The 72,089-nt window shown below is 35.4% G+C and overlaps 1 long non-coding RNA gene across 1 annotated transcript; it reads left to right on the top strand.

Moving 5' to 3' along the window:
* The first annotated feature begins 21,108 nt into the window (after positions 1 to 21,108).
* Positions 21,109 to 51,558, top strand: LOC125170889 (uncharacterized). Its single transcript, XR_007154179.1, has 4 exons — positions 21,109 to 21,346; positions 24,957 to 24,962; positions 35,301 to 35,310; positions 51,548 to 51,558. It is a non-coding gene; the product is annotated as an uncharacterized LOC125170889 (long non-coding RNA).
* Positions 51,559 to 72,089: the final 20,531 nt, after the last annotated feature.

Here is a 72,089-nt window from a genome sequence, read left to right as displayed (position 1 = left end):
CTACATTAAACCAATTGGTGACTTTTCAAGAATTGACATGATTCACAAATTTTGCTGCATACAGATGAAATTTCTAAATTTTCCATTTGAGACTGCGTTCAGGTATCATATAGATCATCACCCTTACCTCACCTAATTATTTTACCACTTCTACAAACTTATTTAGATTTGAAACTAAGAAAAGAAACTAAGAAAAAAGACACAGACTAACAATAACTTGATCTTTTACCTTTAATAAAATGGCCAGCAGGATACCCATGTAATATCAAAAGCATGTTAGGACATGGAAAATGGGTAATAATCCAATTATATCAATATAGTTAAAAGACAATGGTGAGATAAGGTTAATGGAAATATAAAAAGTGATGAAGGCTGAATTTTTTTTTTGCCAGAATTGGAGAAAGATATGTATCCCCATTTTGAAAAAGTAGAATAAATGGGGGAAAAATCCACATGAAAATTGTTTGTACTAGTCAAATTAAGGGGGACAAGAACATCAGTTGAAAAATTGGCAAAGGGCATGAGTCAACAATAGAAACAATAAATTCATTGGAAAGGATTATAATATATTTAAGATATTTTTTTCAACTACGTAATTAAAATATAATATACACAGTATTTGTGAATGTGCTGGAAAGTGGCATTCTCATAGACTACAAACATTGGGATGTCGTTTGCTTCTAACTAGTAAATAGTTTTTAAGTAATCATATAAAGAAATAATCAGAAATGTTTACATATTTAAACATATTTACATATATTCATTCTGGTTATGTGATAGGGAATCATCATGAACAAAGAAAGTTCAACAAGGGGGTCTCTGATTAAATAAATTATGGCATATCTACATATTGAAAAATAAATCAGCATTAAAAACAATACACAAAAGAATATCCAGTGATATGAAATGGTGAATATATTGCAAAAAGCTGGTTAAAAATACATATAGTGCATGTATAATAATAATTTGTAATCCCTTTAAAATATGTGTGTACATGTGTGTATCTCTCTGAGTATACATGAAAGAATTGCTTTTCAAGAAAATCCTGAGATGGAAAAGGTCAAATTGTTCAAGGCCTCATACATTTATTTTAAAAACTATCAGATTTAAGTTATAACAATTATTTCTTCCAGTTGTCTTATAACTAATATTATAACTAACTGGAATATTAGCAAATGTACACTTACAATGTGGACACTTAAAAGATGATGCATAAACATATGCTCGTACTCAGTTATTTTGGATTGTCTATAAACAAGAAATATATTTTCCTGGATTTAAAAAATCACAGCAGAATGCTTTTAATAAACTCAGAATGGTCTGTAATTAATCTCTTTGTTCAGTTTTTACACACTTAGAATTTATTTCCATTTCTTATTATAAAAAAAGGCACTCTTCTCTGATTAAAGGAATAAGAAAGAAAAAGAAAAAAAAAACAGGAGGAGAGGATGAGTGGTGAGTTAAAGGACAGATTGAGTGTATGTATTTTAATCTGGCAGTTGTCTTGTGTAATTTTTTTTGCCAAAAGACTGCTAATTTCATACAAAAATTTAAATATTGTAGCAGTCACCCAACTTAAACATTTGGCAAATAGTTATCCTATTTCAAAAATGGAAAATATTTCTCAAGTGCTTCTGTTTTCAAAATACTGTCTCATGTTATTCTTTATGTTTGCTTGATCATTCTTTGGGAGAAAAACCTCTAAATTTGGGATGTGAGAATATATATATATATATATATATATATACACACACCCTCCTATCACATCCATTCAAGGCTACCTAGGTTGATTCAATTAGTTTAAAGTGTTTAAAGTGAAAGAGCTATTTTCTTTCTTTCTTTCTTTCTTTCTTTCTTTCTTTCTTTCTTTCTTTCTTTCTTTCTTTTTTGATGGAGTATATTCACATCTTTTGAAACATATAGAAGGTACACTGAAAAGAAACATTACATTTCTGGGGTGTGAAGTACATCTTTAACACAAAAACTTGAGGAAAAAATGTAAAATTTATATTTGCCTCAATTTAAACAAACTGAAACCCACTTTTCACAGGAACATAGAAACTCTCACTTTTACGTGTGACTCATCCCAAGGGATAATTTGTTAGATTCACATGGCTTTAGCCACCATATTCTCATTCCCATAAGTGCCTTTTGTTATTTCTTCTGTCCTCAAGCTGACATTAGAGGAAACATTTTTTTTTTTCAATGAAAATGAAGCTAGAGTGTTGAAGTTACACGATCTACTCCATTCCATTTGACCACATTACTGTCAAATTACTTAGTTTCTAGAATTCTTAAGAAAAATTACTCTAAAGTTTATTTAGAGAGTCAATATGGACTGGTGAGTGTATTTGTTATTTTCCATTTAAACAAAGGGATATATCTCATAGTTGAGGGATGGGGAAAATATTTATATAAAAGTATACCAAAAGTTAGATTTATTATGCGTTTAGATTTAGTTAGAGGAAATGATATAGTAAAATCACTATGGTATATAAAAAAGCAGCTGGGTATTTTCCCATTACGAATCATGCCTTTAACAAAATTTACAATTTTGAAAACTATCCAGACAATTCCTTCCACTTCTAAAATACACTATTCTTGACCAAATAACTTATTTAGTAAGAACACCCAATTACAGCAATATGTTCACAGACTGTGCTAATAATCTCAATTAGCAATTTCACCAATACTGGTTGGAAGGATGGTTTGGCTTTATTTTAATCACCGCACATGGAGAATAGCACATCATATATATCAACTGAGAGTGAGTCTTTGAAAGAAAAATGACTACATTCAAATCTAATGTAGTCAGAAGTGGTTTTACTGTGAAGCAAATGATGCTTATTTCAGCTTCAGGGACCCTCATTTGCACTGACCTTCCAAGGTCATGGGAGGAACCCCATAACATATTTATTTGGTCATGGAATTTTTAAAATTTGGAAAAATAGGACACTTTAACTGCAGTCGATTAAGACATCTGCCTCCTTTCCCTTTTACTTTCCCTCAATAATAGTTGGCATCTGAGGATGGGCATTTGGAATATTGTGCTAAGGAAAAGCTAAGTTGTAGATACATTTATTTTTGGTATAATGGGCATAGCTAAGTGATTTCCAATGTCTTCTGTGAATTGTTAAGTTATTGCTGATTGTTCCAATATTATGAACCAAAGGCCTAAGAGCCAGAGGTTGTATGATAATATTAACAAATTTTAGAAACCTAAAACCACAAAATAAAACCAAAAAATAAATGTATCACATACATGGGGAGAGAATCTAGTCTCTGGAAAATTCTCTAAATTATACAGCTTATATACAAAACAAGGTTGATGAAGTTATTCCACAATGTAAAAGCAATTCTAAAAATGCATATAGCATTGCCAATATTGAGCTTTGAAGCTGAAATGAGGATTCCTAGCCTGAACACAACCATAATAATAATTGACCAAACGTTGTAGGGAAGGTAGTAAATTATCTCTTCATCTCTCCATAGAAAACATTATAAAATTGTTTTCACCTGAAGAAGCAATTAAAGAGTTTGCAGCCAAACATTTAAAAAAAAAACTATATTAAGATCCAAAAGTTAGTTAATAAAAATAATTATGTTATTTATCTGGCTATCTTCCTCCATCTTCAAAGCCAGGAATGGTGGATGGAAACCTCACATCTCAAATCTCTCTGACCACCTTTCCTGTCTCATCTGTCTGCTTTCCTCTTCTACCAAAGCTCACTGGGGGACTTTTTCTGCCTTTCTTTTCTATGTTCAGGGGCTCATGTGATTATACTGGGTTCACATGAATCCAGGACACCTCTATTTTAAGGTGAGATGATTAATAACCTTAACTCCATCTGAAAAGTCCCTTCACAAGCAGTACCTAGATTAATGTTTGAATAACCAATAGATAAAAGCCTAGGGGGAAGCATCTTTGGAATTTTGCCTAAAATAGTACTGATTTAGTTCAATCTTCCTTTTTTTTTTAATTAAAAAATATAGGGCAAAGTGGTTTATCCAGGGACCTACCCAGTTTTATTGCTATATTAAAAGATAGGTGGGACTATATTATTTAAAAACTTTTTTAATGTTTATTTATTTTTGAGAGAGAGACAGAGCATGAATGTGGGAGGGGTAGAGAGAGACATACACACACAGAATCTGAAGCAGTCTCCAGGCTCTAAGTTGTCAGCACAGAGCCCGATGCGGGGCTCAAACTCATGAACCATGAGATCATGACCTGAGCTGAAGTCCAACACTTAACCAACTGAGCCACCCAGGTATCCCAGGACTCTATTATTTTTTATGTTAAAGTTGTTGGAACATCTGCTTAGAAAAAATACATGGAAGCCTATCCAATTTCCACAATAAGTTGTTACCATGCTTGCTTCTAATCACACAAAATATTTCTACTCCAAGGCTTAGTAGAGAATTTACTATACCGGACTAGCTATACTGACTTTACGAGCTGTACTGCTTTTGCCAAAAATGTTATTCAACATCACTGGTACTTACAGAATGGACAAAGTATTGAGCCCTTTACTCTGTAGGGGTCAGCAATTTTTTTCTGAAAGTGCCTCATAGTAAATGGTTTAGATGTTTGGACATATGTAGTCGTTTGCACCTATTCATTCATGCCACTGCAGCGTGAAGAGCGAGATCATATGTAAATGAATGGATATAAGTGTGTTCCAATAAAACTTTATCTGCAAAAATAGGTGGTGAACCAGATTTGTCCCATTGGGGATGCGGGGGACTACTTGGTTTGCCATTTCCTGGTGTGGAGATTTGGATCCTGTATCTCTGTACTAAATTCCCATAGCCACCCCAGCTACATCATTTCTCAACTGCCATGCAAGAAAGGGCTTCACTCATGTCTCTTTTATGCTATGGCCTTGACATTAAATTGAGATTTGATTACAAATACATATGGTCATATTTTTTTAAAAAATTGCTGCAGTTTATTCAACACTCTTGATGGAATTAGTGTGTATTTTGTTGCTTAGTGTTTTCTATAAATTCTCTACCTTCCAAATTCCCTTCCAAATTCAGTGTCAGTAATGTGGTATTTGTTGTTTTCCCTCATGACGAGTTAGTGTTTCCATTTTCTTAGACAATTAAAATTACATATTTCATCTTTTCCCCTTTTGACCTGGTTTACAGGTTAATCTAGACCTAGAATGAATGCTCACTGCTATGTTACATGTGTAGGTTTTGGGACACATTTGTTTCCTTTTACGTTCTGTAAATTTTGGTCTTATAGAATAATTCTTACAAATGAATACATAATGGTAAACCTGGAATTAAGTTCTGATTTATGATTAGTCTCCCTCAAATTTAAATATATGTGCTCACATTTTATAAATTTCAAATAATTAATTTTCTACATGTCCTATATACATTGTGTCTTTGATGGTGGCTTTTAAATTGTATTTAAACTTTGACACCGAGTAAGGGCTACATCTGTGTAGTTATCTGTTTTCTGATTTTTATTTCAATAGAATTTATATTGAACTATATTTATCAGGATTTCTCAACCTTAGCTCCATTGACATTTGAACCAGAAATGTTTGTTTAGGGAGGCTTCTGCCTTGTAGAGTATTTAGCAGCATCTCTGGCCTCTGCCCACTAGATGCCAGTAGCACTCCTGACAAGTTGTGACAACTAAAATGTCTCCAGACATTGTAGAAGGTCCCCTAAGGGTGGAGAATTACTAGTTGAGAACCACTAACTTAGTCATAAAAATGTACAAATCATGAATTAACACATTGATAAGTTTTCAGAACATGAATACAACAGTATAATGAACACAGAGTTCAAGAAATAAAATATGATCCGTATCCCACAAAGGCCCTTGTTGCCATTTCCCTTTCACTACCTTTCCAGAAAGAATATCTTTCTGACTTTTAATGCCATTGGTGAGCTTTCTACTTTTGAGATATATAGATTGAGTTAGAACGTAGATTGGTTGCTTTCAGTAAACACTACTCTTACGAGATTCATTTATATTATGCATGGCAATAGTTGTTCCATTATTGCCATATGCCATAATTTATGCATTCTATTGTCAAGGCACACTTGGTCTTTCACAGCTTTATTTGTGGAAATGTTCTAATTCAATAGATTTTCTTCTATTCAGATTCCACTTCTTGTGTCACTTTTTAAAATATTGTTTTGTAAGGAATTTGTCCATTTTTTGTTATTTTTCAAGTATAGTGGCATAAAAAATTCACAATATTATCTTGTTCGTTTTTCAGTTACTGTAGAATCTACAGTTTTTCCCCCTTTCATTCCTGGTATGGTAAATTGTGGTTTTTGCCTCCCCTTTGATATTTGTGCCCAGGTTTGTCATTTTATTAGTCTTTTCAGAAATCAACTTTTGGCTATATTGATTCCTTCTCATAGGTATTTGCTGTCTGTATTATTCATTTGTTTCTCTTATTAACTTTTTAAATTTTTCTGTTATTTTCCTAATTCAATGACATGTATCACACATGCCTTTCAACATTTTTTTAAAAGGTTTTCTATTATATGCTTTTAAGGATTATAGATTTCCATTTAGGCCCAGATTTAGCTGTATCCTACAAATATATTATCTCTAATTTTATTATAATTTGGACCAGATTATTTTTAATTACATATATTTTTCTAAGTGCATAGACATCAAGGGTATTTCCAAATGTTGGGAGTTTTCAAATCTTTTACCATTTATTTTTACCTTAATTTCCCCAACGGAAAAGAGCACATCTAACTAATTTCTTTTGAATTTTGATGAAATTTGCTTTAGAGTCTTGCTTATGGTGACCTTTGGAAAAATGTGAGGGACAGCTGTGCAAATATATGTTGCTGAGTGCACTGTTCTGCCAATGTCATTTCAGATTAATTGTTTTTCAAGTTTTTATGTTTATTGGTATTTTCTTTTAGCAGACATTGAGAGAAGTATAAAATCTTCTATTTTGATTATGAATTAATCTAATACTCTTTTTAGTTCTGATATTTTTTGCTTTATAAAATTTTTAGTTATGTTATTAAGTACATGTACATTTAACATGATTATATCTGCCTAGTGAGCTGATCTTGTAATCATTATGAAATTACCTTCTTTAAATCTGGCAACAGTCCTGTCTTCAATCTAGTTTTTTATGACATTATTATATCAGGAACAGTTCTTATTTTGTGCTTTTCCCACCTATACTTTTATTTCATTTCTTCTTTGCCCTTATATTTAGAATAGATGCCTTGAACAGCATGTAATAAAAATTGCTATCTTAATTCAGTCTGAAAATTTTTGTCTTTTAATTGGAATATTTAGCCTATTTACATTTAATGTAATTACTTATAAATTTGATTTTACACCTATAAATATTAGTATTTTTCATTTGCCCAACTATATATCAGAAAATATAATAAAATTAGGCACATTAACTCTATTGCCATTGTAATATTTGTGTTATTGTCATGAATTTTAATTCTGCATATAGCTTGGATACAATATAATATTAAAATAATTATTTTGTACATTCAATATCCTATATATTTACCCATATATATTTACTTTCTACTTTGCTTTTTATTCTGTCCTGCATTTCCATGTTTTATAGAATTGGTATTCTTCTGCTTAGAGATCTCCACTTAGTATTTCTTCTAGGGTGGGTTTTCTGGTGACAAATTGTTTCCAATTTTGTCTGTCTGTAAATGTCTTGGCTAACATGTGTAAAGGATAGTTTCATTAGGTATAGAATTCCAGGTTGGCAGTTATTTTCTCTTATTTATTTAAAAATGGCATTCCTTTGACTTGGGGCCTCCGTCATTTCTATTGAGAAGTCAGCTAGCTGTTAATATGACTGATGCCCCCTTAAAAATGTTACTTTCTCCCCACGATCTTGGCTCTTCAAATCTGATGGCATAAACAGCTCTGAACTACAATTGTATCTCTCTAGCTCCTTGAGATTGCAAAAAGATGTGCCGGTTTTTGTGCATGTTTTAGTCATCTGGATAGATTCTCTATCTTTTGCCTATCACCAAAATAAAAGAACAAAACAACAACAACAAAATACTCAAGGAGGAAAGCTATTCTTAAAGGTGAGCTCAACATTTTATAATTCTTTTTCTCTGGATTAATGGGCCTGAGGTACTGTTGATCCAGTGCTTTTTAGATATCTTTTTACTTTTATTTTATCTGAATTTTTGGTTGTACTGGTAGGAGTATTTATTTTCTTCAATATTCCAAATACCTGAAGCTTTAATTAAAAAATATATACATATATACTAGATAGGGTGCTTGGGTGGCTCAGTCGATTGAATAATTGATGAACAATTGAATTAATTGAACAATTGAACAATCAGATGATTGTTGATTTTGGCTCAGGTCATGATCTTCCGGTTGGTTGGTGGGTTCAAGCCCTGCATCCGGTTCTGTCCTAACAACACACAGAACCTGCTTGGGATTGTCTCTCTTCCTATATCTCTGCCCCTCCCCTGTACTTACTTGCACGTGCTGTCTCTCTCTCTTAAATTAAATAAATAAACTTTAAAGAAGTATGTTAGATTGGAAAAATAGAATTTTTTTCTTAATAATATCCCTGATAACATGTCCAGGTTTAAGAACTTAATATATCAGTGTGAGATGCTTTGAAATCAGTTGTGAATTACAATCGTTTCTTGCTATATCTATAAACTTTAGAATATGTAATCGTCATGTTAGGCAAGATTTTTGCAGTGGTAACAAATGCATATATATCATCAAATTTCGGTGACCTAAGAAAAGTTTATTTTTCACTATGTAAAGTCTATTCCATACTAGGAGACCTCCAGGATAACTGTTCTTTAAGTGGCAACTGTGGAATTTGGGTTGCTCTATATTTTGATGCTACAAGATCTCCATCCATTGTCCAAATCCTCAATGTAGGCGATATTGGAGGATAGATCACACACATAGTTTACTAACTGCTTTAGAAGGTCCACTTACAACTCACTTTAATCCCAACTAGCCACAACTAGTCACATGATCTCATGCTAACTGTGTAAGAGGCTGGAAAACACAAGGGAACTGCACAAAATACTTTGTAAACATTAGTGTCTGTTCTGTGGTAATCATCTATAATACACTAAGTTAGAATTGCAAAGTACATTAGCTACTTTGGTCATATTCAGAAGATATTAAAATAAGGATAGGGACTTATTCTATGAGGAATAAAAAGTCGGTGATAATTCCAATGAATCAGATAAAACATAATCTGTGTGCTCATTTAATTTCAAAGGAAATATTATTATCAAACCTAAGAACCTAAGAAGACATTCAAATCTTCATTCCCTATATTGTTGCTCAGACTTCACACAGAGTATTTGCAATCTGTGGTATCCATAGAAATTGGAGTTCAATAGCAGCAGTAGTTCTTATGCAGTGGAAAATGGAATACCTCTGGCTCTTCTACTTTAATCCTGTGTTTTAATAAGCTAGAGAGAAAAACAGTCTGGCGTTTTTGATGTTTTTTGTAGGGAGGATATTGAAGAAGAATAGAAGTACAGACTGAAAAAAATATCATTGAGTTACTGAGACTTCAGTGTGATCCCGAGAAGAATAATTTGGAAAACTACTAGTCTAATGAAATACAAAAATTGTTTGAAAAGGCAGTAATGGAAGTGAATTTTTTTTCAGTTTCTTATGAGATTCATTTATGAATGTAGTTATTCATACACTTCAGTCACTTTATTCATAAATGAAGACATTGCTTAATCTTTAATAGATAGGGCTGGTAGCTTATGTTCTAAATTGTTTTCCAAGCATTAGTGATAATTTTTAGTAATTTACTCATGTTTTTATATTGACACCCACCATTCTTATGAATAGCAAAATATTTTTCCAACCCAACTCTAGGTTTTTAGGGAAGTTTATTCTGAATTACAATAGGACAAAATTATCTGATGTATATATGGATAAGATATATGACTTTTACTATATAAATACCATATGACAGCTTAAACCTGTTGGATCAGTCACATGTTTTTGTTTTTATATTGCTGTTAGTTGTATTCTCATCTCTTTGCAAAGGTATGGGATGTATAGTACCCTGAATTTTTTCTCAGAGTGCTTCAATGAGTATATATACATAGTATATTCAGTGAGTATACATTTAAGACATACACACATTTTTTCTGAGTTTCAAATTATGGAGTTTAACTTAAAATCTTTGATCAACTGCTTTCACTTTTTATTAAGTGGGAAAAAAAAGTTTGGCTGAAATTACATAAATTACCAGAAAAAATATTTTCTAGGAGACTTAAAAATTATTTCCTTACAAAATCTCTAAAATACTTATGCACCAATCAATTATTTACCAAATGTGTGTGTATGTGTGTGTATTTTCACATATATCCAAAAGTAACCATGCTTACTCTTGAATTAGAGGTATTAGCTGTATGTAGGTGAAAAATCTGGAGACTCTGGTTTACTAACAAACTTATAGTTGAATTATTATTCAACTATAAAGACATTGTTTTTCTTTGCAGTCTGTACTATGCTACCTGCACATATGTGCACACACAAATATGTTTTCCACCCCCAAAATATGTCTATAAATGTAAAAGATAAAATGACATGAAAACTTTGTTACACATTATTTTATGAAAACTGTGAAAATCTTTTAAGGACTCATGAGAATAAATCTCTTATAAAGCATGACATTGGCACCATAAAATGTAAGGAGATGATCAGGGTCATAATTGAAAGAGTGTAATAAAAGTGACATGTCATTTTTTATGCCATAATATAGGATTCTTATATACCCCTACTCCTACAAAAACATAAAACTCGCCTAGTTCAGAATGTTCTACTATTTCTTAATTGTTACTCTGGTCACATTTCCCGCCTTTAATCCCATTCTTTGAATCTTTAAAAAAATCTGCTCAACACTAATTATTTAACCTTGCCTCCTACCTACTTTCCTCTTTATTCTGAGGTTTCTTAAGGGCTATAATGAGCTGTCCCCACACAAACAGGCCAAATTAGTGGATAATTACTGCTGGGCCTGTGAATGTTCTCACTCCTCCTTTCTTACAGTTTCACAACATTACCAGAATGGTCTGTCGCCTCCCTACCAATTAGGAACAATTACTACTTTATAACATTAGTGGTGGCAGGCTTATTATGTTTGGGGATATGTAAAAGTAAGTTGAGGGGGGTAGGGAGAAAAATGCAAGGCCAAATGGGGTCATTGTCATATGAGGGGCTTCAATAGTTTATATTCATTGTTTTAATTTCATTTCTTGAGGATTACAGCTGCAAAGATTTATATTAACTCTATTAGATAAAAGTGAACATCATATATACCCAAGGTTGCATTTTCCTCTTTTGCATAGGATAGTATCTCATTTTGATGGCTTTAGTTTTCAAAATAGTGGAAATGGCTCTGGATCATTCTATGGGGAAAAAAAAAGGGTTATTTATTTTTTGGCTTCCTAGTAAAAATGCTTTATTACTATTATTTTTGATAAGGGCAAGGGTTGGAGGAGTACAGTCCTGACATCTGAATTTAGTTTCTTAAACTGTTTTGGATGATGTCATTGCAAAGGAAGTTACTGTGACCCAGAAAAGTAACAAAACATTGCCTTCCAATTTGTATTTAAATAGGAGAGTTTAGGTCAAGATAAATGTGTATCAAATATTCAGAATAAAGCATTTTAAAAGCTTTTAAGACTGCTAGATATGCAGTTAACTCTTCTCTTTCTGGGAGGGATGAGACATAACAGACTCATCTAGCTTATCTGTCCCCAAATTCTTTTTCTAATGAAATTTTATTCTTAAAGTCTATAAAGTCTCACTTGGTACTATAAATGGATACTTTCTTACAGGGTATATTTTAAGACTAAGTATAATGTGTTCTAATGAATGTGTCCTTACTATCCCTTTTGGTGCTTGGTTCTTCATAAGACCCCTCCTCCATGGTCATAGGACACTACCTAAACCTTTCCCTTGAATGGCCGCTTAATTAGACTAGATCACTTATGTTTTAGAGAAGAGAAAATTAGAAATCTGTAGATGGAGAAAAAATAATGCCACTTCAGTATGTTTTAGAAGTAAAACAATAAACTTTTATAGACACCATTGAAAGGGAACAATTTTCAGATGGAATTGGCAACTGTTGTTAGGGAGTGTGAGGATAGAGAGATGATGATGAGGATGATGATTTTGGAATTAGGAGACTAGAGTTGACAAATTTGGGATAATTATCTTAGCCTTGGTGGTGGGAATGGAAAATGAATTTCATTGAGTTTTAACAAAGATTAGATGGAAAGAAAGTGGAACATGAGGTTGTGGACCACACATGTGAGAAATTTGGTGATTGAAAGGGAGAGAAGGGCTAATAAGCCTTCCTTCTGTAGAAGGAAGGTTTTATATAGTTGAAGGCAGGACAGGAGAAACTGAATAAAGGAGAGCAAAAAATTAGGAGGTTATCTTCCAAAATTGGAAGAAAAGCATTTAAATTTTTCATATTTGTTAAAAAGTAATAGAAAATAAAAATTAAAATGGAAGTGTATTGAGGTAAAGGGACATACATTGAGTGGTCTTATTTTTTTTCAGTGAATTATAAGGCAAAGATTCTGTCTCATTTATAAAACTGCCACAGACATTCCTCTGAGGGGGAAAAAACCGAAAAACGTTGCATAAAGGATCTCACTTGACTGACAAGCATCTTAAAAAACGTCAAGCTCAAAAAAAAATCAAGATCAATTAATAACTCCCTTGCTGTTTACAACTAAAAGATAATTCAGTTGTCCAATAAGACATCAAAGAAAATATGTTCTTTATAATGCATAGCAAATAATTAGTAGATTAACTCTATTTCTCAGTCTTTGATTGTGTGCTTGTCCATCAAATAGTCACAGTCACAACATGGTCTCTCCAAATGGAAACAAAGATGATCAACTCAAATGTGTATTGTGTAGTAATTACTGAACAACAAATTTTATACTTTATGCTACATGAAATACTTTCACTTAATGATGAATGCAAAAAAAAAATTTCAGCAAGAAGAACCATAGGATTGAATATGAATACACACACACACACACACACACACAAAGAGGGAGGGAGAGAGAAAGGGAGAAGTAATTGTGTAGGACTTTTGTGTCCTAGTCAGGTGTCATCATAAATGTTCAAATGTTGAGCATATTTTACTACCAAATCCTGGACTAATAATCATTGGTGCAGTTAACCTTGCCTCGGTAATCCTTGATAATGTAAGCTTAAATTATTTGCATAGTTAGAAAAAAATAAAAACAAATTCATAATAACGGAACAAGCTTTTTGTATTTTTCATTTTTTTATTCTGTTTCTTTAAGTATAGTTGACACACTGTTACTTTAGTTTCAGGTATACAACATAGTGATTCAGCCTCTCTGTACATTACGCTTTGCTTGCCACAAGTGAAGTTACCATCTGTCACTATACAACACTATTATAGTACCATTGACTGTATTCCCTATGCTGTACCTTTTATTCCCATGACTTATTCACTCCATAACTAGAAGTCTGTATCTTCTACTGCTCTGCACTCATTCTGTCCATTACCCTCCCCCACTGTCCACCTGGTAACCATCCGTTAGTTCTCTGTATAGACAGGTCTGATTCTGTTTTTGTTTATCTTTTTTAATGTTTGTTTATTTTTGAGAGAGAGAGAGAGACAGAGCATGAGTGGGGGATGGGCAGAGAGAGAGACACACACATACACAGAAACCAAAGCAGGATCCAGGCCCTGAGGTGTCAGCACAAGAGCCCGACGCAGGGCTCGAGCCCACAAACACGTGAGATCATGACCTGAGCTGAAGTCTGGCACTTAACTCACTGAGCCTCCCAGGCATCCCAATTCTGCTGTTTGTTTAATTGTTTGTTTAGTTTTTTGATTCCCCATATAAGTGAAATTGTATGGTATTTTGTGTTTCTCTGCCTTACTTTGGTTAGAATGATACACTCTGATTCCATCCGTGTTGTTGCAAATAGCAAAGTCTTGTCCTTTTTTATGACTGAGTAATATTCGTGTGTGTGTGTGTGTGTGTGTGTGTGTGTGTGTGTGTGTGTGTGTGCACCACATCTTCTATATTCATTTATCTATCGATGGATATTTGTGTTGTTTCAATATCTTGGCTTTGTAAGTATTTCTGCAGTAAACATAGGGGAGCATATATCTTTTTGAAATAGAATTTTTGTTTTCTTTGGGTAAATACCCAGTAGTGAAACTATTGGATCATATGACAATTCTATTTTTAACTTTTTGAGGAACCTCCACACTGTTTTCCAGAGTGGCTGTACAGTTTGCATTCCCACCAACAGTGCACAAGTGTTCCTTTTTCTTGACATCCTCACCCACACTGATTTCTTGTCTTTTTGATTCTAGCCATTCTAATAGGTGTGAGATAATACCTCATTTTGGTTTTGACTTGCATTTACCTGATGATGAGTGATGTTGAGGATTTTTTTCATCTGACAGTTGCTCATATGTATGTCTTCTTTGAAAAAATGTTCAGAATCTCTGCCTCATTTTTGATGGAATTATTAACATTATCATTATTATCATCATCGACATCTTCACTTTAAGGTTGAGTTATGTAAGTTATTTACGTATATTTGATATATACCCCTTGTTGGATATATCATTTCCAAATAACCTTTCCCACTTACTGAGTGGGAACCATTTTGTTGATGGTTTCCTTTCCTGTGCAAAAGCTTTTTATTTTGGTGTAATCTCAATAGTTTGTTTTTGCTATTGTTTCCCTTGCCTTAGAAGATGTGTAAAAAATATTTCTATGGCCAGTGTCAGAGAAAGTACTGCCTCTGTTGCTTCTAGGAGTTTTAGAGTTTCAGGTCTCACATTTAGATTTTTAATCCATTTTGAGCTTATTTTTGTGTATGAAAGACTTTGTGTATGTAAGAAAGTGGTCCAGTTTCATTCTTTTGCATGTAGCTATCCAGGTTTCCCAGCACCATTTATTGAAGACACTGTCTCTTCATTTTAAATTCTTGCATCCTTTGTCATAAACTAATTGACCATGTAAGTGTGGTGGACTATCCATTCTTTTCCATTGTTCTATTTGCCTATTTTTGTGCCAGTACCATACTATTTTTATTATTATAGCTTTGTATTATATCTTGAAATTTGGAATCGTTAAGTCTAGCTTTGTTCTTTCTCAAGATAGTTTTGGTTGTTTTGGGTCTTTTGTGGTTCCATACAAATTTTAATATTATTCTACTTCTGTGAAAAATGAGGTCAGTATTTTGATAGGACTAGCATTAAATCTGTAAATTGCTTTGGACAGTGTAAATAATTTGAAAGTATTCTTTCATTCCATGAGCATGGAATATCTTTCTATTTATTTTTGTTGTCTTCAATTTCTTTTGTCTACGTTTTATGATTTTCATGGTACAGGTCTTTCACTTCCTTGGTTAAGTTTATGCCTATTTTGTTATTTTTGCTGCAACTGAATATGTAATTGTTTTCTTAATGTCTCCTTGTGCTTTTTTTGTTTAGTATATAGAAACACGTGATTTGGAGGGTATTATTTTTGCATCCTGTAATTTAACAATTCATTATTGCTTTTTGGTGGGTCTTCAGGGTTTTCTATGTATGGTATTATAACATCTGCAAATAGTGACAATTTAACTTCTTCCTTACCAGTATGGATGCCATTTACTTCTTTTTCTTGTCTGATTCCTGTGGCTACAACTTCCAGTGCTGTATTAAATAAAAGTGGTGAGGGGCGCCTGGGTGGCGCAGTCAGTTAAGCGTCCGACTTCAGCCAGGTCACGATCTCGCGGTCCGTGAGTTCGAGCCCCGCGTCAGGCTCTGGGCCGATGGCTCAGAGCCTGGAGCCTGTTTTCGATTCTGTGTCTCCCTCTCTCTCTGCCCCTCCCCCCGTTCATGCTCTGTCTCTCTCTGTCCCAAAAATAAATAAACGTTGAAAAAAAAATCTTTAAAAAATAAAAGTGGTGAAAGTGGACATCCTTGTCCTGAAAGAACATATTTTATCTGAGAAAAAAAAATAATTCAGTACCTATTTCTCATGGCTAATACGTTTTTAGAAACCCCAAAGCTTCTATTTCCAAAAGCATTAATCATTGATTAATTCCTTAACTTTTAAATGTGTTATGGCATTTATCCCAATGAAATTCAAATCTATGTTTATAGAAAATCCTATACATGATTATTCATAGCAGGTTGGTTTATAAAAGTAAAAAATGGAAACAACTCAAATCTCCTTGAATATTTGAATATATATATATATTCATATATATATGTATATATGTGTATATATACATATATATATGTATATATATACACACATACACATACATACACAATAGAATATTATGGAGCTATAAAATTATTAGATATTGCCATTTGCAACATGGATGAACCTAGAGGGTATTCCTCTAAGTGGTGAGATAAATCAAATGGAGAGAAATACAGATAAAATACAATTTCATTCATATGTGGAATGTAAAAAATAAAACAAATAAAGAAAAAAGTAGAGTCAGTCCTATAAATACAGAGAACCAACTGATGGTTGCCAGGTGGGGAGGGAGCAGGAAATGGCTGGAAAAAATAGGTGCCAGGAAGGGGGAGATATAGGCTTCTAGTTGTGGGAAGAATAAATCATGGAAATAAAGAGCATAGGGAATATGCTTGTTTACAGAAAGATAGGTTTTTGGTGTTTTCAATGAAGTTTGAGCCAAGGCCATCAGAGTGAGGGAGAGTGAGATGGAAATATGGGTATGAAACATAGAAGATATGAAATACTCACCATGGAAAGTGGAATATAAATATTTAAAGAAAACACAATAGAATATCTAGATGAGTCTTAGTTTCCATCTGAGCCTAAGGTCATAAATATAAACAGTCAACCTGACATGGTTTTCTTTCAGCTGTGATCGGTGGCTGCAGGAGTAATCAAGGTAATTTGGGGAATAAAGCAACACTGAGATGAGCATAGTATAAAAAGAGCGAATAGTTGCAATAGAACCAGTAATTGTAGAAATTAATTGTGGAATCAAAGCTAGTAAATTGGATACAGGAAGTATTGTGGAGAATTGTGGAGCCAAGGTCAGTTTGAAGACCTTAATTTGTTGCAATAATGTTGTGTGAAATGAAAGGGTATGAAGTGATGACAGATGGTAGAAATGGAAGTTTTTTTAGGTATGGCACATTGGTGCTGATGTCAAATCAAAGTGATGATCTTGGAAGAGAGCATATGAGTTAGAGGAAAATATTGTTGGGGGCTCCCAAGATGCCAAGAGGCAAGACTCTTGAAGCAAGTCATTCGTATGTAAAGTTAGCTCAAAGGAATATCATGCAACCATGTAGGATGTGCCTTCCAAGTCTTTATGTATTTTCCGATACTGAGTTTTCTAAGGGTTAGTAGTAAAGACTTACCTTGAAGACCAGTAAGTTTATTGCCCTTTTACATGGAAATTATCCAATTTTGCTACTAACTATGGAATGCAAATGCATTCATCCCAAAAATAATATCTCCTAAAGTCTTGGCTTCTTCTGTAAGTTCTATTACTCTTTTTCCTTTACAAAGTGAGTATAATGAGTCTAGCAGGGAGCCTATTGCTCTGGAATGAATCTTATCTACCTAAGCTCTTAAGTAAAAATGGTCACCTATTTTCTGGTGCTATGCTTTACCTACCAGTTTGGAGCTCCTAACATGGTGGAATATATTTTTCCATAAAGGTGGATGCATTTATTTTCCTTAATATTTCCCAATAGTGTTTGGTTAGTCCTTTCAGCATCAATTGGCTCATGAAAGTTACATTGGCTGAACCACAGCAAACCTTTCTAAGTTCCAAAGCCCAGCTTTAAAATTGGACTACAGTGGGGGCGCCTGGGTGGCGCAGTCGGTTAAGCGTCCGATTTCAGCCAGGTCACGATCTCGCGGTCCGCGAGTTCGAGCCCCGCGTCAGGCTCTGGGCTGATGGCTCGGAGCCTGGAGCCTGTTTCCGATTCTGTGTCTCCCTCTCTCTCTGCCCCTCCCCCGTTCATGCTGTGTCTCTCTCTGTCCCAAAAATAAATAAACGTTGAAAAAAAAAAAATTGGACTACAGTGTGTCAAGGCACATGCAACTTGTAATGTCAGGACTAGGTTTTTCTACCCCCTGAGATTAGATGAGGGTTTCTCTAGAGGGATGCTACTGATATATTTGGCTGATGAATACTTTATTATGGGGCTGTCCTATGCATTGAAGGATGTTTAGCAGCATCCCTGGACCCGTCTTTCTAGCTGCCATTACTCCCTAATGATGATACTCAAAAGTGTCTCTTGACAATGCCCTGTAGGGCAAAACTACTGGATTATATTTTTTTAATCTTCTAATTAGGATTTAGGGAAGTCAAAGGCCCTAGAAAAAGCCATGAACTTATACACAATATAGACAAAAAACAGAATTCCCTACAGCCTGGTTGTGTAAGAAAATAAGAGATATCTGCACAAAAGATCTAGTTGGATGGGCCATACAAAACACTTTGGAGTTTCCTTTAGCTCCTCTGACATATGGGAAAGAAGCTTCCTGTTTCCCATCTCCTTCCTTGCTCCTAAATGAGTTCAACCACTGACATCCAGAGTGAAAAATACTGGCTAGAAAAATTCTACAGCCAAGGGCTTGTATAGTAGCCATATGGATAAACTGCTGATCAAGGACCAGAGAAAAGAATGTTGATTGCATCAGAGGCCAAACAGGTGATAACTCTGAGGACCAAGTCATTCTTTTCCCCTGATACAATGACACTACTACACTCCAGAATTAAACATAACAGGAGTGGGAAAAACCAATGATGGATTGAAATTATTTTTCCATGATCTGGATGGCAGCTTGATGTAGATAATGGATTTGATAACTTTTAAAAGCGTAATAATTATCTTTCTTTTACATTTGGTTTGTAGTCTGGGGTTTTGGAAAGTGTTCATTCATTCTTAAATATCAGGACCATTAAAAGAAAAGCAGGAATGACAATTTTTGAACGAAAATTCATAAGGCCTGGAGGCCATCTGTACCTCAGTGCTGAAGCATAACAACAGAATAAAGACCAACTATAGAACTTGGATTCCAGCTCCTGATTATAGAAAAGCAGAGCTTGGCGGTCCCCCTGTCATTCAGTATAGAAACCCTAGAGCCTTAGGACCAGGGTCCTTCTCCTCAAGTCTGATACTTAGGCCAGCCAGAGTTTCATACACTGTCTAGGATGTGTCAGGCAATGGGGCTTGCACACTGGCTGCCACTTCATCTCTGGAGTTTTCTGCCCTTAAACACTGCACCTCTGTGTGTTCGGTCAGGTGATACATCCTCATTTGTATGACAAATCCGTGCCCCTTGCCATGTCTACTGATGATTGCCTGAAGCATATCTGGACTCATTATGTACTTAGGAGGCTAAATCTAGAACAGCTCCAATACCTTCTCTTCTGCATTTTATTTCCCCAGTACAGTCTGCACTTTAGTGAATGGTTCTTGGTGAACTCTTTGATTCTTCCATTTTCTTATTCTATTTATATTGATTTGGCTCCAGGTTACCTTTGACTAGCACAGTGTATGTCTATATCCAAAGTCCTACACACAAAAATCATATAGAAGATGAATTTTTCCTTTGAAAAACATACATCACTTATTTGGAGAAAGGAAATGGAGGTGGCTTGGGATGAGGGCTACGACATTTTTTTTTTTTTTTTTGCTCTGAGGGCAGCCAGGCAAATGTGAAAGAGGAGTCTGGAAGCAAATGTAGCTGAGAATGGACACCACTTTAATCTTATGTACTCTGACACTAAAGGTCTGCTTTGGTTAAAAATAGCCTGGTAGGGCTGACCCTTGGCTGCCAACTTATGAGGCATCCCTGAGCTGAGGACACACAGAGGAAGGTGAATGGCTTAGGATTTCATCCACTTTGCCACATGACTTTAAGCAGGTGATCCTAGAAAAACTTAAAACACCAAATGAGAAGAAAAATGATTGCTAACATCAATTGTATGTGTTACAGTCATAATCGGTCTCTTGTAAGAAATTTAAGAGGCCGGTATTCTATGATTATTCTCACTTTATGTGGGAAGATTATAAAGCCTGGAGAAGTTAGGTGACTTTGCCTAGATTTGCCAGCAAATACATACCGGGATCAGCGCATGAATTTCGTTTTTCCCATTCTAAACCACACATTTCTAGTTCCCGTCCTAGACTGCTGCTCAAGGGATCGTGGGTCTCAATTTCCACACTTGCTAACGGAGGGATTAGACTTGAAGTGTTCTAGCGTCACTGGCACTCACATGCTATCATTTTCCTGGAGATTTTATAAACAACATTACTCCCATTTAAAACACCTGCAAAAGCACTATTTGTGAGTTTGCCATATGTTTTCAACAGAAAAATTACACTTATTTCTCCATGGAGTAATGTGCAAAGAATTTTTTTTTTGTAGTTTGGTGTTTACGATGAAGTATTTCATATGATTTTATGTTTTTGATATGTCACATTACATCTTAGGAAAGTAGTGGATGAAAAGAAAACAAATCTGTTGGTAAGCAGACTAAATCTAATCACCTTCTCTCTAGATTATGCACATGGCAAAAAAGAAAACTGTGATGATTGATAGAAGTCATGAGGATCCAAGATTTTCAAGCACCTGAATTATTCATGTTAATGCTTAGATTATTATAACACTTAAGACAAATCAAGTTCACAAAAGCTTGAGAGCATAGACTGGCAAATAATTTTCAAATTTTCAATCCGCTAGCAATATTTTTATAATATTGGCATTTAAGTATCATTTTTATTTGGGGGATTATTTGTGAAATTTGGAACAAAGATTTAGAACATTGTGAATGCCATCATTTTATTTGGTTTAAATGCGTTACTGGCTCTCGCTCTACCTGAAATTTTCTAAGAAAAAAAAAAAAGGTTTTTGGTTTGTTTGTTTTTTTAACCACTGCCTGACTGCCTGTCATCGTGAGTCGCGTGCACGCTCCCAGAAAGGGCCTATCCCATTGGGCTCTGCCTTACCGCTGCTGCAGCGTCCCCACCTGGCTAGAGCTCACATCTGACGATGTGAGACAGCAGATCTACAAACTGGGCAAGGAGGACCTGACTCCTTCACAAATCGGTGTGATCCTGTGTGACTCACATCGTGTTGCACAAGTACGTTTTGTGACAGGCACTAACGTGTTGAGAATTCTTAAGTCCGAGGGACTTGCTCCTGATCTTCCTGAGGATCTCTACCATTTGACTAACAAACCTGTTGCTGTTCGAAAGCCTCTTGAGAGGAACAGAAAACATCAGGATGCTAATTTCCAATTGATTCTGATGAGGAGCCGTATTTACCGGTTGGGTCAATATTATAAGACCACGCGAGTCTATCTCACAACTGGAAATGTGAGTCATCCACAGCCTCTGCCTTGGTTGCAGAAATTTGACTTTGTACTCACGCAATAAAATCACTGTCTAACTAGAAAAAAAAATGAATATGGAGTTAGATAGATGTACAGGAACTACATTTGTTTTTGATTATTGCAAATAACGATGGATACTTTTAAGTAGGGTAGAGAGTTTTGCATATATGTATGTGTGTGTATAAACATATGTGTCTGTGTGTGTGTGTGTGTCTGTGTGTGTGTGTGTGTGTGTGTAGCTGGTACGCTGAAGAGCTATAACTCATAGAAAGCAATCAGAAGATCAACTATTCTTCTCCATTTCTGCTCATTTATCCCTACTTTATGAAATATGTATCTGCTTATACTCTGGTATGTCTTCTGATGACTTCTGGTAACAAGAAAACATTCTCAGTTGGGTAATTAATACTAGTAATTAGTGCTAATGGAAATGTTCTGTATTTGCATGTCTAATAAAGGAGTCATGTGTAGTTACTGAGTGCTTGAAATATGGCTAGTGTGAATAATGAACTGAATGTTTAATATAGTTTAATTTTAATTATTTTTTAAAAATTTTTAATGTTTATTTATTTTTGAGAGAGACAGAGCACAAGCAGGGGAGAGGAAGGGAGAGAGGGAGACGCAGAATTCAAAGCAGGCTCCAGGCTCTGAGCTGTCAGCACAGAGCCCCACACGGGGCTTGAACTCCTGAACTGCAAGGGCATGACCTCAGCCGAAGTCAGATGCTTAACTGACTGAGTCACCCAGGTGTCCCTAATTTTAATTATTTTAAATTTGATAGTAAGGTGGCTAATGGCTACTGTATTGAATAGCACAGATTTAGATGAGAGTGAACTTTAAAACCTCCGAACTTTATATCAAAAAGCCTATCTTTCTTTCCCAGTCCAGGACTCTTTCAATTTGGTAGCCTGTGGCAAGGTTGGAAGGTTTGGTTACCTTATGCCTTTATCTTCTCATTTGGCTAGATTCCACCCCATGCCCCAATAGTTTGTGGTGGGAGAGGAGGCATTAAGGTCGAGGGTGGGGAAGCAGTACATGAGCAAGTGCAGGCAGCCAGGAAGCATTGATGACCTCTGGCTCTGACCAATGTTGACAGCTTCTTTCTGGGCTAGATGATTCATGTTGCTTCCTTTCCTTGAGTGCATTTGAAACTACTGGAAACTGTGCAGTATTCCCTATGACATAAGCAATACATTTTCCTTTAGCAGGACACTTAGGCTCCTTCTCTCCCTCTTTGGAATTCAGTAGTTTTCATTTTACTTTGAAAGAGGAGAGATCACCTCGCTTCTCCACAGTCTTCTTATAGAGGTTTGAACTGGCTCTGAGCCTTGTCCCACAATCTTCACTATGGTCCATGAGAAACAGTCATGTACCCTCCTCCCCGAGGTAAAATACAGCTAGCATCTTATGCCACCCAGTCTACTTTGTTCCATTTGTTTATTTCTGGTTCATTAGAAACACACATCCTTGTGCTTATCTTCAATGGGAATATAGAAAGCTTCTGAAGCTACCTGGCTCTCTCTCTGCTCTCCCCTTCTGTGAGTAACCAGACTTCTCCTATGTATATCATATATATATATAGATAGATAGATAGATAGATAAATAGATATATAGATATATAGATATTATATATTATATATATCATATATATTATATATATCATATATATCATATATATATCATATATATGATGTATATGATATATATTATATATATTTATATTTATATATATTATTATATGTGTTGTTTTCTTTTAAAGCATGGGGCCAGCTTGAGGCCCTGAGCCCCAAATATTGCACGGGACCACAAATGAAAATCTCCTTGTATGAAGGAGAGGATGCCTCACCTCTGTTCTGGAGGGGGAAGTTGAAAGTCATTTCAAATGGACAGCTCTTTGATGGAGCTCTCCCATTCATATGCAGTGATGATTTATGTCCTCTCCATTTGTTTTTGGGTTGGAGGTGATTGGTCAGCTCAGCCAAGAAGTACGTCCCTTCCCTTGAAAGTTCTACTTAAGTGATCTAGAGTTTTCACTTTGTAGTTTTAGAACTGCTGACACTTAATATCTCAAAGGTTTCAGCTAAAACAGGAAGACAAAAAGGTCCCATTTCAAAATTGTGTTACTTACATGTGCAATTACATAAGGTATTCTTTGTCCTAAGTATTTTCTGTGCACTAATTCATATCAATGTTTATGGAGCATTAATATATTCAATTTACAAGTGGGGAAACTAGATGAGATACATAACTTGCCAAGGTCACACAGATTAGGAAAAAATGGCAGTAATGGGATTAAAATCTGGAACACAGATTTTTCTCTCCTTAAATTTACACTGTGTACTACTTTTCCTAGGTTACTTCAGCATCAGTTTCTACAATCCCAAAATAATAAATTGTGTTTAGGCGAGTAAATGAAATGTGTATATATGTACATAATAATATACAGAGGAGAAAATTTTATAAGCATATATATTGATAAATATATATATTTCCCTTTTTCTATCTCACACTTTTTTTCTTCTATATTTTCATATATGATAAATTTGAGTGCTGGGGTCAATGTACATACTTGTCTTAGAGAGTAGTGCCTCTATTCTCCAGAAATGCCATTAATAAATTAATGTTGTATTTAACATCTTGGCATCTTAGAATAAATACAAATCAGAGTAAATGAGCAATTCAAAGACAGATTCTATCAGGGCACCTGAGTGGCTCAGTTGGTTAAGCTTCCGACTTTAGCTCAGGTCATGATCTCACAATTTGTGAGTTCGAGTCCTACTCAGGTTCATGACTGTGGACACACAGCTCACTTCAGATCCTCTGTCCCCTCTTTCTATGCCTCTCCCCCACTGATTCTCCCTCTCTCTCTCTCCCTCTCTCTCTCTTTCAAAATAAATTTAAAGAAAAGAGTGTAAGTAACACTACAAGTACACATTCAACCCATTCCTAGTGCAGAAAAAAATAGCAAGGATTAACAAGAAATTAAAAACTTGTGTTCATACTCTGAGAAATGCCGATGGCATAGATCCTTAAAGTCTAATCAGTAAAACAGCAAACACCTTTATAAGTTTCTTTTTAGACATCATGTTTTGAAAATGTGGTTTGAGAGATTTTGAAAGAGAAAGAATATAGCTATTGTTATAGAATAGCTATTGTTATGGTAAAAGTAATTTATCTTGCCATTAAGATATTGATAAATTTAACAAATAGTTAAAAGCGTGGTATTGTGTTAGTTGGGACTAATGGTCCTAAACAATGTAAAGGGAGGGGTGCCTGGATGGCTCAGTCGCTTAAGCGTCCCACTCTTGATTTTGGCTTTTGACTCAGGTCATGATGGCACATGAATAGGTTCCTAAGACCCAGTCCTGCATTGGGCTCTGCGTTGACAGCACTGAGCCTGCTTGGGATTCTCTCTCTGCCCCTCCCCCTGCTTATTCTCATGCTCACTTTCTCTCTCGCGTGCTCTCTCTCTCTCTCTCTCTCAAAATAAATAAATAAAAAGAAAACAATGTAAAGGGAAAAAATATTCAAGTTTTTTCATCAGGCCTGTGTGAAGATTGATATGTTTGACGAGGGAAGAGATAGGTCAACAATCCCTTACATTTTTCATGTTTATTTTAATTTTGCTCTGAATACGGTTACCAGTTCATTAGTTTTATTTGTTGACTTTAAATATGTAAGGAATACAGGAACCTCTTCATTTTAAAGGCATGGATTCCGTACTGTTGCTACAAGAAAAAATAAATCTACATACACGTACTTAAAGGTTGATACTATAAACATGTCAGGATGTATGAAGCTTATTTCACATCTCTATCACGAACTCATCGTATCTTATGGGCATGATAAATTTATTAGGTGTGTGCACATAGAACTTTGTAAGTGAAATAATGAAGTGCCTCATTTTACATATGGGATCTAAGGAAGTTATGTGATTCTCCCAAGTGCGACTGCTAGTTGATAGCACAGCCTAAGAGATGCAGGTAGGATTTCTCTTCCACATACAGAGAAAGAACTTTGAAGATGTCTAGGGAGAGAAATGATATATTCTGGATTATTCTCAGTCTATAACATGATGTCATTTATGCTATGTTTTCTTTTAGCAGAATGTAACTTAAGTAGTTAGAATAGCCAACTACCTACAAAAACAATTGTGGAGTGAACAAACAGTTGAATCCAGGGGAATAGGTATGATTGGTGGTATTCATAAAAAGCATCTGTGTATATTAGATACTTTCGCATATGCAGGATACACACCATTAAGGTATATATTTTCTGCTGTTAAGCAGAAAAAAATAATTTTCCTTCCTCCTTCTTACTTCCTCCCTCCTGGTCCAGGTGATATTTGTCCTAATGTTTTCTTTTTTTTTTTTTCTTATCTCTTGGTGTAACCAAGCCTCAGTTTCACCCAGTGTCTAACCTTTTAGAACACCCAATTAACAGGTCATTTGGTTTATTCTCCAAAATGATTCTGTTTTTTCCTTGCACCAAAGTGGCTCTGAATATATGCAGGTGTGGGCTTTCATCCTACTAATGCATCTATTTGCTTCCTAAGTTTTGCAGCAGAAGGAGATTCAGTCTACTTACTGAGTAAGAGTTGATGGTGGAGGGTAGCTGGGAGTAGTCAGACTCCATCCACCATTTACTGTCTACTGAATAGTCCCATTTCCTTTCTACTCAAATGAAAGTATAAAACATGGACTGTGCTATACTCAGCAAAATGTGTCTTCTGAGATTTGAAGGCTTTCTGTGTGGGGCGCCTGGGTGGCTCAGTCGGTTAAGCGTCCGACTTCTGCTCAGATCATGATCTCACAGTTCGTGGGTTCAAGCCCTGCGTTGGGCTCTGTGCTGACAGCTCAGAGCCTGGAGCCTGCTTTGGATTCTGTGTCTCCCACTCTCTCTGCCCCTCCCCCTCTCACGCTCCATCTCTCTCTGACTCTCAAAAATAAAGAAACGTAATAAAAAAAATTGAAGGCTTTCTGTGTTTGAAATGATAGAAGAAAGATGAGGTTAGTGAGATTTGTATGTGCCCATACCACATGCTTTAAAAGATTATTTAAAAAATTGCTAAATTTGCAGTATTCCTGAATCTGGTATTTCACAATGCATTCAAGTTTTCTCTTAAAGGTAATGATAATCTTGAGAAATTTAAAAAGATAGATTTTTGGAAAATACTGTATTTCCTACTTTATATGTTTAATATTTATTCCTATGCCAAAGACTGAGTACCTATGAGTGGAAGGGTCTGGCAGTATGGAGGTGAATAAGAAATGAACACTGACCACAGTGAGCTCACAGTCAAAGGTCTAAAAGAAACAGTGCAATAGAAAGCTGGGAGGTGTCCCTTCAAACTTATGAGCCTAAAATAGCCATAATCTCTATCATAGCATCTGAGAAGTTTAAAATCGAGTCCTCAAGTATAATCTATTATACTAACATTCATTTTACAGATCAAAAAACATGTGCCACAGAAATTACAATTTCCACTGAATAATTAGCCTATTCCATGTGCTAGGCACAGAGGATACAGCAGAATACAAGATAAAGTGGGTCCTGCTTCACTACTCTTAGTATATTCAGAATATGGGATGAATGCTATACAAAGGAAGTAAAGAAAACAGAAGGAGCACAGAGATAGACTATTTACCTAGACAGGGAGGGGAGGGTTTGGGGGTACTTACTGGCAGAGGTGAAATTTAAGATGAATCCTGAGAGGGGTGCCGGGGTGGCTCAGATGCTTGAGCATCTGACTTCAGCTCAGGTCATGATCTCACAATTCCTGGTTTGTAAATTTGAGCCCCATAGAGGGCTCATGCTGTCAGAGCAGAACCACTTCATATCCTCTGTCCCCCTCTCTCTGCCCATCCTCTGCCCATTCTCTCTCTCTCTCTCAAAACTAAGTAAACATTTTTAAAAAAGAAGAATCCTTAGAGTTGAATAGGAGTCTTCCATTAAAGAAAAAAAAGTGATGGCAGGATTTCAGGCTTAGGGACTAACATATGTAGAGACCTCAGAGGCGTTTAGAACTTAATGGGGTGAAAAAAACTGAAAGAAGTTTCTAATTGCTGTATAGTAAAGGGTGTTCCTGAAATGAGGTGTGAGCTCTCAGATCAGGGCTCTGAGATATCATTCAGGGCAGTGAAGGACTTTCAAAACAACTTTAAGCTAGAAGGTGACATGGTCACATTTGCCTTTCAAAATGCCATCTTTTTTTTTTTTTCATAAAGTGGATGGGAGATTGGTAACATAATAGGAGGACAGACCTACTAGCAAGTAATTGCAGTCTTCCGAATGAAAGATGATAGGAACATGAATAAGATTAGTGAAAGTGAGCAGAGGGACCAAAAGAATGGATCTGAAAGCTCTTTGGGAGGTTGAATTGGAAGTATTCGGTGGCTGAACGGAAGTACAATGTGTGAGAGAAAGAGTCAAGGAAAACCCCTGTTGTCTAGCTGGTCCCAGACAGTAGCAAGGAGAGACTGATTTCAGTGAGACGGGAATTCAACAGTTCAGTGGTAGTATGTTAAGTTTAAAGAAACTGTGGAACATCTAAGAAATGTGGAGGAGGCAATTAGATAAATTGCTCTAAGCCTCAAGAGAGATTTGGGCTGGCCGGTCTTCCAAGGGCTTCCTTGGGCTTCTTCAAGCAGCTAATGCTTATTCATCATTTAAGATGAAACTTGTTGGAATGAGCACTGGGTGTTGTACGGAAACAAATTTGGTAATAAATTATATTAAAAAGAAAATTCAGATCGTGGATTATCTCTTTAATGCCTCAGCTGATCCCATCTGACATTATTTCAATAGCAGTGATGTTTGTCATGGCCTTCATTACCTTTGATAGTTGTTTATTTTCTCTTAGTACAAAATTGATAGCCTCAAGGAAATGAGAAAGATTTGTTACTCCATCTTGCTCACTTCTTTGAAGACAGCAGTAACACCTCATTGGGACCATCCTTAATGTCTGGAACAATTCCCGACACATCGTAGGCAACTGTAGGAAATGTGCGTTGGCTTGAATGTTACTGACTAAAGCAGTGTTGCTGTCTACGTAAGCAATATAATTTAGGCTGGATTCAGATTGTTCAAGGTCTTGTATGCTAAGTCAAGAGTTTGGATTTATCGTTTTCATTTTGACTACCACTCTAATTGTTAATGTCTAAGAGAGTTATTTTATGATGATTTATGTGCAGTTTAGTGGACATTTATTCTTATTCTCATGAATGTCAGATAAGAATTATGTGTAACCTTGGAAGTTACCATGTTCCTTATTCAAATGGTTAATAAGTCAAGGCATCGGATTCTATTTGCTTTTGCTAAGCTAATGTCACCTTTTTTTCAGCTTTTCTGACAAGAGAACAAAAAGCAAAGAGCCTTGCCCTTGCCTTGGTATTCTGGAAAACTGGGGTCTATTTTGGGCCTGCCATTTAATTTATATATATATAAATTATAAATTATATACATATATAAATATACACATATTTGCATATATGTATTTGCATTTTAATCACTTCATCTGTAAAATTTGGTGGTTGGATTAAATAATATCTAAATTCACTAAGGCTAAAATACATAGTAAGATAATACCTAAAGTCCATTAGGCCAAATCATTCAATATCTCCTTGCTAAATCAAATTGTGTTCTTTTTGGTCCTAAGTTAGATTTCTTATGTTTAAATTTTGATTAATATGAACTATTTTAGACGGGCTTTTTAATCAGAAGCAAACTGAACTCCTTTAATAAAATCTCCACCAAAAGCACTAATTATAATGATTACTTATCAAAGTTACTACAGATAGGTTTTAAAAGATTCACTTTATACTTCTGTTTGAAAAATTCTGTTAATATGCGTCTGAATAAGGCAAGGGTTTACAGTCGTAATTGAGAAATTCAAAATGAATATGAGCTCATTTGATAGATTGCCAAATGAATATTAATTTTTATACTTGTGCCATGTATTTTCCCATGTTTAATTGAAGGAATGATAACAGAGCATTGTAGCGATTCCATTATTGCAAGTGGGGTGCGTTGTGAATTAATCATGGGGATGACAGGAAGTTGTTACTATCTACAGCTCAATTGTCAGGTGAAACGCCTATCAAAATGGTGTCATTTCAGCATCTCTAAGATAAAAAGGATTTCAGTAGTCTTTTTTGAAAATTAAGTAGTTACCATGTTTTGTATACTACATGCAAATGCAAATAGTAATAATATTTTAACTATTTTCTTATAATTTCTTAAGTTATTTGGATTTATTTTAGATAGAAAAATTAGCCTATCCCAATGCTGTGATGAGGAGCAATCTAAAACTGTAGCACCTGACCACACTTGAAATATGGCTGGTGTTCTGGAAAAACTAAATTTCTAATTTTATGTCATTTTACTTCATATAAATTTTAAATAGCCACCTATGGCTAGTGGTCACTCTGTTGAGTAGCACAGGTCCAGAGAGTGAGAACCATTTGTCTTATATACATTTTTAATTCTTATTTTTTTTTTTCAACGTTTATTTATTTTTAAGACAGAGAGAGACAGCATGAACGGGGGAGGGGCAGAGAGAGAGGGAGACACAGAATCGGAAGCAGGCTCCAGGCTCTGAGCCATCAGCCCAGAGCCTGACGCGGGGCTCGAACTCACGGACCGCGAGATCGTGACCTGGCTGAAGTCGGATGCTTAACCGACTGCGCCACCCAGGTGCCCCTTTAATTCTTATTTTTAATGAAACTTTTTCATAGTTCTTCAAGTAATACATACATGTTTAAACCTAAATGACAGTACACATTTCATCATTGTTAATTTTATATTATAGTCCTAAAATAGGATATCTTATTTGGAGCCAGCGTCTAAAAGACAGCAGATAACTTTCATTTGTGCTCTTTGTATTTGCATTCATGCCTTTTAGCAGTGTTAAAATACCAATTTACTCCCTGTGTAGCCTGTTCTTGATTTTTAAAGATATTCTCAAGCTTGCTCATTGTTAAGATTAAATACCAGGCTCTTCTCACTCTCCTTTGCCAAAGAAACTTTAATTCACACACACCCACACAACTCTTTCTTTTGCACAGAGACTAGCTTAGACCGTGTAGTGACCTAAAGGAGGCTGGACCTCCTTCCAAAAGGGAAAGCTGGCTAAATTTGTATAAAACCATGCCCTTAGGCAGCCTTCTCAGGCAATGGGAGAATACTGCCACTCCTTTCCCCAGCCAAGATGAAGCACAAGAAGTAGTGAGTGGCTTACTGCACAGGCCAATGCGTGATTACACTCTGCAGTTCTCAGGGCCTGAATTCCAATGCCTGCATAAAGGGAGAAAATGTCTATTCTTTTGTACTAATGAATTTTGTACTAATGAAATAATATTCCAAATTTTTACTCTTTAAAACGATCTCACATATCCACTTGGTATGAAATCATCCTTTTACAGCAGTGAAAGGGAGAGAGGTTCTAACAATCTGGGTGTGTTGAAAAATGACTCCCAAAGATTGAACCATTTCTGTTTTCTTGGGTAGTGATACTTGGGACAATTCTATACATAGACACTGGAATAGTCTTCATAAATCACTGCTTTGATCCTGTTACTTCGTTGCTCAAGAAGTTTCATTCTCCTCTGCTCCATTTGCTTAGAACAACCACCTCCGGAGTTTTTAATCATGCATTTGTGGCTAGAAAAAAAAAATTGAACATACATCCATATGTATATTTACTTCCAAATTATACACATATAGCTGCTGGATGTGTGCACTATATTGCAAGTTTTGTCTATCATATTATTTTTATGTTTAGGAAAATAGACATTTTAAAAAGACTGTTCTTATATTTGCTTATTCACTGATTCCTCATTTACAAATGGGACATACCTCATTTTTTAAAGATCACTGCCTTAGAGAATAAAGTCTAAACTTTCCATCCTGGTCTTCCAGGACCAGATGATGGCTCATCTTTTTCTTCTAATTTTTTACTGCTTCTTTCTATGACCCTTCTGTACTATACTAACCATTTTCAAATTCTTTTTGAGTTGAATTTTTTTGTGTTTGTAGATTTTTTTAACTATTAAAATAATATCAATAAAAATATCTAAGTAGAAAAATTATTGGGGTACCTGGGTGGCTCAGTCGGTTAAGCGTCCGACTTCAGCTCAGGTCATGATCTCACAGATCTCACGGTTTGTGAGTTCAAGCCCGCGCGGGGCTCTGTGCTGACAGCTCAGTCTGGAGCCTGCTTCAGATTGTGTGTCTCCCTCTCTCCCTGTGTCTCCCTCACTCGCTTTCTCTCTCTCTCTCTCTCAAAAATAAATATTTAAAAAAGGTAGAAAAATTATTGAATATCTTTAAGGTTGCAACTGTGTTGCAAATATAATTCGGAACTCTGGATAAACCTCCTTAGCTACTTTAAGGATACATTTGAAGCCCTTATTCACTACTGATTGAGAATTTTGCACTCTGAACTTTTAATTTTGTCAATATTCTACCTTATTTTCCAACAAATCCTCCTTTCTCTCTTCCTTCTCCTCTTCCTCCATCTTTCATTTCTTAATTTAGATGTATGCATATCACTCATTAATAATTTAAAAGTAGCGACTCCTGGGCGGTTTAGTCACTTGAGTGTCCAAATCTTGATATCATCGTAGGTCATGATCTCACAGTTCCTGAGATCGAGCCCCCTGTCCAGCTCTGTGCTGACAGCTCTCATCATGCTCTCATGCTCATATTCATTCTTTCTTTCTTTCTTTCTTTCTCTCTCTCTCTCTCTCTCTCTCTCTCTCTCTCTCTCTCAAAATCAAAAGTAAAAATAAAAACATAAAATAAAATTTTAAAGTAAATATTCTACTACTGCACATATTAACCAGCAGCAATTAAATGCCAGATAGATTAGCTAGGCATATTCTTACATCATAAAATCAGCAAAATTTGTACAATAGCAAGTGAAAAGTGATATGCCATATTATGAGAATATTATGATTTACATACTGTATTGTAAACTTTGCTTATTTTGGAAAACATGTGAGCAGTTAGATATTTTAGTGATATTTTTAGATATTTTTAGGAAAACATGTGAGCAGTTAGATATTTTAGTGATTTAACTAAAACAATTGATCGACTAGAAATAATGTAAAAGTTCTTGATCATTTAAATTAAGAAAATCCTATAAATTTCAGGTGAGTCATTAAAATCATCATTTTTATAACTACAATTCTTTGTGAATATAGTTTCTTTCCTTTTTTTAAAAGTAAAACAAATGCAGAAATAAATCAGGGACTTCTTCTACTGCTATGATGTAATAACAGGGACAGGGTTTATTCTCTTACCGTATAGACCAAGAAATCTGATAAAAATATATGAGATCATGACCTAAGCTGAAGTTGGATGCTTAACTGACTGAGCCACTCAGATGCCCCAGAATCAGTTCCATTTTGAGCCAGTTTCCATTTTGTATATTCTCAACCTGTAGAGAAGTTGTTTCCTTTTAATTTTTTTGATGTTTATTTATTTTGAGAGAGAGATAGAGAGTGAGCAGGGGAGGGAGAGAGAATGAGGGAGACACAGAATCCGAAGCAGGCTCCAGGCACTAAGCTGTCAGCACAGAGCCTGATACGGGGCTTGAACCCATGAAGTGTCAGATCATGACCTGAACCAAAGTTGAAAGCTTAACTGGCTGAGCCACCCAGGCACCCCAACCTGTAGAGAAGTTTCAAGTAACACGTTAAAATTTAATCACAGCTATATTTTAAGGAACACACTAAAAGTAAATGCCTGTTAAAAGTAAATGCTAGCTGTGACTTGTCTCCACTTCAAATGTAAGCTGTATATATCACATCCCATGATATATACCACATGATATCATGTGGACATACATGACGTATGTATTAGACTTTTGACCAAAGAGAAAGTTCTTATAATTGTTGTACCACAGTCTTAGGAGTATTCCATCATGTGTGCAGATTAAAATAAGAGAGAAAATAATAGCCTTATCTATCATACTTTAGATTTTTATTAGAAGGTACTGCTGTATCCCTAAGTAATTAAAATTCATTCAACATAACTTAAAATCACTGGCAAAAGGAAAAACTATAGTAGAATTAACAAAATCCATAGAATCTTATTCTGTAGAAGAGGGGAGGTGGCAGGCTTGAGGTAAATTCCTCAGTTTTTCCTAGAGGAAGGTGAACTGATTTGGTCTAACAATGATAAATCAAGAAAGGCCCGTTTATAGAATTGTGGTAGGACTGACCGTATTGTTCCTGGGAGTGGGACCCGAGGTCATGTGAAAGAGTTTCAACTTCCATGATCCTGTCCATCACAACTTGAATGACCCCTCGTCTCTCTACAGGTGCAAATGTGCGTTTTCAACCGTTCAACTATTCGTTTTTACACAGTTTTAATGAGATTCCTGCCCTCAGAAGTAGCCAGGAGGCCTTGAATTGTAGGTTTTAACTAATAAATGTTCTTCATTCATTGGTGAAATCTTTGAATGACATTCAAAATCATCGAGGTTTGAACAAAGCTTGGAAAGGTTGCATCCAGTTACTTTCCACTCTTTACCTATAAACAGAGACAGCAGAAGACGTGAAGGAAGCATCACTAGACGCCACATTAGCATAACTCTTCTTGAAACCCATATTCCTTATCATTGCCTCAAGTCATTGTTAAAACTCTGATTCTTAATACAGAATCTATTGAAAGCCAGCCAAAATGGAATAAAATAATTTGACTTATATCATACCTCTTTCCCCTAAGTCCACCTGCTATGATCCTTGATCCTGGGGTCACATCTTACTACTCTGGATGTATTATTTATCCAATAGTGCCAAGAGTAATTTTTTAAGTCAACTATTATATGCACATCTAGGCATTCTGGCAGCTTGAGGGAGTATGAACAATAAAGTACATAATACACAGAATTCTCATTATAAAAGTTCACTAATCTATTTTCTTCACCTGCCGATTAACAGTATTAATGCAACTTAATGTGGATCCAAACAATTCTTTTAAGGAATGAGAACGTCATCTTTGAGCTCATGCAATAACCAGAAATTTAGCATCTAAATGCAAGTCCTTTTACCGCCAGTGTGTTGCCGTGCCATAATCATTCTACCACCATTGGCAAGCCTTTTTAAAGAATCAGTGACCCATCGCTAGGTGTGTGCAACACTATTATTTAACACTGTGAAATTCTGTCTGCCAGACGGTGCCATAGGGAAACATTGTCACTGGCAGGTGGCTGGTTTTCCTTGACGCTGTGATACCTATTTATGGCGAGGATGCATTGCCCTCCTTATTTTGTGATTCCTTTTCCCTAGGAAAAACTGTCTTCCCAAGAGCCTTTCCCCATATCACGGACCAGAGTTCACTTCTGTCAGTCCTCAGGTTGATAGCCCATCAGAGTAATGTCCAAACATAAGAAATTGTGATAATTAAACTTATTTTTTTTTCTTTACACAGAATAACTAATTGTAAAATTTGGCAGTCAGCCTGCCATTTGAAAGTGAAGAAAACATCTTGTTTTAACATCTGAGCAGGGATTTTTTTTTGTAATCTGTAAACAATGGGACCATATGTAGTGTGACGGGAAACATGAAGGCTGTGATAGAACATCATTGAAGGAACCTTGTGTTTAATCACTGTGCTTTGATTCACTGAAATAGAAATTAGCTTAAGTCTTGGGTTTTATCATGATTTTAAAGAGACGCTTTTTCTTAAAATATCAGATAACACCAACAACTTACCAAGTCATTACTGTGATAGAGGCAAAGGAATTCCAATTTTTAAAATGTAAATTTATTTTTAAGGCACCTAAACAGGTAACAGATGTAGTCTTGGACTTTTAAGAGCCTTTGTTTTGGCCAGCAATCCATGTCAGGGATACAAAGAATCTCTACACAATATGGTTCAGCTCTTAGAAAGTGATTTTTTTTTTTCCTAAATAAATCCTGTTGTTGAAACTACATCAAAACAAAATCTCACCTCTGATTAAATTAAAATTTTTAAAAATGAAATTTTAGGGGCGCCTGGGTGGCGCAGTCGGTTAAGCGTCCGACTTCAGCCAGGTCACGATCTCGCGGTCCGGGAGTTCGAGCCCCGCATCGGGCTCTGGGCTGATGGCTCAGAGCCTGGAGCCTGTTTTCGATTCTGTGTCTCCCTCTCTCTCTGCCCCTCCCCCGTTCATGCTCTGTCTCTCTCTGTCCCAAAAATAAATAAACGTTGAAAAAAAAAATTTAAAAAAAAAAAGAAATTTTATCCTCTCCTAAATTTTAGCTTATTATGTAACATGAATAAGTCAACTATGGTATTAAAAAAGAGTAATTGTTGGGGCACCTAAGTGGCTTGTCAGTTATGCGTCTGACTGCTGATCAGGTCATGATCTCACAGTTCGTGAGTTCAAGCCACATGTTGGGCTCTGTGCTGACAGCTTGGAGCCTAGACCTGCTTTGGATTTCTGTGTCTCCCTCTCTCCCTCTGCCCCTCCCCTGCTCGCACTCTGTCTCCCCCTTTTTTCTCAAAAATAAATTAACACTAAAAACTAATTTAACAAAAAGAGTAATTATTGACATTCAATGGGTAACAGTTTAAGTCCTTACGTTTTATGAAGGGTTATTACATACCATGGTTAATTTCTTTACACTCACTTGACCATACTTAAAGAAAAATAAAATGATCAAGAGAATTTTGCCATCATTACAATGGCAGCAATCTGTAAAACTGTATAAAATGGAAATGTGTTTGAAGCAGGGAAAGAGCTAAGTTCTCTACCTGACTTGCCCGTAGCTAGACTTCAGGTTTTGTACAGATAACTTTCTTTCTGTATACCTTGGTGTCCTTTTCCCCAAAATTCGATGGTTGGATCAGATGAGTGATATTTAAAGGCAGAGGGGATGAGTCAAACCAGAATCACTTGAAGAACTTCTGCTAAATGCTTCTGGGAGTAAAGCGTCTGTTTTTACTTCCTCTCCTTCTGACCTGCACCCCTCCACCCTGTGCCACAAAATAACTGCAGGGTGAGTTACTCTTGCCAATAAGAAGTATGTCCTATCTGACATACTGTAGACCCAGAGTATCACTCGATCGTCTAGTGAAGATTTAAAAGCATCTCATTGTTGGAGGTGCTGTATCTCCTATTTTTTACCCTAGGCCCAAATGTTTCTGACTTGATAAAGTTTTGATTGTTATCATTTTGATAATTTTGAATATTTTATTGGGTCATTTTCTCACATGAAATTTAAACATGAAGAACATATGTACTGATGTTTTGCCATGCACTCCTGTATGTCTCCACTGGCTTCCAACTTCAGTGTTTTCTGGAAAGCTGCACTTACAGGTCTCAGCCAGCAAGCTGACAAAGGAGTGTTCCATTTCTCTCCTGTAAAAGTTGTACTTACCTTGTTTTCATAAAACCAACCTCCGTTTCCAAGGAAACAAGAACAAAAAGGCAGTTGGCAGCTAGCATCTGGGACTTAGAAGAACTCTCACATGTCAATTTCAACTGCTGGCTGCTGGCTCAAACCTAAAAATGTGGAGTATTAAAATCACCTTCAGATTTTTAACACACAAAAGAAGAGTAAGTCATTTTTTTCTTAATTTTTTAAATAACTGGGTTTAATAGCAATTCATTTAAACTATCCCTTGAAACAATATAATTAATTAAATAATTGTAAGTGCTAGACATATCTCAATAGGACTCAAGCTTTCTTTTAAAACAGTAGGCACATTACATTACAGGAATCTTTTTTCAATTTGATACCATTTATCTTCACCACTTCTCTCTTTATACTTAAATTACATTGTCTTCCTCTTTCTTACTGCTCTCTTTGCACCCAACTCCTTCCTTTTCTTTTTTTTTTTTTTTTTTTTAGCTCATGTGCAAAATATACAGCTATCTTGTGTATTATCCACGCAGATTTTTTGGGGGGGGGGTGGGTGTGTACTTGAGGGTTTACCACAGTCCTTACCTTTCCACAGTCTCCAGGGCTTCTTCCTTCATGACTCCTGGATTCATTTGAGTCTTTAGATACCTGCTGAAAGACAAACCTGGCTGGAATTTTTTTTCACGGGGGCCAGAAACTTGTGGCAATACTTTAGGCATCTAGACATTCCTAAGAAGTGATTAATAATTACCAGGAAAATGAAGTTTCAAATTGAGACCTATACTCCACATTGGGTTTTGTTACCTTATATTATTCTCTTTGCCATCTTCAAGTTAAAAATGTAGGTCTTCTAGAATTTTCCTCTTTTGATTTTTTTTTTTTGTACTTTTATGGTACATCTGGTCCTTTGTAGTATATCAGGCCCTTTGAACTTGAGGATGCCAGTGGATGGATGTTTGTAGGTAAAATTTATGGAAAACTATACAGGCAGGTATTAAATTTATCAGATTTGCCGTGTGGATTCCTCATGTCATTACTTTTTATTAGTAGCCTATTTGTAAAATTTATCAATCATCTCCATGTCAGACTCTTAGAAGTGAATATGGTTTCTTTTCCACAAAAGTATAGAAAATATCAAAATGATAAATTTAGGTAGCAGCTTTATCAATTGTCACTTTTTATTTTTCTATTCCAAGCTATTGATATTTATAATCCTTTATTTTTTTTATTGGTACAATATCCTAGAAATTATACTTCTCATTTGCAAATTCAGATAATATCTAATGTTTTTCCTTTTTTGGTGGTGCATATAGAAAACTCATTTTTTTAAAATTTTGTTTAATGTTTATTTTTGAGACAGAGACAAAGACCAAGCAGAGGAGGGGCAGAGAGAGAGAGGGAGACACAGAATCCAAAGCAGGCTCTGGGCTCTGAGCTGTCAGAACAGAGTCCGACGCGGGGCTTGAACCCATGAACCGTGAGATCATGACCTGAGCCGAAGTCGGCGGCTCAACTGACTGAGCCACCCAGGCGCCCCAGAAATCTCATGTTTAAGATCTTTTGATACCATTAACTACCATTTCATAAGGAGAGAAATGACCCCGCTTTCTTGTATACTATAATAAAAGGTATATAAGCAATAGTTTATAAAATATTAACACATCATGTTGTGAATGATAAAATTAATCTCTTGAATTTAAGAAATCTCCAAACTAGGAAAAAATTGCAAACTTTACCAAATTTAAACAATGAAACTAAACAAATATTACTGTCATTAGTTTTTGGGTTTTTTTTTTAGTTTGAGTTATAATTTGGACACCCTAAAAATTCACCATTATGAAGTGTACAATTCCATAGTTTTCATGCACTCACAATGTTGTACAACTGTTACCACTATATAATTTTAGAATCTGTTGTCACCATAAAAAGAAATCCCACACCCTTTGCAGCCACTGTCCATTATCTCCCTCTCTTCTCTGACAATGACTCATCTACATTTTGTTTCTGTGTATTTGCTTCTTCTGGACACTTCATATAATGGAATCCCATTTGACCTTTTGTTCTTGGCTTTTTTCATTAAGCATGATATTTTCAAGGTTAATTCAAGATACAGCATATATCAGTGTTTCAATCCTTTTTATGTCAAATAATATTCTTTTGCATGGGTGTAACACATTATATTATCCATTTAACAGCTGATTCAAGTTTCTGTTGTTTGTATTTTTGACTATTACGAATCATTCTGCTATCGACATTCATTACACTTTTGTATGAACATATGTTTTCATTTCTCTTGGGTATATACATAGGAGTGGAATCCCTGAATCCTATAATAATTCCAAAATAGTATCATGCTGAAATAATATCAGCTGCCTTATAATATTGTATATGGGACAAAAGGCAGAATCGTATATAATTTTAATCACATAAAATGAGATTTTTTGTTTTATTTTTTCACATAAAATTGTTTTTAAAAGTTCATCAAGTAAAACAAAAAGTAAGGAGATACTTAGGTCAATTTAATTTGTTGGTAGAGTGATATATCTGTGTTTTTGTTTTTATTTCTATAATGAGACTTTAGTAAAAAAGAATTTAACATGACATATTACTCAGATATTAGTCATATTAATTCCATTTTAAACTTCAAGAAAACACCTATCCAAAAGTGGGCTCAAAATAGATACTATGTAACCTAATAATCATAATATATCAGTAACTGTGAACAAAGATCTTGATTCATAAATAACATGAGTGAAGATTTTCTAAATAAACTGATGTACAAAGTGTTTACTAAGAAAATACTTCCAATTATTTGCTATTATTCTTTCTTAACATACTTCATTACTGTTATAATGCTTCAAATATACCCTTATTTCATTCAAAGAACTAGTTTAGCCTAGTATTTTTACTTGTGTCTTTTTTTTTTTTAATTTTTTTTTTCAATGTTTATTTATTTTTGGGACAGAGAGAGAGCATGAATGGGGGAGGGGCAGAGAGAGGGAGACACAGAATCGGAAATAGGCTCCAGGCTCTGAGCCATCAGCCCAGAGCCCGACGCGGGGCTCGAACTCACGGACTGCGAGATCGTGACCTGGCTGAAGTCGGACGCTCAACCGACTGCGCCACCCAGGCGCCCCTACTTGTGTCTTTTTCTGTAATTATAACATGTAATTGAGTGGAGTTTCAGACTTACAAACTTCCATGTTGAAGTCTTCTATCTATATAATGTACGAGTGTGTGTGTGTATTTGTGTGCATGTGTTTTGTCCATCTTTCTCTTTAAATTATAAAAACTTTATAAAAATGAACATCTCCATTATGTAGTGACATTTACAGGTGTTCAGAAATTTACTTCAATTTGTACAAAAAAAATCCTATTTTAATTTAATTTTCTTTCTTGAAAGAGATAATAATATGTTCACATTTAAAAAATCCAATTGGCCTTTAGTTTATAAGGAATATTCATTCACACATTTTTATTATCATTTATTGAACATGGCACATAATAATTAAAGACTTTTAAAATAATAGGCTGAGGGGCGCCTGGGTGGCTCAATCGGTTAAGCGTCCGACTTAGCTCAGGTCATGATCTCGCGTTTCCTGAGTCTGAGTCCCACATTGGCTCTGTGCTGGCAGCTGGAGCCTGGAATCTGCTTTGGATTCTGAGTCTCCCTCTCTCTCTGACTCTTCCCTACACGTGCTCGCTCTCTCTCTCTCTCTCTCTCTCTCAAAAATAAATAAACATTAAAAAAATTTTAAATAATATGCTGGAAGAAGATGTCCACTTTTAGAAACAGAAACAAAAAGAGTTACGTGGATTGTCTAATGCTACATCATCTTCTGGGAAATACTGACTTTCTTTCAGAGAACCTCTCCTTTCTTAATGTCCATTAGTCTTTTTCTCTTCCTAATAATGTTCACTTCCCTTTTCTCAGTCTCCCCTGCTGTCTTTCACTTATTCTTTCCTTTTTAGTCATCCAATTATCCATCAAGTTACTTTCCCAGGTAAATACTTTCTTACCTGGTCCAGCTCAGAGCACTTAGTCATTCTCAATCAATTCAACTCACATTTACTGAATGCTACTTTGTCCCTGTCTCTGTGTGAGGAGTTCCAGGATACAGAGAAAAAAAAGGCTGGTAATGAAGAAATCCAAATAAGACTTATTCTTGCCTTACAGTAAATATATATGTACACAAAATGGGAGAAGATAAGGATATGAGACAACAGTGTATTTCTGAAGACAAGTAAGATACATGCAAGGATGAGGAGGCAATTAAGGGAAGATTGAGAATAGTGTGAGAGAAGTAAATCACAGAGGTGTGAATATCCTAATGTATCTTAAAGTGTATCCTAGAGAGATCCCATTTTATCAACTAATTTGATAGTTTGATTTTATCAACTAATGCCTTACCAAGGGAATAGGACTCCGAAAACCCCTAAACACAGAAATAGAAGGTTGGTGGAGTGGGAAGCAAGGAACACCTACTTTGGTTACTTCTTTATGGAAGGTAAGACTGATGTCAGAGGAATGGTCTGGGAAGATTCAAGATAAGTTGGTAACAAACTGTATGAATAGATCCTCCAGATGATATGGGTTCAACTTTGGCTATTATGCAAATCATGTTTTTATATGCTGAGGTAATACTGGCAAGAAGAGGTGAAGTGACTCATTGTCCACAGATAGATATAGGAATGTGAAGTGTGGATGAGAGGGGATGTTGTGGAAAGAGAAGAAAGAATTTAAAAATATATTAATGGGGTTGAGGAAAAGAGTGGAGTAATGAAATCATATGAAATGGAGTTAGTGAATTGAGAGAGGGCCAGTTAATACTACACCTAATGAGTTTGAATTTGATACTATATTTGATCATGGCACTTTCTTTGACCCTGATGATCAGGATATAGAAAATCAGATATAAGATTGACTATGCAAGTGACTATATCCAGAATTAATCGCAAATTATGATATGAGGAACATGGGAGAGGCAGATTTGAGTGTTGTCCATGAATAAGTCTTAATTGAAAACATTATAATGGATACATTCATTCATGAGGCTTAGGTTTGCGGGCTTCCCCACTGCTCCACGCATGCCCCATTCTTATTAAATTGACTAGATTTCTGCAGGAGCAAACAAGTGCCATCTTTTTCTTCAAATTTATTTCTACTCTCCTTCTTTTAGTGCTCACAAATTCCTAGAAGCTTATAGAATGGAATCTAAACTGCTTTCTACGGGTTGCTTTTCTTTGTAATACTAGTATTTCCATTTTAATATCTCTTGGTGGATTACAAAACATTCTTAGTTACACGGTATCATATAACCTTGTTAGATTACAGGGCAGGTATGACCATTTTTTGGAGGTCTGAGAAGTCACTTGCTTTATTTCAGAGTTGCACAGTCCATTCAAACATAGTCAGAACAAGAACTCAGGTGTTCAGACTCTAGCCTTCTTACATGCAAAAGATTCTCCACACTGCCGGGTGCATGGGTGAGCCTTAACTATAGTCCAAGTGGAATATACATCCTTTGAGAGTTTGTTAGAGAAACATTTATGCAATAGGCAAAAGTAGCACTGTGGAGGATTTTCTGCCCTGGAACCATAAGCAAAGACAAATAAACGCATAAAAAATATATGTAATCTTAAAAAGATGCTATTTGTTGACTGTTTATTAGGACCCAAGCATTAAATAAACATATGTTAGGCATTTTCTCATTTAAATGTTTGTTCATTTTTGAGAGAGGGAGCGAGTGGCGGGGGGGGCAGAGAGAGAGGGGGACAAAGGATCCAAAGCAGGCTCTGCACTGACAGCAGTGACCCCAATGTAGGGCTTGAACCCATGAACTGCGAGATCATGACCTTAGCCAAAATCAGACGCTCAACTGAGCATCTGACTGAGCAGGCGCCTTGGCATTTTATCATGTAAATCTCATAATAACTTCATTGGAAAATGAATTTTAAATGAGTGAAGTCACTATGCTTGTTTTCTTAATTTTAATATAAAATTGTTTGTTAATAGATCTTCTGAAGAAAGAAGCAATTCCAAATTAGGAGCAAGTGTCCATACTAATTAAAAATATGTCTTTGAGAAAATGTAATTCTTTGAATATTCGACTAATACACATGCAAATAGCATATAAATGACCAGCGAATATGTGAGGAACCACACTGGAGAAAACATGATCGCCATGACATACACATACTACCACGTGGTAGTTTCTTATTTCTCTATGTGTGTATATAAATATACATAATTACTCTTGAATGCCTTATAATCTTATCCATTTTTCTTTGAGAGAAAGCCATTAAAGAAACAGGGGATTATTGGGGATGCAAGGCATATTTTAAACTTAATGCCGTGTATTCTTCCCTAGATTTTAATCCAGCACATTTTACATCTGTCGGGTGTCTATATTGTACAGTAGGCCAGTGAACACTGGGTAACTGTGTAAGGAAGAGAATTTCAACAGAGAAAAAAAATTCTCAAAAGTACTTAGTTATATCCTTTCAATGTAATCAACTCCTGAATACTTCTGATGACATAGAAGGTGGGGCTCTGAAATTCAAAAAAAAAATTTTAAAAACCTTCATAATTCCATTTCAGGTGTTCCTTTAAATTGCATATGTCACCAAACCTTTAGTCCCAGTGACAGAGAACTATATACAACTGAGTGATGTAAGTCATGTCTGTGTTCTCCTGCTGATCAAATGTTGAAGGTGCTAATGAACTGTGAAATGGCCAAAGACCTGGAGGCAGCCAGAGAGAACAAAGAGAAGTCACAAAATGAGTAATTAGTCAGTGAATAAGAAAGGATTCAACCACATTAAAGTTGTATCTGCTACACACATTGTCCATCAAAACTTGCTAGAAATGGAGTTCAAATCCATTTTCTGAGATTTTAAAGGCTATGTCTTCTACATTGACTATATCTATTCAGAGTCCTCAGTGCGGACTGAGAATGGAAAACAGCCACTTGTCCTATAAAAGACAGGTCAGTAGATAATAGAATAAATATAAATATTTTTGCACATTATCTTATTCCAAATTATAGAATATACTCTTTACACAGGTCTATGTCTTTCCTTAGCTGGGGTTATAGATGCTTTAGCCCAACTCCTTTCCTCAACCCAGGGTACTTATTGTACTAATTTTGATATTTTCTGTGACTCTTTGATACACAAAGCAATTTTAGTTATAGATTTATTGGTCCATTGATTTCAGTGTTATCAGGCTGTGTTTGGAAAATAACAAAACTTATAATTTGGTGCTGTGTGTGTGTGTGTGTGTGTGTGTAACAGAGAGAGAGCACAAACCTGTGCATGTGAATAGATCTTATTTCTCAGTATGAAGAACCACTGAGGCTAAAAGAGGAGAACCTGGCAGATGGTATATATATATTTTTTTTTTCTTTGAGAGAGAGGGAGAGAGAGGGGGAGAGAAAGTGAGAGAGAGAGAAGTGGGGCTTACCCAAAGGAGGGCTCCTGTTCACCCAAAGTAGGGCACGGGCTCACCAGAGCTGGGCTTGTGCTTACCTGAAGCCAGGCTCGAGCTCACCTGATGTGGGACTTGAACTCTCGAACTGTGAGATCATGATCTGAGCTGAAGTCAGATGCTTTACAACTGAGCCCCCCAGGTGCCCGGTGGCATATAACTTTTAATCTACATAATAAATGTAAATATGGATGTATAAAAATGACTCTTTGACTATGGGTTCTTTCTATTTTACTGAGTCAGGATTCATTTTCATATAACTAATAATACTTATGATTTTATTTAGATTCTAAACAGATACTTCAAAAACACTCTAGTTCTTAAGTGTTTCTAATTTTTTTTCTGGCTTTCAAACAAAATCATTTGTTTTATTTTGTAAGTAAAAGGAGGAAATATATTCTGCATATCTCTATCACCTTGGATCTCATGAAAAAGCAAAGTAAAGCACGTTTTCTCTTTCCATTTTGCCCCTGAGATTCTAGTTTTATTTTTTTCCTGGACACTTAACAATATAACCAGTAACTGCATTCACACCATTTCTCTATCAAGATCTTGAGGAGCAAAAGAAATAGGATATACTTTAGTTGAAGGTAATGTTACCATTTTAATCCAATATGACAGATGTGTGTCATTATGGAAACATAAACTGATTACTTTATCAACTGCTCCCAGCAATCTCAAAAATCTAACGTCATGAATATAAGTTGGATTGTCTGGAAACTCACTTTAAACATCAACGTTTTATTTGCACTGTCAATGCCATTCAGTAAAATTAGATACTTTTTTTCTGTATTCAAGTTAAACTCTTACCCTAATTTCTTGTGATTATCTACAAAACTTGCCCCATGTAATCTATAGGTCTACCTCAGTGCCCACAATTCTAATCATTGGCTGGCTGATGTTAGCATTGGTCATTATTGCTGGAATCCTCTTTCTTAGTCCATTTATTTATTTATTTATTGTTTGCTTGTTTGTTTGTTTTAATGTTTATTTGTGAGAGAGAGACAGACAGACTGAGCAGGGAAGGGGCAGAGAGAGAGAGAGGGAGGTGCAGAACCCAAGCAGGCTCCAGGCTCTGAGCTATCACCACACAGCCAATGTGGGAATTGAACTCATGAACCATGAGATCATGACCTGAGCTGATGTCAGACTCTCAACCGAGTGAGCCACCCAGGTGCCCCTCTTTCTTAGGCCTTTTAGTTGGACCTTAGAGTTTCTCACATTCCCTGGCTCTGATAATTTCTTCTTTGTTTGAGACAGCATCTTATTGGTTTTTAACAGCTACATTCTAGACAATAAAGTAAATCATGCTCTTCACCTTAGTATTTTGGTTTTAGTATTGTTAGTGTTACTGGTATTTTTTCCTCCTATTACACTTCTTGCCGAGGAATCATTGCAAAGAAGTGGGAGACTGGCAAACCCACCTATAGATTCTAAAACATGTATCACAGTGTAATACCATTCACCTTCCTGGTGCTTCTAATTTTTTTGCTTTGCAATCTGGAATCTGAATTTGAACATGTTAGGTCAACGTGGGTGCAGAGTCTGTAATATCATGTAGACTCAGGGCCTGATGACATTCTTCTGGAGCAGATGCTCAGAGGGCCACAAAGATAGGAGATTATACAGAAAAGGAAAAGGTGATGGAATAGTGGAGAAATGACCCCGTGGTCCCCACTGGGTAGTGCTATTTCCTTTCACTTAGTTGCGATCCTGTTGTATTTGCTAACAAAGACTGTATCCCTGTTTTTTTGTTTGTTTTACTTTGAGCTACTTTACACTGATTGTTGTCTTGAAGGTAAATATGCCTGAAGACTATACTTCTGCAAGTTAATTATACCTTTATAATATATGAGTCACTTGGGTTATTCTTAGGCTGAATTTTTGTGTTCTTTGAAAAATTCCAAAGTTTGTCTATACAAAGGATTTTTTGGGGGGTGTGACAAAACTGTATCTTGATTGTAGTAGGAATTATATAGCTGTATGCATTTGTCTAATCTCAGTACTGTACACCCAAAAGTTAATTTTACTGTATATATGTTTTAAAATAAACTTTTTAAAGTATGCTTTCAAGATTCTAAATATACTACCATATAATTTTTATATTTTTATCTGATAGCTGAGAGATCAAAGATATTTGAAATTAGAATTATCAATGCCAACTTTTTGCTTCAGCATATAAACTTCAAGAAGACAGGGGGAGTGTCGTGTTTAAGTCTTTATCCTAATAACCTAGCATTTTATAGGCACTTAAGAAATGTTGTTGAGTGGATGAATGAATATTATATAAAATAATAGCCAGAATATATCAAAGGTCCAAACCAAACATGTTTTTTAAGAATGTGTACAGTTTATTGTATTTATATATAATAAACTCTAAAGATACACAGTAGTTATAGATATCAGTATATATTTTTAAGAAGCTAACCACAATCTTTTTGGCTCTCATTCAGTACGTATTTTTTTATCTCCACATTTTTCTTTTTGTTATTTTTATTTATTCTTACATTTATTTCTATTTTTTGAGAGAGAGACAGAGTATGAGTGGGGAGGGGCAGAGAGGGAAACAGAATCGGAAGCTGGTTCCAGGCTCCGAGCTGTCAGTACAGAGCCCAATGCAGGGCTCGAACCCACGAACTGTGAGATCATGACCTGAGCCTAAGTCAGACGCTCAACTGACTGAGCCACCCAGGCACCCCATCACATTTTTCTTTTTACTCATTGAACATAGATATTTCTAGCTTCTACCATGCATCAGATAATGAACTTTTCCCATAGAATCTAGACTGCAAGGGAATGTCAGGTACATGCTCAGAGATCTTGATTCTGTGGGGTAATTTTTGTCTATAAACTACTCCCAGGAATACTCACTTAAATAATATTCATGTCTACCTTGTTCATACCTGACCATAAATGAAGAAATGGAGGCATTTATTGGTTAAGACATAAATTAACTTGCCCATGATTTAAAAAAAAAGAGTCAGCTCTAGATTCAAACCCATCATTCTAAGTGCAAATGATCCATTTTCCTACTCCCCTGTATTCAGATAACATGTTACATGCCCTAGACAAACTGTTCTGATATTAATGTGCTCAGTCAATATGTCTGTGGCTATGATTTATTGTTTTTAAGATTAGCCCTTCCCCAAACACTTCACCTTTTCTTTGTCTAAGTTCCTATTTTAGGTACTCTGTTGTTTGTTTGTTTTGTTCTGTTTTGGTTTTAGTTTTGGTTTTGTGGATTTTTTTTTTTTAAGAAAGAGGATAGCACACACAAGCCAGGGACTAAGGGAGGAAGAGGGTCTTAAGCATACTGCATGCTCCATGCGAAGCTCAACACAGGGCTTGATCTCATGACCCTAGGATCATGACCTGAACCAAAATCAAGAGTTGGATGATCACTCCACTGAGCCACCCAGGTGCCCTTTATTTTATATACTCTTTAGCTTAATCAAACAATTCATTGTATCTACTAAATTCCCACCATGCACAGGAACAAAATACAATTTTTCACCAAGGGACAGACCTGACATCAATTCATTTAATGAGTTATATGATGGGTTTGCCATGGTTTAGAACTATCTCCCAGCATTAGGCTTTACTTTAAATATTAGAACCATTAATATAGTCAGGCTTAAATCTTTTTAATTGACTTTTTCAGTGCAGTTTGAGGTTGGTAGCAAAACTGAGTAGAACATACAGAGATTTCATGTATCCCTCATTCCCACACATGCATAGTTTCCCTCGCTATCAACAGTTCCCAACAGAGTGGTACATGTGTTAGAACTGATGAATGTACATGGACCCATCATTATCACTCAAAATCTGTAGTTTACATTAGAGTTCACTCTGTGCTGTAAATTCTGTGGGTTTAAACAAATGTATAATATCATGTATCTACCATTACAGTATCACAGGACGCGTTTACACTGCCCTAAAAACCTTCTGTGCTTCACCTACTCATCTCTCCCTTTCCCTAGACCCTAACAACCATTGATTTTTTTACTGTCTCCATAGTTTTTGCCTTTTTCATAAGGTAATATACTTGGAATCATACAGTACATAGCATTTTCATTTAGGCTCCTTTTACTTAGTAATATGCATTTAAGTTTCTTCCATATCTTGGTTTGATAGCTCATTTTTTTTCTTTGTTTAATAATCCGTTATCTAAATGTACCACAGTTTATCCATTCTCCTCCTGAAGGACACCTTGGTTGCTTCCAAATTTTGGTTTTTATCAATAAAGCTACCATAAGGCTTATGTTTTTAAAGTAAGCATCTTTTGCTGTTGCCTTTAACAAATGGGTATATACTATTTGAAATATTTCAATATATAGACATTGATATCATTTAAACATATATATATATAGTAAATAAATTGATTTATTTCAAAATAAGAAGTAGGAGATGGACATCATTCACAATGTTTATAATATGAACTATTTGAAGAACAGACGTGTTTCATCATTGGCGACTGCTTTGCCTTTGAACAGACACCAAACAAATGAATATGAAGAATCATGGATACACTCTGCCAGTCACCTACTATCAAGTTAACTGGCTTTCCTCACCTAGGAACTAACTTCCTGGCATCCACATGAGTTACTAAAGTCACTTATTTTCGTCTATTAAGTGGAAAAAGAAAAAAAAAAGTCTCTGAGCAAAGAAACCTCAATTAATTTAAAACTTACAATAATAGGCTGTAAAATAACAACTGCATTTTAGCCAGTAAGTTCATTAAACATTTTCTCAAACTCATAACCATTATTTTGCTTAGTCAAATGTTTTCTCAAAGGAGAGTTCATTCATTTTAACTGCATAAAATACATGATGAATGAAGCAATTTACTTTTTTATTTACATTTTACCACTGATAATATTTTATTAAAAACACTATCACAAAAGAGCACATTGTGACTTTAATCAGTGTTCACTTTCTAGGGCAGTGCTATGTTTTACATTTATAACTTTAGAGTTATGTTTTTGAATGATACAGAATAAGATGTCCCTAGAAATTACTAGAATACTGTACATTACAAAATTAATATATGCACATTGTTTAATATAAACATAGGCACAAATGCAGATTAGAGATATGTTTTATATTTTTTCAGAGATAACTGAAAAGTACAACATTTAGAATAGAGATTATGTTGTATTGAAATGAAATGTTTATTGTAGGGATTTTTTTTTCTTACTCATTTAAAGTTCAAGAGCAGATAAATCAAAACCGACCATCTGTAATTTCTAAAACATTATCAGGGTGCCTGGGTGGCTCAATCAGTTAAGGGTCCAACTCTTGATCTTGGTTCAGGTCATGATCTCACCCTTTGTGAGATTAAGCCCCTGGTTGGGCTCCATGCTGAGTGTGGAGACTGTTTAGGATTTTTTCTTTTTCCCTCTGCCCCTCCCCACTTGCTCTCTTATGCATGCTCTCTAAATAAACAAACAAAAAAACATTTACAGGAGTGCCTGGGTGGCTCAGTTAAGTGTCCGACTTCAGCTCAGGTCCTGATCTTGTGGCCCCTGAGTTCAAGCCTGACTTGGGGCTCTGTGCTCACAGCTCAGAGCCTGGAGTCTGCTAAGGATTTGATGTCTTCCTCTTTCTCTGCCCCTCCCCCACTGAAGCTCTGTCTCTGTCTCTCTCTCTCTCAAAAATGAATAAACATGAAAAGAAATCATCAATATCATTCTTAATTTCCCATTCCAAAATAATAACTCTGTTTTTTCTCTTTGAGTTTACAAAACACAATTATTGACCATTATCTCTCAGTAAACAAATATGTGCCTGTAATTTCCTACTACTACTCACAACGTAAAATCTGGAAAATAAGTATTTTTTTATAATGTGCAAATTAATTTTTAAGGAAAGTTAAGTAAATATCTATATAAAGAGAAAACCAGGATGTGAATTGGGTAAATTTTATTTTGGGTGTAGCTCTTACTAGAGTTTTTTGTAGATAGTAGATATTTCCTTAACTTTCTATTAATTAGAATAATTATTTTTTTCATGCTTTTCTTGGAATTTCTAAGTAGATTATCTTCTCATCCACAATGGTGAAGGTCACATCATTCTCAGTATTATCTCTCTGATTTCTTTAACTTCTCTTAATGCATGGGTTAAAAATTTCAGTACAGCCTTGAAGAGTAGCTTTGAAGTGGGTAGCCTTGTCTTGTTCCTGCATTGAATGTTAATGCTTGTAATGGATCTTAATTAAAATGTCACATGTTAGGTATTTCTGTTGAATAGTTTATAAATCAAAGAAATTTTCTTTTTACTCGTACTTAGCTAAGAGGTTTTTTTAAATAAAGAATGTTGAGTTTTATCAACTTCTTTTGGAAGATTTATTGAGACAGCCGTAATTGTGCTTCTTTAATCTCTTTATGTGAGTAATTATATTAATAAAATTTCTTATATTAAACCAAGATAATCCTATGATAATGGTCATAGTGCATTACTCTGTTAATAATATTTTTATAAACAACACTATTTTATTTGGTAATCCTATATTAAGGATTTTCCCACCTATCTTTGTATAAAATTAGTGTTTCTTGAGAATTATTCTTGCCCACGTTTTAAATTTGCATCATGATAGTTCCATAAAATTTGTTAAATAAACTTCCTCTCTCTCTGTCTCTCCTGATGCCTTTTTTCTGCACTAGAATATTTACTTAACAGAATTATTTGTTCATTGGCATTTTGGTTAGGATTAAACCATTGGTCTTGGTGTTCTTGATAGGGAAATATGTGTGTTTTCTCTTTAATGTCTTCCATAGTTATTGGTCTATTAGGGATTATATTTCTTGAATCTGGTGATTTAAGTTTCCCTAGAAAATGGTTATTTTCATCTATGTTTAAACATATTTGTATAAAGCATTTATTAATCTCATCTCATATTTTTGAAATCTCTGAATCTATACTTAGGTATCCCAGTGTTCTTAATAATTTTGTTTCTTCTCTCTTCCCTAAACCAATTGGTCAGACTGTTCAAAGGTTTGTCTTATTTACTGGTTTTCAAATAACCACAATTTAGTTTTATTGATCAATTCTAACTTGTATTATGTTTCTATTTTATGCATTCCTAATTTATTTTTGTTTTTCTAGCTTTGTTAATAGAAAATTTAGTTCATTTAAAAGGAGTTTCACAGCTTTTCCATGTTTTTAAAACTATATATTTATGTCTTGTGCCACCTAGGTGCCCCATTCTTTGTTATCTCTTAACTTTGCCTTGTCACTTATCCTATTTAAATATTTAGTACACTTGTAGCCTGGGTGGCTCATTTGGTTAAGCATCTGACTCTTGATTTTGGCTTAGGTCATGATCTCACAGTTCTTGGGATCAAGTGCCACATCAGGCTCTGTGCTCACAGCACAGGGTTGTTTGGGATTCTCTCTCTAAATCTCTCTTTCTGCCCTTTCCCCACTTGTGCTCACTTGCTCTCTATCTCTCTCTCTCAAAAAAAAATAATAAACATTAAATTTTTTTGAAATAAATAAATAATATACTTTTTTCTACTTAATTGTCAATTTTGTGTATGTGTGATGATTTGTGAAGTTTAAATTTTTTTACTTAGCTATAACGAACATAGAATTCTGTGTATGTTTAAGGTATTAGTGTTGATTTGATCCATTTATATATTTTAATATGATTACCACCATAATGTTAGCTAATACTTCTATTACTCACATAACTATCATTTGTTTTTGTAGTGAGTACATTTGTTATACAGTCTCGTAACAACTTTAAGTATATAATACAGTATAGTTGACTATATTCACTATTATATTAGATCTCCAGAACTTACTCATCTTCTATTTGCAAGTTTATATTCTTTGGCCAGCATCTCTCCAAATCTCCTATCTTCTGAGCCCCTAGCAACCACCATTCTACTCTGTTTTTTATAAGTTCATCTTTTTTTAGATTTTACATGTTAGTGATCTCAAGCAGTATTTGTCTTTCTCTGTCTGGTTTATCTCACTTAGCATAATGCTCTTAGGTCCATCTATTTTGTCTCTAATGACAGGACTTCATTCTTTCTCATGGTGAAATAATAGTCCTGTGTGTGTGTGTGTGTGTGTGTGTGTGTGTGTGTGTGTGTACAAACCACATCTTCTTTATCCATCCATCCTTTGGTAGACACTTAGGTTGTTTTCATATCTTGACTTTTGTGAATATTGCTGCAATAAACATGGGAGTCCATAGATCTCTTTTTGAAATCCTTGCTTAATTTCCTTTGGTTGTATAATTGGAAGTGGGATTGCTGGATTGTGTAGTAGTACTAGTTCTAATATTTTGAAAACCATCATACTATTTCAATTACATCCTATCAAATTGTCAATTTCTGAGAAGTGTGTCCGATCTTTGTGGATTTGCCATCTTCTCACTGCAGCCTTTCGATGTCTAAGATTTATATTTTGAAACTCTACTCAGTATATTCAGATTTATGTATTTTTATATATTCTTACCGACTATAAAATTTATAAATACCAAATACTTTATGAATTTTGCCTTTAACCTGGTTTCTCAGAAATTAATATTTTACACATATTAACCGTTATTAGTATATTGCCCGATAGGTATTATCTGCTCTTACCAAACTCTCCAGTTTGATTTTCTTTAGGAGGATTGTATCCTTTTTTGACCAGTATATGTTTGGGATGTGTTCCCTACCCTTTACTCAGATGGTAGGAAAAACACCACTTGACTGTGAAGTGGGTTAAAGCTTTACTCTCAATACCCCAAATTCTCCACTGTGCACGTTTCTGTTCCTATCTGTCGACATTATCTCACAATCCAAAGTTAATCTACAAAATGTTTAACTATTGATTTTATATATATACACACACACATATATATACACACACATATATATACACACACATGTGTATATACGTGTATATGTGTGTGTGTGTGTGTATGGTATACGTGTATATATGTAATGTGCTGCTGAAATTTTCTGGGGGTTGATTATTCTTAAAGTCTTACCATACTGATTTTGTTTCCATTAGTGTTGAGTATCCTGTTCATTGAACTTTGTACCTATTCTGTACTTTATCTCTAAGATGATATTTGTTTTGGAGATTATGTTCATATTTCACATTTCCTGCTAGCTTACATGTGTAATTGGGTCCACTTAAGAAATCCTGCTTCTAATGATTTTGACTACCCTGGTGAGGAGATTCCTGGGCAAGGGCATCCTGACTTCATCCTTGTTGTTGGCTTTCCCAAGGCCAGCACTGGTAAAACTGTGAGGGCTGAATGACCTATTACTATTGTGGTCCTTCTCATCAAGTCACACTGGGCACATGCCAATTTTAACTGTTCTCCATCTACCACCTCACCATGAGTGGATTGCCTCTGTAACTACTTCTCATAGAAATCCTATCCTGTGTAGGTTTTAGACTTTGGTTCTGTTCTTCACTGTATTTGTGTCCAGCTTCTAACTTTTACACATTACATCATTTCTAATATTTTGCAAAAATGTGTTGTTTATTTTTTAATCACTAATGTAACAGAGATGACTCCCATCACATGATATAGAAATTGTCACTGAGATATTGCTGCTCTCAAATGACTCAATACCCCAACCATGTCGCATCTAGATAGTATCATACATAGGTTTCTCTCCAAAGGAATGTGAACATAAATAAATGATGTGTTATGAAGACAACTATCAATCAAGTGTATCTTTCCCATCTTTTTCTGCACACAATAGCTGGTTACAGGGGACATCATAGCTCCAGGGAATGGCAGAGAGACCATATAGCAGTCATGTTACCTGAATTATCTGTACTCTTGCAGAAGCAAAAAATAAACTTGAATTGTATGAAGTCACTGAAATATTGCTTATTTTATATCAAAGCTGCTAAAATTACCCTAAATTCTATTAGTCCTACAGATTTAATTTCTTTAACAACATATGCCCAGTATTTTCTATGGATTTTGAATTGAAATACATACTTAATTTTGTATATTGATTTAATCTTGTTCAATTCTCTTTTACATGCATACTTATTTCAAATGTTTAAGCAATGTTTCCTTATAATGTTGAACCTTGGAATATTGCCCTATATTTCTTAAGCATTATAATACATTTTTAATATTTGATGGTCAGTCCCTTTTGAAATATGGAATAATTATAATTGGCTCAAGGATGCTGATGTGTTTAACATATGATTAAGGTTTTAATAAGAATATAGATTCTAAGACTTACATGATACAAAAAATGATACAACCTCCCAGACATACGTACACATATAATCCAGATATACACAGTTCTACTTAAAGAGGCTTAAATTTGCTTTGTAAATTCCTCAAATTGTTTCACTTACAAAGGCCCACAACAAATGCCATGTAATTTTTTATTGATGTATAATTGACATGTAACATGTTTCCAGTGTACAACATAATGATTTAATATTTTTGTATACTATAAAATGATCACCAAAATAAGTCTAGTTAACATCACCATAAGTAATTACAAGTTTTTTTCTAGTGTTGAAAACTTTTGAAATATTTACTTAACTTTCAAATATGCAATCCAGTCTGACTAGTCAACATGATGGACATTATATCTCCATGACTTACTTCCTTTTGACCCCCTTCACCCATGTCACCCACCTCTATCCCCCACCTCTGGGAAACATCAATCTGTTCCCTATATCTATGAGTAAATTTCTTTTTTGCTTTTCTGTTTTTGCTTTTTTTTTGTTTTTAGTCTCTGATTACGAGTTACTGTCTTTTTTTGATGTATTTCACTTAGCATAATGTCCCTAAGGTTAATCCATGTTGGTGAGAATGATGAAATTTGTATTTTATGGCTGAATAATATTCCATTGTATGAGTGTGTGTATATGCACTATTTTCTTTATCCGTTCATTCATTGATTGGTAGTTAGGTTGTCTCCATGTCTTGGCTACTGTAAATTATGCTGCAATGAACATGCAGGGGAGTGCTGATATCAAGCCACTGTTTTTGTTTTCTTGGATAAATACCCAGGAGTACAATTATTCACTCAAAAATGGAATGGTAGTTCTATTTTTTTACTTTTTTGAGGAAACTCCATATTGTTTTCCATAGTGGCTTTATCGATTTACATTCCTATCAACAGTGCACAAGTTCCCTTTTCTCTACATCCTCACCTACATTTGTCGTATCTTTTTTGCTATAGATATTCTAATAGGTATGAGATGATACTACATTTTGGTTTTTGTTGGCATTTGCCTAATGATTAGTGATGCAAAGCACCTTTTCATGTACCTGTTGGTTATCTGTATGTTTTCTTGGGGGGAAAAGTCTATTCGAATTCTCTGACAATTTCTTAAATTTAATTATTTGTGTTTCTTTTCCCTTTGAGTTAGATGAATTTTTATATAACTTAGATAATACCCTATTATCACATATATAACTTGGAAATAATTCTCCCATTTATCTTTGTTGATGGTTTCCTTTACTGTGTAGAAGCTTTCTAGTTTAATGTAGCTTCATTTGTTTATTTTTTCTTGTATTGCTTTTGCTTCTGGAGTCATATCCAAAAAATTATAACCAAGACTGATGTCAAGAAACTTGCCACATGTGTTTTCTTCTGGAGTTTTATGGTTTCAAGTCTTATACCCAAGTGTTTAATCCACTTTGAGTTAATTTTTGCATATGACATAAAATAGTGGTTGAGTTTTGTTATTTGTATGTGTCTATTTTTCCCAGAAAAATTTATTGATGAGATGGCTCTTCCTCCATTTCATGTTCTTGGTGTCTCTGCCATAAATTAATTGACAATATGTGTGTGGCTTTATTTCTGGGTTCTTTATTCTGTTGATTTATGTGTCTGTTTTCATGCCAATGCCACAGTACTTTGATGAGTATAACTTTGTAATGTAGTTTGAAATCAAAAAGAGTAATGTTCCTAGCTTTGTTTTTCTTCGAGATTTCTCTGGCTTTCAGCTTTTCACCATTGAGTATGATGTTACTTGTAGGCTTGTCTTATATGGCCTTTATTATGTTGAGGTATGTTCCTTCTATACCCACTTTGTTGAGAGTTTTTATCATAATTGAAAGCTGAATTTTTTCAAATGCTTTTTCTGTAATCAGTGAGAGTATGATTTTTATTCTTCATTTTGCTAATGCAGTGTATCCCATTGGCTTTTGGATGTTTGACCACCCATGCATTCCTGGATTAATTCCCATTTAACCCAATTATTTTAAATTTTTTTTTCCCAACGTTTATTTATTTTTGGGACAGAGAGAGACAGAGCATGAATGGGGGAGGGGCAGAGAGAGAGGGAGACACAGAATCGGAAACAGGCTCCAGGCTCTGAGCCATCAGCCCAGAGCCCGACGCGGGGCTCGAACTCACGGACCGTGAGATCGTGACCTGGCTGAAGTCAGACGCTTAACCAACTGCACCACCCAGGCGCCCCATTAACCCAATTATTTTAGAATAGCTTGAGAAGAATTGGTTTTAATTTATCTTTAAATATTTAGTGGAATCTGCCAATGAATCCTTCTTATCCTGGTCTTCTATTTATTTAGAGGTTTTTGATTACTGATTCAATATCTTTACTAATAATTGGTCTGTTCAGATTTTCTGTTTTGCATCATTTTATTTTGATATGTTATAGGTTTCTAGGAATTTGTCCACTTCTGGCTTGCCCAGTTTGTTAGCGCATAATTGTTTATAATAGTCTCTTACATTCATTTGTATTACTTTGGTATCATTAGTAACATGTCTTATTTCTCATTTTGAATCCTCTCTTTTTCTGAGTGGGGCTATTTATTTATGTGGGGGTGAGGCCATTTCAAGGTTTGTATATTTTGTGTATCTTTAAAAAAAAGCTGCTAATTGCATTGACCTTTTTATTGTCATTTTAGTCTCTATTACATTTATTTCCTCTCTCATCTTTATTTCTTTCCTTCTACTAACTTTAGGCTTAATTTGTTCTCCTTTTACTAGTTCCTTGAGGTGTTAAGTTAAGTTGTTTATCTAAGATATTTCTTTTTTCTTAAAGTGAGCATTTATCACTATAAAATGCACCATTTATGTGGTGCATACATTATTATATTACTGTAACAAATTGTTGTATAGTTATTTTTACTACTTTTGTCTTTTAACCTTAACAGGAGTCTTACAATATTAGATTATTTACTATATAGTTACCTTTACCAGTGAAATTTATACTTTCTTATATTTTCCTGTTACTAATGAGCACTTTTTCATTTCAACTTAAAGAGTCCCTTTAACATGTATTTTAAGGCCAGTCTAATGGTGAGAATCTCCTTTAGCATTTTCTTGTATGAAAAACCCTTTCTCCCCTTCAATTCTGAAAGACAGCTTGGTGAGTTACAGTATTCTTGGTTGGAAGTTGTTTTTGTTTGTTTTAGCATTTTGATTGCATAGTGCCACTCCCTGCTGGCCTGTAAAGTTTCTGCTGAAAAATCTGCTGATAGCTTAATGGGAGTTCATGTAACAAGTTTTGTTCTGTTTTTTTTTTTTTTTTCTTGCTGCTTTTAGTGGGAAATAATGGGGAAGAAAATTTTGTTTAGAATTCGAAATGATCTTCACCTACACATAGAGACCAAATTCCAATTAAAATAATACCTAAGGGGCACCTGGGTGGTTCTGTTGGTTGAGTGTCTGGCTTTGGCTCAGGTCATGAGCTCGTGATTAGTGAGTTCAGACTCCCTGCTGTCAGCCTGTCATCACAGAGCCTGTTTCAGATCTTCTGTCCCCCTTTCTCTGCCCATCCCCCACTTGCACTCTTGCAAAAATAGTTTTTAAAAAGATTATCTCCTTATCTTTAACTTCTGACAAATTAATCATAATGTGTCTTGGTGTGGCTCTCTTTGCCTCTTATTTGGAACTCCACAGGATTCTTAAATCTGGATATCTGTTTTTTTCCCCAGGGTAGGGAACTTTTTAGGCATTATTTACCCAAATATTTTTTCTGCTTCTTTCTTTTTTCTCCTTCTGGGGTTCTTATAATGAAAATATTGGTCCCGTTGATGTTATCCTTTAAGTCCTTTAAGGTACCTCCAGTCTTGTTCATTTATTTATTCATTTTTCTTTTTGCTACTCTGTATGAACGAGTTCTGCTGCCTTGTCTTTGAGTTCACTGATCTTTCCTTCTGCTTTATCTAATCTGATGTTGAATCTCTGTATTGTTTTCTTCAATTATTTTATCTTTTAATTCTATGATTACCATTTGGTACTTTCTCATTTTCTATTGTTTTGTCAAAATTTTCACTTTGTTCATGCATGGTTTTCCTGATCTCAGTGAGCATTATTTTGAACTCTTTATCAAATCATTTATATTTCTGTTTCAGTAAAGTCTTTTTCTGAGGTTTTATCTTGTTTACCCATGTGGAAAATATTCCTCCGTTTCTTCATTTTTCTTGACTTTCTTTGTTGATTTCTATGTGTTATATAAAACAGACACCTGTTTCAGTCTTGCAACCTTGGCCTCTTGTAGGTGATAACACTTATTATTTAACCTTGTCCTAGCTGTTAGTTGTCTCTCCAGTTCTTGTGATTGTTCAAGAAGCCTTTGTACTTAGTGGCTTTTTAGCAGTTAGGGTATTCCATGACTCTGTATCTCCAAAGGGAGGATCTCTGTCAGTATCTACAGTCAGTCTGATCAGTTGGTGGACCCATAGGCTGCAGCTTTTAAAATATGCAAAGATAACTCTTTTAAGGGAAAATTGGGACATGGTTATTTCTATCTTTCCCTGTGCACTGACCCTTGGGGTGATAGCCTATGAAGAGTGTTGTTTGCTACCATCCTGTTCAACCTATGAACACAAGCCTTCCTCACCACCGGAACAAGGCTACTGAGGGGTATCTTTTCTGGGGAGCAGCCACAAGATCTGGGGCACCAATTATGTACACAAGCTCCTTTCTCAAATATAAGTGACCTGGGATAAGTCAGAAGATGATTACAAAGATGGTTCCCTGCTGGCCTACCCAATATCTAGAGAGAATTGTTGGCCCCTAGATGTGTGATTAATTAGAAGCCTACTCCTTATATCACAGCTATGAAGATAAGCTAATAGGACTTTTTCATGGAGAGATTGTGTGTTTCTGTCTTCTGCCTCTGTATTGTTCCTTGAGGTAGCAGCCAATTAAACACTGTTTTTCCATTTGTGACTGTCCTGTGAGTCCATGAATATAAGCCCCACTGGCCACCAGAACCAGGTGATGAAGGGCGTTCCCTGGACAGAAGCTGAAAAAACTGGGGCACCAGATGTGTGCCCACACTCTCTTCTGGGAAATAGCAGGGACTTGGAGGAAGGCATGCACTGGCCTCTGCAGTTTGGAGAATATTTTTGTGAATACTTGATGTGTGTTAAATTAGATGCCTGCTCTTCAGACCAAAGCTTTTCAGATAGGCAAATCAACCTCTTTCTCAGAAAGATGCCCTTTGGCCAACTGCCTCTGCACTGGGCCCTAGGGTGTAGTCACAGTGAGTCTGCATGAGCCTTTAAGAACTGCTTCTCAGTTCACTTTGTTCTTAAAGACATGAGCTCCATTGGCTTTCAAAACTATACGTTTTGGGGACCTGTCTCTAAGGTTCAAGTCTCAAAAGTTGAGGTGCTATATACAGGGTTCAAACTCTTCTCTCCTCAGGAAGAAGCTTTGCATTATGAGTTCCCTCCAGATTGCCATGTCAAGGGTGGGATTTAGGGCAAGATTGTGTCACAGCTTCTCCTATCCATTTCAGTGTGTGTGTGTGTGTGTGTGTGTGTGTGTGTGTGTGTGTGTGTGTGTTTTCCCATTAAGCTGATGTGAAGTAGTTGCTCAGCTAGTTTTTTAGTTTCTTTCATAGCATAGTGTTCTGTATATAGCTGTAGATTCAATGTGTTCATGGGAGGAGGCAAGTTTGGGATCCTCTTACATCACCATCTTGAACAAGGATCCCAATTGCTTTTTAGATTTAACTAAAATATATTGGACATAGTTTGGGAATGTGAGGAGAAATAGGCAACTCTACATTAGATTTTCTCTCAATATCATTTATCTTAGAAGAAAATAGACTAAATTAACAGGAACAAAATTTCATGCAGTTTCTAAGCAAAGAGATAAAAAATGAAAACAGGGTCTTCCTTATGGTGACAGAGGTAAGAGTGTCTCCCCCAAAATACTTTTTTATTCTATACCCAAATGTTTACCTTCTCCAACACGTTACCTCCAGTTTTCCAACATCAAATGCAAGTGAACACTGAAACCAGACTACCTCTACAGTACTGACTCCTAATGGAAGGGAGAAGGGTACCCCATCTCCTACAGCAGTGTGTATAGTTTAAATCAGCCTCAGGATATGGATTTTTCCTTCCCTTTTTGCACCACCTAAGAATATAATATTCAGACATTACAGAGGTGGTACTCTATGTCAGAGGTTGTAATTCATAATGGAATACACATGAAAGATCAGAGTAACTTCTATTTGTGGTTACTATTACCTCTATTCAATATTTCTTAACAAAGTTTGCTGGTGTAACCATACTTTCCTCACAATTTTGGTGTTCACCCAGCTGGTGGTCCTAGAAAGTGTGCCAAGGATAAATACTTAATGTTTCTCATTCACAGAGTGATTTCTATCTGTTTTTGTACGTGAACATTATAAAACTCAGAAACCTATCATTTTATTTCCTCATTAATTCATTGACTAAATTGCTAGCATTAGTTAAGGTACTATGTGTTTTCTGAAGGCTTTTGAGGTAGTATAATTTTATCTACATCCACTTCTAAACAAATTCAAGTGAAAGTGTTTCATTTGGGGAACAGGATCCTCAAATTATAGTCCCTAGCAGAAGTATTAATGTCACTTGGAAACTTGTGAAAATGCATATTTGTAAGCCCCACTCCATGTTTACTGAATCAAAAACTGTGGGAGTGGAGGCCAGCAATATGTCTTAAGGTATTTATCAGGTGTTCCCAATGCAGACAACAGTTTGAGAACCACTGGGGTGAGCCTGAGTTAACTACTGCATGTTCAACCATTCTGCAAAACTAGGTCATATCAATTGTGGTAAAACTAACGCCTGTGGGGACTCTTCTTAAAAAGAAGAATCTGAATCAAACCTCTAGTAAATTAATTTCTTACTGTCTTTCCCAGAAGTATAATACTTAAGAACCTAACATGCCCAGGTTGAATATTACTGCCTGTTTGTGATAAAAATACAACTATCCAAAAGAATTCCATTACCCAAATACATTGCCATGTAAGTGCACCGAATTGAGGGATAATCTTGTGTGTCATAGACATATTGATTTCTAGAAACAAAGGAGCTATATATTTTTTAATTTCAGTCATGACAGCAAGAGAGGATGAAGTGACATATTTCGCCAAGTTCAGTATATAATATCCATCTACAAAAAAACCCTTAGAAATAAAGACAAAATGGAAAATTATTAGCATTAATGACATTGGTATTCACTCACTTGGTATTAGAAAGCCCAATAATACAGCTTCCATAAAATAGACCATGTCTTTAGGACTTTCTGGGGTAATTTTCCCCATTTTATTGATATAATTGAAATACAACACTGTATGAGTTTAAGGTGTAAAGCATAATGGTTTGCTTTACATATATTGTAAATTGATTATCATAAAAGCTGAGTTACCATTTGCCATCATATAGATAAAATTTTTTAAAAGCAAAAGAAATTCACATGTATCCTATAGCAGTGTTAGCTATGGAAATTACCTTTTCTTCCCAACTTTTGGTAACTACAAATCTGATTTCTTTTTCTATTTATTTATTTGTTCTACATAATAAGATTCTGCATAAAAGTGAGATAATACAGTATTTGTCTTTCTCAATCTGACTTAATTCACTTAGAAAAATGCCCTTATGTTCCAATCATGTTGCTACAAATGGCAGGATGCCCTCACTTTTTATGGTTGAACAATATTCCACTGCGTGTGTCACAGCTTCTATTCATCCATCCAGTGGTGGATACAGATGTTGTTTCCATGTTTTTGTTATTGTAAATAATGCTGCTATAAATGTGGTGGCACAGATGACTTTTTGAGTTGTTTTTGTGTCTTTTGGATATATTTCCCAAAGTACAAATGCTGGATTATGTGGTAGTTTTATTGGGTGGGGGATATTCTATATTGCTTTCCATAGTGGATGTACCAGTTTATAATCACCCCCAAAATGCACAGGGTTCCTTTTCCCCACATCCTCACCCTGTATTTGTCTTTTTTCATGATGCCCAATAGGGATGAGGTGATATCTTCTTGTTTTTTGATTTGTATTTCCCTGATGACTAGTGATGTTGAGCATCTTTTCATATACCTCCTCATCTTTTTTTTTTTTTTTTTAATCTTGGGAAAAATGTCCATTCAGATCTTTTGGCCATCTCCTAATTGGATTGTTTGTTTTTGCTATGGAGTTATATGAGTTCTTTTATACATTTTGGATATTAACCTTTTAGGAGATATATAATTTACAATTTTTTCCCCATTTTGTATGTTGTCTTCTCAGTTTCTTGATTGTTTCTTTTGCTGTGAAGAAACTAGTATGATGTAGTTTCACTGTTTATTTTCCATTTTGTGATGTGTGCTTCAGATGACATATCCAAAAAATCATTGCCAAGACCCATGTCAATGAGCTTTTTCCCCATGTTTTCTTTTAGGACTTTTATGACTTCAGACCTCACATATAAGTCTTTAATCCATTTTGAGTTCATTTTCATGAATGGTGTAATATAGAGGTCTAGTTATATTCTTTCATATGTGAATATCCAGTTTTCTCAGCACCATTTATTGAAGAAGACTGTATTTTCTCCTTTGAATATTCTTGGCTCCCTTGTCAAATATTAGTTGATGGTATGTGTTTCAGTTTATTTCTGAGCTGTCAGTTCTATTCCATTGTCCTATGCCTGTTTTTATGCCAGTACTACACTGTTGATATTGGTATAGCTTGAAATGAGGAAGTGTGATGCCTCCTTTGTTCTTTTTAAGGTTACTTTGTCTATTTAAGGTCTTTTGGGTTCCATATAAATTTTAGGAGGGTCTTTTTTTCCCCTATTCCTGTAAAACATTGCCTTTGGAATCTTGACAGGGATCACATTGAATCTCTTAATAGATTTTGGTAATTATTGTCATTTTAATAATATCATTTCTTCTAATCCATGAACATAGAATGCCTTTCATCAATGTCTTTTACTTTTCAGAGTAGAGATCTTTAACTACCTTGGTTAAGTTTATTCCAGAGTATTTTCTTGTTCTTGATGTTACTGTAAATGCCATTGTTTTCTTTTTCAAATAACTCATTGTTATTGTAAACCAAGGTTACTGACACTTGTATGTTAATTTTATATCCTGCAACTTGACCTCTGTATATAAAACCATGTAATCTGCAAATAGAGACAGTTTTACTTCTTCCTTTCCAATTATGTATTCTTTGTTTCTTTTTTCTTGCCTGCTTACCTGGTGAGGACTTCTAGTACACTGTGTTGAATAGGAGTGGTGGCAGTGGGCACCCTTGTCTTATTCTTGATCTTAGAGGAAAAGCTTTGTTTTCACCAGCAAGTATGATGTTAACCCTGGGTTTGCTATATATGGTCTTTATTATGCTGAGGTACATTCCTTCTACACCAAAGAAGAATATTTTATCATTAATGAATTTTGTCAAATCCTTTTTCTGCATTTAGTGAGATGGTTTTTTCCTTTTATTCTAATGTGATGTATCATGTTCATTGATTTGATGGATGTTGACACACCTTTACATCCCAGATATGAATCCCATTTGATCAGGGTGAATGATACTTTTAATGTGGTACTAATTTGAATTTGCTCATTTTATTGAGAATTTTGGCATCAATATTGATCAAAGATTGGAGTCTGTAGTTTTCTGGTAGTGTCCTTTTCTATCTGCGGTATGAGGGTGATGCAGGCCTCATAAACTGGGTTGGGAAATGTTCTCCTCCCTGCCCCCATTTAATTTTTTGGAAGGGTTTAAGAGAAGGCTTGCTGTTAATTATGTAAATGTTTGGTAAACTTTACCAGTGAATACATCTGCTCCCGGCTTTTCCTCATTGGGAGATTTTTTATTATTGATTCAATTTACCTCCTAGTAATTGGTCTGTTCAGGCTTTCTAAATGCTTTGTGATTGAATCTTGAATTTTTCCATTTCTTTTAGATTGTCCAGTAATTTGGCATATAGTTGTCCACAGCAGTCTCTTATCACGCATTTAGTATTTCTGCTGCGATGTCTCCTTTTACATTATAATTTTTTGTTAATTTCAGTGTTTATTTTTTTCCTTGGTAATTCTAGCTAAAGATTTATCAATTTTGTTTATTTTTTCTATTGTTTTCTTATTATTTCCTTCCCTCTGCCTGCTTTGGGCTTAGTTTGTTCTTCTTTAAGGCATAGCATTAAGCTGTTTATTTGGGATATTTCTTGCTTGTTAATGTAGACATTTATGAACTTTCCTCTTAGAATAGCTTTCATAGAATCGCTTAAGTTTTAGAATGTTGTGTTTCCATTTCATTTGGCTCAGATACATTTTTATTTCCCTTTTAATTGCTTCTTTGGCTGTTCAGGAGTATGTTATTTAATTTCCATGTATTTGTGGATTTTCCAGTTTTCCACTTGTTGATTTGTAGTTTTTTAAACATTGTAATCAGAGATACTTGGTATGATTTCCTTCTTTTAAATTTGCTAAGCCTTGTTTTATGGTCTAACATATGGCCTATCCTATGTTAGGATAATGTTAGAAAATTTTCCATGTGCACTTGAAATGAATGTGTATTTTGCTGTTGTCAGATAAAATGTTCTATGTATGTCTTTTGGGTCTATACTCTTGTTCTAATTCCATTTCCTTATTGATTCTCTGTCTAGATGATCTATTAGTTGTTGGGAGATGGGTATTAAAGTTAGCAACTATTTTATTGCTATTATTTCTTCTTTTAGCTCTATTAGTTTTTAATTTACATATTTAGGAGCTTCAGTGATGGGTACATAAATATTTACAACTGTTATATCTACTTGATGGAATGACCGCTTTTTCATTATTTTACCATATTTAAATTCTGTTTTATCTGCTATCACTATAGTTACCCCTGTTTTTCTTTTTTTTAACATGTGCTTGAAATCTTTTTCCATTCCTTTACTCTCAGTCTGTATGTGCCTTTAATGTTGAAGTGAGTCTCTCGTTGGCAACATACGATTGGAACATTATACACACACACACACACACACATATATATATATTATTTTTGAAATTTATTGTCACATTGGTTTCCATACAACACCCAGTGCTCATCCCAAAAGGTGCCCTCCTCAATACCCATCACCCACCCTCCCCTCCCTCCCACCCCCCATCAACCCTCAGTTTGTTCTCAGTTTTTAAGAGTCTCTTATGCTTTGGCTCTCTCCCACTCTAACCTCTTTTTTTTTTTTCCTTCCCCTCCCCCATGGGTTTCTGTTAAGTTTCTCAGGATCCACATAAGAGTGAAACCATATGGTATCTGTCTTTCTCTGTATGGCTTATTTCACTTAGCATAACACTCTCCAATCCATTGGAACATTTTAAAAAATCCATTCAGCCATTCTGTCTTTTGTTTGGGGAATTTCATCTATTTAAAGATTCTCGATAAGTAAGGCCTTACTCTCGTCATTTTGTAGACCCATTCTTCCTAGCTTCTTATCCTGCTCTCTTTGTGTTTTGATGTCTCCTATTTTTTTTTACTTCATCACATTGTTTTATATAGTTAATATACATTTTTCCTTTGTTGTTACCATGAAGTTTATATAAAGTATCTTCAAATTTTAACACCCTATTTTAAAATAATAACTTTAATAGAATTCCTAAGCTCTATACTTTTACTTCTTCTCCCCCTATCATTTTCGGTTATAAAATATAAATATGTAAATTGTAATATTAATATTGTGTAACTAATAACGGATTCCCACAGCTGTTTATTTTTACTATATTTGTTTTTCACTTTTAAACTAGATTTGAAAATGACTTACACACCACCATAACCATACAACAGAATCCAGCTTTGACTTTATATTTACTTTGACCAGTGGGTTTTACCCTGCCTTCTTATGTATGTTTGCTTTACTTATTTATTTTTTAATTTATTTTTGAGACAGAAGGTGAGACACAGAATCCGAAGCAGGCTCCAGGATCTGCGCTGTCAGCACAGAGCCCGACGTGGGGCTCGAACTCACAAACCGCAAGATCATGACCTGGCCAAAGTCAGACACTTAACTGACTGAGCCACCCAGGTGCCCCATGTATGTTTGCTTTATGATGTTAATGGGTGTCATTTGTTTCCACTCAAGGAACACCTGATAGAGTTTCATACAAGGCAGGTCTGGGTGTGAATTCCATCAGCTTTGCTTTTGGAAAATCTTTATCCCTCTTTTATTTATGAAGGACAGAATTTCCAGTATTCTTGGTTGAAAGATTTTTTCTTTCAATATTTTGAATATGTTATTTCATGCTCTTCTGGCCTGAAAAATTTCTGTTGGGAAATCTTCCACTAATCTTATTAGGGGTTCACTTGTTTGTACTTCTCTTTTTTTCTCTCACTGCTTTTAAATTGTTCTGCTTTTCAAAAATGAACTATTAGGACCTCATCAAAATAAAAAGCTTCTGCACAGCAAAGGAAACAATAAGCAAAACTAAAAGGCAACCAATGGAATGGGATAGTATATTTGCAAATGACATACCAGATAAAGGGTTGGTATCTAGAATCTATAAAGAACTCAAACTCAACACCCAAACAACAAATAATCCAGTGAAGAAATGGTCAAAAGACATGAATAGACACTTCTCCAAAGAAGACATCCAGATGGCTAACAAATGAAAAAATGCTTAACATCACTCATAATCAATGAAATACAAATTAAAACCACAATGAGATACCACCTCACACCTGTCAGAATGGCTAACATTAACACGTCAGGCAACAGTAGATGCTGGCGAGGACGCAGAGAAAAGAGGATCTCTTTTGTGCTGCTGGTGGGAATGCAAACTGGTGCAGCCACTCCGGAAAACAGTATGGAGGTTCCTCAAAAAATTAAAAATAAAACTACCCTATGACCCAGCAATTTCATTACTCGGTATTTATCCAAGGGATAGAGGTGTGCTGTTTCAAAGGGGTACATGCACCCCAATGTTTATAGCAGCACAATCAGTAGTAGCCAAAGTACGGAAAGAGCCAAAATGTACATCCACAGATGAATGGATAAAGAAGATGTGACATATATATATATACAATGGATTATTACTCAACAATTAAAATGAGGGCAATCTTGCCATTTGCAACTACATGGATGGAACCAGAGGATGGAACTAAGTGAAATAAGAGAAAGACAAATGTCATATGACTTCACTCATATGAGTAATTTAAGATACAAAACAGATGAACATAATTAAGATACAAAACAGATGAACAAGAAGGGAAGCAAAATAATATAAAAACAAGGAGGGGGACAAAACGTAAGAGACTCTTAAATACAGAGAACAAACTGAGGGTTGCTGGAGGGGTTGTGGTTAGGGGATGGGCTAAATGGGTAAGGGGCATTAAGGAAGACACTTGTTGGGATGAGCACTGGTTGTTATACATAGGGGATGAATCACTGGAATCTATTCATAAAATCATCATTGCATTATATGCTAACTAACTTGGATGTAAATTTAAAAATTAATTACTTTTAAAAAATGTTTGCCTTTTGACCATTAAATTATAATGTGTCTTGATGTGACCATGTTTGGGTTCTTTAGGGCCTCTTGGATCTAGAGGTCTATTTCTCTCACCAGGTTTGGGAAGTTTGGAGCCATTATTGCTTTAAATACACTTTCTGTCCATTTCTCTTTCTCATAATTGCCAGAATGTGAATATTGTTTCTTTTCATTGTGTCTTATATGGCCCATAGGCTTTCTTTAGTCTTTTTCACTCTTTTTTTCTTGTTGTTCTTCTGATTGATAATTTCAAACATCCCATTTTCCACATTGCTGATTTTATTCTGCATGGTTGATTCTGCTTTTGAAACTGTTGAATTTTTCAGTTCAGTTATCATATTTTTTAGACTATGTTTTTACCCCCTAATTTTGTTGTCTGTGTGTTCTTGTCCTTCACTAAGCTTCCTAAAGAGGACTTTTTTGAATTCTTTGACAGTTCATAGATTTCCAAGATCAGTTAATAGAGTTTCATTATTTTTTTTCATATTTATCTTTGAGAGAGAGAGAGAGCACAAGTGTGGGAGGAGCAGAGAGAGAAAGAGGGAGAGGGAGAATCTGAAGCAGGTTCCAGGCTCTTAGCTGTCAGCACATAGCCCGTTGCAGGGCTCAAACTCACGAACCGGGAGATGATGACCTGATCGAAGTCACATGCTTAACCTACTGAGACACCCAGGCACCCCTATTAGCTGGTTTTTAATGGTGTTATATTGATCTGATTTTTCGTTATCCTTAATTTGTCTCCACTTCTAGACTTTTCCAGATTTGCTTTGGCAGAGACATTTCTTGACCAGTCAGCCTACTTTGAGCTTCTGGATGTGACAGCAGATGGGGCCTGCTATTAGGATATATTTTCGGACAAGGTAACTCTTTAAGTTTGAAGTCGTAAGGGAAGGATGTGCCCTGACTTGGGCAGAAATCCTGCCCATGTCAGGCTGTAGGATCTTGAGTCGGGTTTACCAGATGGTTGGGACCGGGTATGACACTTAGCACTAGGTGGGGCTATAAATTAGCTTCTCTGCCTTAGTGGGGCAGCAAGACAGGACCTGGTGCCTGAACATTTCACTGTGTGGGGACCCAAATCAGGTAAGAGTATGCACTGAATATCCTGGTCAAGCGGGACCACTGGTTTTTCTCTACAGACAGGAAAGGCCTTGGGTTTTACACTGTTCAAGTGCTACTTTGAGCAAGTCTGTTGGATGGGCTCTTTAGTCTCCTTTGTTCTCTGGTTAGGTTTCTGGGTTGGTGGACTAAAGCCTGTATTCAATAAGTGGGACTACAAATTTGTTTCCCTAACTAGGCACAGCAGGAGAAGTAGCTCCAAGGCTACTAATGTTCTTTGTGGTTTTGACTTAAGCTGACCTATTCCCTGAGTTCCTGCTGAACAGAGCCACTTGCTTTCACTCTGGGGGTGTTCAGCACTGCCCACACTCAGGTTGAAATTTGCTGGGTTATACAGCTTCCATGTATTTTTGCCAGTCCTTTCTCTCAGATGCGACTGGGGCTACAATCTACTGTGGTTAGGGCTATGACTGTTCTTCTGCCTAGCTGTGGGCAGATCAGGCTATAGGGCCAGCAAAACTCCTTGTTTGTGGACCTGAATTGTGCAGAGCTATACCTGGTCAGACTGCAAATGAGCAAAACCAGTGGCTGGAACTACTATTTGGGCTCTGGAGGTAAAAACTCAGTCTGCCAAGATCTGAGTGCAGGTGACTGGGAGCCCTTCCCCTTTTGTCTGATACAATTAGATTTCCAAGGGTTTGGGCTTTGCAGATTACCCTGTCTTATCAGATAGGTTAATGAAACCAGAGTAGTGGCTCCTACAAAGTGACCACAGTGCTGGTGACGGGTAGGGAGGGGTGCCAGAACTCACTTCTAAAGTCCCCTTTCAAACAAGGATCTCAGGAAAGACCTCTCAGTGAAATATCACAGTTGCCTGGACAATGTAATCACTATGTAGTTGCTTCTCTTACCTTCCTAAGGCAGTGTGTCCTGGCCTCTGTAGTAAAAAGGGGTTCTTCAGCATTACCCCCCTGTTCTATGATTCTCTCAGTGGCATCTTGTCCATGGACAGTTGTGAGGGGGACTAAAGTCTGTAATGAACTATGTCTTCATCTTGGTGACATAATACCTCCTTAAAGAAAGTTCTTAAATAATTCTGGTGATTATTTTTTAGTGTATTTGTTTTCAGTCAACACTAAAACAATAGTATCTAATAGAGAAATGTGTACATAGCTTTGACCTTCTTTACTTGAAGGTATTTTCCGATTGTGAAGCAGTTGTTAATTTTCCAAACTGCCATTATATCATAAAGAACATGAAAATTTTGCTTTACCACTAATGCAAACATACTTGATATAATTCTAAGGGTTAACGAAGTAGACTATTCAAGAAGTATGCTGGGAAGAACATTAATTTACAACTTAAACAGAAAGCTCAAATTCTGGGTTTTGTTTGTATTAACCAAGTCAGTCAAACTTAGCAAGCCTCAGATGCCTCTGCAATGAAAAATATGTTGAGAGGATTAAATAAGTATATACAGGTGGTGATAAATGCCAGTTTACAGATAAAATAAGGAAGCTAATGGCTGAAACTTTTGTGGGTGTGGAGGCACTTGGGTTTTATCTATCTGGGAGAAATCATGAGAGATCTTGAAGAAAGCCCACTGTATGATTTTCCATCACAGCCTAGAAGTGACATATATATCAATCCAATTCATATTACTCTGGTAATCAAAACTAGTCACATGAATGAATCCAGATGCAAAGTCTGGGAAATGGCCAAGCATGAATTGGTGGTATTCAGTTAGCCATCACTGCCACAACTTAGCACCTTTTTTTAATCTTAGTTTTCTTAGCCCTGGTATTAGAACATTGGATTTAGCAGTTACAAAAGAGAAATCACCTGTTTTGTCCATTTCTCATTTCATTATTTTCTTTTTTCCAGTCCCTGGAGTCAGACCTCATTCTATTTTCTTTGGATATTCCTGGAAGCTAATTATCATTTAAACAAATATCAGAAAATAGGCAAAATGTTACTATGTTACAACTGAACATACATATTTCAATAGAAGCTAAAAGACAAACTTTAGAATCAAAACATTATCTTTAAACAGGTACTTAATTAGCTATAACGTACTGGCCCCAAAGATAAATCCTAGTCAAAATGCTCATCTTGAAGCAGAAAGTCGTACCATAAAAATATTTATGAGTAGCACACATTATGCACTGTGGGGATACCTTACATTACTTTTTCAATAAAAGTACTTAAAGAATAAGGTATTTGGAAGGAAGCTAATGAGCACAGGTATTGATTATTTACAAATTTTAAATTGAAAACTTTAAAATCTGTTTCTATATAACAAGAACTAGAAAATAATTCCCAGGAAATGTTAAAACTATGCACATTAGTCCATATCTGGATGTACTTCTTTTGTGGTAATTCATTGAAATATTTTGTTATAAAATCAAGATGACAAATTTTTAAGAAACTAGGATTCAAACACTATTAAAGCGATTTATGGAATCTCAGTGCAAGTAATTAACTGCTAGAAAACACACACGCTAGTGTATAATCACATAAACCAGACACTCAGGGGTGAATGTGCCAACGAACGATGAAGACAGATTTAAGCAAGAATAAAAATAGTAAATGAAAATTGCATGTGGTATTGAGATCTAAAAGGTCCTAACGGTTCCACATGCAGCATCTGTAGCATGAAGGAACACAATTATTTACATATAAACGGTCTGCTTACATACAACGATCACATAAGTAAATGTCTACATTATGCTGCAAATGTCATGCAAGAAATACAACTGTCTGATTGATATGCAGAATGTTTGCCAGGATGGTGACAGCCAAAGTAAGTTCAAAGTCACAGGAAATGTTGTCATCAGCCTACTGTAAAAATGTACAATTACTTGCTATTCTCTTTCTGTTTAAAGGTGACTACTACTATCTTTTCCCTAGGCTACTTGTTCACTGTAGCTTATTATCATTACAAAGTATTAAAATGGATTAGCTTTTCCATATTGTGTTCATATTGGGAAGGGCATGTTTTAGACAGCTCACTGACAAGATTTTTGAAAAAGCATTTTATTTCTCTACTAAAAATTACCAGGCAGCT

The sequence above is a fragment of the Prionailurus viverrinus genome, chromosome A1 (assembly GCF_022837055.1).
Source record: "Prionailurus viverrinus isolate Anna chromosome A1, UM_Priviv_1.0, whole genome shotgun sequence".
NCBI lineage: Eukaryota > Metazoa > Chordata > Mammalia > Carnivora > Felidae > Prionailurus > Prionailurus viverrinus.
This window is presented reverse-complemented; position numbering and strand designations above follow the sequence as displayed.